Source organism: Coffea arabica, chromosome 2c, assembly GCF_036785885.1.
Source record: "Coffea arabica cultivar ET-39 chromosome 2c, Coffea Arabica ET-39 HiFi, whole genome shotgun sequence".
Lineage (NCBI taxonomy): Eukaryota > Viridiplantae > Streptophyta > Magnoliopsida > Gentianales > Rubiaceae > Coffea > Coffea arabica.
This window is the reverse complement of record NC_092312.1, coordinates 70040707-70112795: the sequence shown is the minus strand read 5'-3', so window position 1 is coordinate 70112795 and position 72089 is coordinate 70040707. Positions and strand designations below refer to the sequence as shown.

General features: G+C 36.0%; 1 protein-coding gene, 2 long non-coding RNA genes and 1 pseudogene across 4 annotated transcripts in view; 3 read left to right on the top strand and 1 right to left on the bottom strand.

The window, feature by feature from the left end:
• The first annotated feature begins 15690 nt into the window (after window positions 1–15690).
• LOC140036037 (uncharacterized) lies at window positions 15691–18690 on the top strand. The gene is made up of 2 exons (XR_011839935.1): window positions 15691–15933; window positions 18466–18690. It is a non-coding gene; the product is annotated as an uncharacterized lncRNA (long non-coding RNA).
• Window positions 18691–24813: 6123 nt separating this feature from the next.
• Window positions 24814–27813, top strand: LOC140036036 (uncharacterized). Its single transcript, XR_011839934.1, has 2 exons — window positions 24814–25056; window positions 27589–27813. It is a non-coding gene; the product is annotated as an uncharacterized lncRNA (long non-coding RNA).
• Window positions 27814–36212: 8399 nt separating this feature from the next.
• Window positions 36213–52483, bottom strand: LOC113724597 (chlorophyll a-b binding protein 3C, chloroplastic-like; annotated as a pseudogene).
• Window positions 52484–69907: 17424 nt separating this feature from the next.
• LOC113727606 (uncharacterized) overlaps window positions 69908–72089 on the top strand; it is a 2214-nt gene continuing 32 nt past the window's right edge. Inside the window, exons 1-2 of one of the 2 annotated variants that reach the window (XM_027251864.2) lie at window positions 69908–70739; window positions 70902–72089. The exon at window positions 70902–72089 is cut by the window's right edge and continues 32 nt beyond it. In XM_027251864.2, the coding sequence (XP_027107665.1) occupies window positions 69979–70739; window positions 70902–71958 (1818 nt within the window). In that variant the 5' untranslated portion in view covers window positions 69908–69978 and the 3' untranslated portion in view covers window positions 71959–72089. Of the gene's footprint in view, window positions 70750–70901 lie in introns of both variants that reach the window. The other variant, XM_072076271.1, reaches the window with a different exon arrangement.

The following is a 72089-nucleotide window of genomic DNA, read 5'->3' as shown; positions in this document are numbered from 1 at the left end:
TTGGACTCCCATACCAAATTGATCTAGAAGCCAAAAAATTTTTGGGCCACTATGAAATTCTGAATGTCAATATTTTCTTTCGGTTTTTATCTATGGAGTGGCCTTAGATAACTTGTTAAGCAGGACTCTATCTGGCAATCTTAAATAAAAAAACAGAAAAAGAAAAGAAAAGAAAAAGAGTATAAATTGGGTGGTATAAAGGTTTTTTCTGGTGAAAACAGCTAGTGAACATGAAAGTTTGTTGGGAAATTATAGAATAAGTTTCTGAGGGGCTCTTTTATTATCAATGGAATTGTCAGGGATATTAAAAATAATATGGCTCAACAAAAACAAAGTTTAAGATAAAAAGATGGCTTCAAATCGTGATTCTAAATCACTCTCCTTTAAATTTTATTTGTCTAGAATTTGTGTATAAAAGAACTTGGATAAATATCCTTTAGGATAATTTGAAATGTGTTTGCTTTCTACTTTTTGTACCAAGTGAGACAAACACAAACTTAACTATGGTGTGTTTTTTTTTTGGGTAGAGAATTCTAGATTGTAAGAAAGTGATTTTCTACAATAAACCATTTTCTATTTGACCTTTTATAGAAGAGAGATTGTAAAGTGATCAAGTATTGCAACTTTTGTCCAACTAATTTGTAACTTTTCTTTAAATTGTATTGGTCAAAAGATTCTTTAACACTAATACAAGTGTTCAGACATTCTTTAGTGATTTAGACACCATTTGGAGATTAATTAACCACCAAAATATGAAAAGCTGCCAGAATAGAAATTTGAAATATTTTGACCGTTATTAATGGATTCATCTGCGGATCTAGTTTGACATGTTTCAATCAAATTTTCACAACTCTCTAGAGTGCATCCGGCTCATTTTCCATAGAAATTGACTCGGGATTCTCAATAATCCATGCCAAGTTCTCATTTTTGAAAATCTTCAACAAGAATTTCTTTAGAAACAAGTGAAAGAATTCAAAACTTGACAATAGCTGGCATAAAATGCATTGCTCTGTTGTTTTTCAAGAAATTTGCTATCTTTTTTTTAATTTTAAGATCTGTCTCAATTTTTTTAGGTCTATTGTATCTATTAAAGTTGCAAATTTGTTATTTCTATCGCATATTAATTTGATGTATCTTCTGCCATCAATGTAGATTTATGAGAATGAATTGTATATACAAAAAAAAAAAAATTGCATTGATTTGTTGTCTTTCAAGAAATTTGTTTTTCAAGAATCATGGTCTTCCCTATGCAAGGATCAAGAAGATCATGAAGCGGATGAAGATGTAAAAATGATACCAGCTGAGGAACCAATTTTCTTTGCCAAGGCATGTGGCTGTTCATCTTGGAACTGACTTTGCGTGCTTCGAATCACGCTGAGGAAACCAAAAGGACATTGCTGCAGCAATTGCAAGAACTGATGTCTTTGACTTTTTGGTTCACATAATGAAGGATGAAGCACCTCTATCAGTGCCTAGAAATGTAATGCCTTTAGGGAAATCTTCTGGTTCTCCGCATTACTATTACCAACAACCAAAGCAGTCGAGACTTTCTTTTTTGGTGCAAATTCTTATCAATGCTCTTGTATTTTCTTTCTTTTGCAGATCTAACTACGAAGGTAACTATAGTTGGGCTGATCATATTGAGGACATGGAACTTGATTTGGAATTAGGGATAACGTATAATGTGTATAGTGGTGCTGGTGATTAATTTACTTGAGCAACTCTTTTAGTAAATCTGATAACACTTGAAGCGCACGGACTTGTTCTTTTACCTAGTATATATATATATATATATATATATATATATATAAATTTTTATCGGTCTACTTTTGTGTCATAATTTATTGGAAAAATCATTCAAAACGTCCTTTACATTTTGTCAAATAATTTTTTTCGTCCCTCACTTTTGAAAGTATATTTTTGCATTATTTATAAATTCATATTAATCAAATTTGGTCAATAATTTGGTTTCCAACTAGTTTTCTGCCAGAATTCATCACGTGCTTTGCAGGTAATCATTTTTTGGAGGCAAAATTATCAAATTAAAATTTACATAATCCGATCTATAGTCCCTTAAATTTCATAAAATGAATTGTTTCGTCCTCACATTTTACAAAATAAAATTTTTAATCTCTCACATTTCACAAAATGAATTTTTTCTTCCCTCATTGGCCATGTATACAAATAATTTTCTTCTTAAATCCATTTGTATATCTATTTGATTTCACCTGAACAGCATGAATAGCATGTATTATAGCTATATTTGATTTCACCTAAACAGACTAATTGTAATTGTATACATGCTATTCAATAGATATATATGGGTTTAAATCTAACAATTTTGTTTTAAATCCATATATATATATATATTTATTTGATTTTACCATGTGAATCTATTCAATATTTGTAACTTTTCTTTTTTTGGTAATAATTCATTTATTGAGTTGTGTAATGAGACCATCTAATTAATAGGTCTTAATTCGAATTCTATAGTCATGCAAGTTCTTACTCGCCACCTTTAAAACCAACAGTTGAATTTTTTATCTTGTGATTGTTTTAAAATTTGAAAGTGTTAATCACTTCTTTTTGTCATACTTTTTCTTTATGTATTTTTTCTGTCCAAATGTAATTTGATATAAATACTTGATAATGTTAAAATTAAATATCTTCTTTATTTTCAATTTTCAAGTAAAATGAAATGAACATGAGTGAAAAACTAATAATTTCTTTAAATCCCTGTATATATCTATTTAATTTCACCTGAATAGTATAGTCCAGTAAAATTAAATAGAGATATATTACATATTATTCGTATTATTCAGGTAAAATTAAATAGATATATACATGAGTTTAAAAAAAAGTTATCCGTACACGTGATCAATGAGGGATGAAAAATTTATTTTATAAAATATGAAGAATGAAAAAATTCATTTTGTGAAATGTGAAAGACAAAACAATTCATTTTGTGAAATGTTAGGGATAAGAAAATTCATTTTGTGAACATATGAGGGTCTATGGATCGGATTATGTAAATTTTAATTTGATAATTTTTTCCTTAAAAAATGATCACGTGCAAGGTACGTGGTGGATTTCGATCAAAAACTAGTCGAAAATCTGGATAGAGATCAAATTTGACTAATGTGAATTTATAAGGGACGTAAAAGTACACTTTTAAAAATGAAGAACGAAAAAAGTCATTTTGTAAAATGTGAGGGACGTTTTGAACTATTTTACCTAATTTATTCATATTTGTGAATGTGAACACAAATACAACTGAAATACTTTTGTATCAGGAGTGCAAGACAAGATACAGCAAAGAGCAAAGACTAATTAAACACATGCATACTCTGCTCTTATTGGTGGGTGGTCCATATATCCGAAGTCAATGATGGCTTTAAGTACAAGGTTTTTTTCGGGAATACAAATGAGGAAATTGATTTTGAACATGCTCAATTGAGGCCTCATCAGATTGGATCAAGGACAAATGGGTTGCAGCTCCCAATGTATTATTCTTATCTTTTTTTCCTTATCTGCTCATGTTCTTGTTTTCTCCAAGAAAACCTATTCCATTTCTTGCGCTGCATCATGTGAAGATAATATTATACTTCTCTAGATAAGCATTGTTCATTTCCTTCTCATTTTTTGGTAGCAGATGCTCGATTTACAGAGAAGTAGATAAAGTCTGGAGACTTGAAACTCAGGGTAAAATGTAGTGGAAGCACTGAGGAGGAGAAGTTCAACAAGGGGATGGTAGTGGAAGTCAAAAGTGATGAACAAGGATACCATGGTTGGCGGTGGAGGTCAAAAGTGATGAACAAGGATACCATGGTTCTTGGTACACTGCAGCCATTGTTTGCCCCATTGCAGATGGCAGGTTTTTGATTGAATATCAAACGCTGAGAACAAGCCGACTAGAAGAAAGAATAGAATCACGAGACAATATACATAAAATTTTAATTTACATACTTAAGACTTTTAGTGTTCAACAAAATACGATGGCTAACGATTGGAGAAATAGTATCATTGTATTACCTAAATAGAATCAAGCACAACCACAAGCATCAACCTTGTGATCCTTTTAAAGATCTACGAGAAAGAAGAAAGACGAAACCATATATTTACTATTGCATAGCATCAGGGAAGGGTTCTAGAAACTGAGATTTCTCTTTTGGTGCAAATTTGTGTCAATGGAATTGTTAATTGTTTTGTTTGTTAGATTTAAACACAAAGGTAGCAAAATGTGATGGGCATTCCTTGAGGATATGAAACTTGATTTTGGAATTAGGGGTAGTTTTTGAAATATTGACACCATGAGTTTTCATCTTCTTGTTTAATATACTTGAGCACCTCTTTTACTAATTGTGATGACACATGAAGCGCACGGATTTCTCTTCACCTGATAAATATATATATGTCAACGTTAATCAATTTGTTCTTGTGTGTCATAATTCATTTGCATTTGTGAATGTGAAAGCTGATACAATTGAGTTGCAAGTAATTGCTTATTTTTTTCCCTTACTCTCATATGGGTTACTCCAATTACCTGTAAATACTTGTATATTAGGAGTTCAAGGTTACATAGAGCAAAGAACAAAGATCAAATACATGCAGAGTCTAGTGGGAATATATTGTAGTTTTACCAGCAACCTTCTTGCTTCTTGCCTGATTTGCAGTGACTTTTTTCCCTTACTTTTACTGCATGATTTTATGTGCTAACAAGTAGTTGGCATTACCAGCACAAGGTTTGCCAGGACATTACCAGGGTAGCACTAAGAGGAGTACTCCTACCTTACCTGGGACCTGAGTAAGGTAGACAGCATACGCACATTCTCCAGTTGAGTTGAGAAGTTTTTGTTCCCCTGGTGGAAGGAAAATTCGGACATACTGTTTATGGAGTCTCCACTATTTAAACCATTGGTTACTTTATCTGGTACTACCAATGAAGCTGCTGTTGGACCTCCTCTATGTTTGGTTGACATAGGTGTCTATGGAAGTGCCTTTCTTTTTTGTGTTAGGGGCAGCTAGAGTAAGTTGAAATGCAACATACAACTCACATAGAGGGAGTGATTATTGAGTCTCAATTCATGACGAATTCTTCTAAGGTTTTTGAAACGACAGTGCAGCAGCTTTGTCCTCCTAGACCTTTCAGTGTCTTTCAATTTTCCTGGACCTGTAGACCCAAGATTATGCTCTTTTTCCTTCAGGGCAATCGTTATTTTAGAGGTTGTTGTATCAAAGTTCAGAATGCCTCATCCTGATGAGCATTTCTTATTTCTAGTCCTGATAAATTTCCGGAAGTGTTTTCCTTATCTCTCGTAGAAGGAAAGAGAAGTCTTTTTTTATTGCTTCATTGTTTTTTGTGCTAGTGGAAAACAGATCTTTGACAATGGTAAAGTGAAAATTGGCCATATGCTACCTTCCGTGTAACTTTATGAATGGTTATTGTAACATGAATTTGCAAGTTGATCTAGTTATTGTATCGTTGAAGCATCTGTTCAGTCCCCAAATAATAGGTTGTTGAGTCTGTACAATAATAAAAATGATAATCCTAGTTGCCAACAAAAGCAGTTTCGGGTCAATTCTAGTATTGGAGCAGGGACTCTGGATGTGTAATGGATTACTAGATTCACCCTGGCTCCAAAGTGTTTACTAAATCCGTTATACCAAAATTTATTCACGAGAACTTGTTAATTTGTATATAGGGCAAGTAGGATCGAATCCACAGGAACTGGGAGTAATTCGTTTCTATTATAGTTCAAGTTATGGGGGAATTTTATGGAAATTAACAATAAGCTATGCTAATCGAATATTGTAATTAAATAAAAATTAAATAGCAAACTGTAGAGACTCAAATAGTATTGGATAGCTCTAGTCAAGAAGTAACTTCAACAATGGTTCAACTAATTGATCATCGATGCAGAGATAATTCCAATTATTAACTAATAAATAGGTTATAACTACCAAACAAGCGATGGCAGTCAACTCCTCTTTACTGTGTCGATGACTGAGGTACGCTCGTCAATCACTACTCTAATTGAGAAATAATCTTAGTAAGATTGAATTTTTCAATTGCCTTACGTATTAGAGGAGCCTTATTCTAACCAAATAACACACTACCAGGGTTATTTTAGATTAACCTACATATTCCCCTGACACAATCCTAATCATGCCAATTGTCACTATTTTAGAGCAATTAAACAATTACGGATTTAACGCTGCAATTGAAACTAGGTTGCTAAATTAATTCAATGTCCGGGTCCAGGGTATTCAATTAACGAAACAACCATAAACACCATCAACAGAGAATATGCAAATACCAGTAAATAAGATAAATAAATAAAATTAATTTGATCTTACAATTTTTAGATGAACCAAAGTCTCCATTGCTCCTTGACTAGAAAAAGAGATTTAGTTTATCTCTGTTGAGAAAAATTCACGCAAAATTGTAAAACTAGTTGTTGTGCACATCGTCTCTAGATTGAGATGATCAAAACCGAATGAATAATTGAAAGTACAATGAAAGAGATGAAAATGTCAAAAGCTCCAAAAGTAGTCAAGAATGTCTGTCCAATCTTTCCTATCTAATTTCTATTGCTAATTGTCTTTTTTTTACTCCTCTACGGTTACCAAGTAAAAACAAAGGAAAAAGAGTCCTAATTTTTATTGACTTCCTCCCTCTTTGGAAACTACCAAAAGAATCGAAAAAGGAAGTGTCCTCATTTTTCTCCAAGTCTGACACATATTCTCCAATAGATTAGGAAACCGAATTGAATTAGTCTCCATCTTATTGACTGCTACTTAAATTCCCTTGTTTTGCCTTTTTAACATATTTTATCCCAACTCCTTGTAATCAATACAAATTTTTAAAAGTGAGTAGAATCCGCCAATTAATGCAAATTTGGTAATATGATAGAAGAAAATTAATTACAAAATAAATGACAAAATTGCGACTTATCAATTTTCCCCACACCTAAGCCATGCTTGTTCTCAAGCATGAGAACAACAAACAAACACCGATTCCAGACAATGTTGTTGCTCCATCTACCTTATTGCCAAGATACCAAGGGAAACACCTATCAAGCATCAATGGTCAAGATCCAAGAAACGTCGCCTCGATTAGCTTCTAAACTGCGGACTTCTCCAATTTATGGCAACTATTCTAAGAAAAAGGAATGGTCGATCAACATTTATCAGCAAATGGTCCAACTATTAACCAAAATCTCAACATTAAATCCATAAATCGTTAAGCTGACTTTAATCACATATTGACACAACCTTCACACTTCTTTTTGTTTTTATGATCTTTCTTCTTCTTTTTTTTTCTTTTGGAGTAATAATAGGCTTAGTCTCTAGTCATTAGAGTATTTTGACGCGAACTCCAATATTTGTCAGATGAACGAGCCTGGTTACTCAGCTCCTATCGTTACACGACCACGTACTCATAGAAATTACTACTTTTTGACGCGAAAATCGACTCTTTTGGTGAAGATCCCTGATTACTCAGCAATAATAACTAGCAGAGTACAACTAACTATTCACAGTCAGGCAACAAAATAACTCAAAATATCACATAAAATACAGCAGCTAGCCTCATTTCTTCAAACATGGAGAACTAAAGTTAATAATTGGACCAATTCACATGAAAATCTCAAGCAGTTCTTCCCCATGTCTAGAAAAGTTAACTAGAAATTATAAGAGTCACAAAATCATTGATATTCACCAAAAAAATATTTTTGAACTCAACCGACTTAATTTGATATACTTTTATTACTAAAATTTGATTATAGCATAATTAGAGTCAACAACCATCATTAATCTTTGGTAGTCACAGAATTGCTGATTACTAATAAAAGGAAAAAGAAAATAAAAGAAAAATAGAACAAACAACAAGAAATAAAGGAAAAATATCTAAAAAAAATACTAGCTATACCACAGCTCTCCCCCCCCACACCTAAATCCAACATTATTCTCAATAGAGGTAATAGAACAAATAAAGCAAAGAGGACAATGAAACTTCCCCTAATACATGGTGGAGGTTCTCAACTGGCTATGGGATAGGTGGGAATGGCGGAGCAGCAGCGGCTGGCGACGCTTGGCAAACGGCGTGCGATAGGCGAGATGACTGGTGGGAGCAAAAGCATCGTTCGGTAGAGGCAGTTGACAGCAGGGGTTTTAAGGGTGGCAGCGCATGTCAGTTAGTAGCAGCGACGCAAGTCGGCGACGGTGACGGTGTAAGGTGCGGCGATAGTGTTGTGACGTGCGAGAGATGGGCAACGCGCGTTGGCGTGCGTTGGGTTTCGGCCGAAAGAGAAGGAGGGGAAAAAAAGAGGAGAAGGAAACGAAGAAAAGAGAAAGAATGACAAAGAAAGGAAGAAAAAAAGTTTCAATTTGTTTTTAAAAAAAATTTTGAATTCAGATTTTAAAATTTGAAATTTAAGAATTAAATTTTAAGGTGCAATGAAAAAGTTTAATATATATATATGTATTTAAAAAATACATACCTTTCCCTTGAACTTGGAACTTGACGTGGGCACGTCAAGAAGGCAAGAACCCTTCTCACGAAGAAGTTAAGATTTGAAAGTTATCGCGCGTCTTGTTGATGCAGCCAAGTCATGACGGTGGAAACCTTTTTGATGATGACTTGTGGAATTGCTCATTACCACGCGCCCTGTTGACGTTGGCACGTCATCTCGATCAGTCCGCTCCAGGATCGAAGGAAGAGCTCTCCAGGCAACTCGACGCGGGCCCGTCATGAGGGTGAAAACCCTTCTGATGAAGCACCTAGGAGATACACATTATCACGTGCACTATTGACGCGGGCGAGTCATGTCAAGGAAACACCTATTAATCATTAGAAAAGAAAAATTAAACAAAAAATCTGAAAAAATTCTATGAAAACATATTGAAACTATCAAATAAAAATGAACAAACAACTGAAAGAAATTGGGTTGCCTCCCAATAATGTCTTTCTTTAACGTCTTTGACCAGACATTAAACACCACTCCTCAATCTGGATGTAATTCAGATTTTCTTGCATTCAGTGACATTCCTCCGGGATCCAAATAGTCATTGAGTGCAACCATGTTTTTTAATTTTCTACTTACTTTCACCTCATAAAGTGCTTTCATCCCATGATACTGGTTCGCAGCAACTTTGAATTTACCTTTACAATTGAACTCAAAAAATTCTTGCACAGATGAATTAGTAGCATGAATGGCAAATACAAAATGAGAGTTAACAGAATATTTCATTGTATCAAAAATGCTAAAGTAGACTATTTGCCCATCAAATTCCATTGTAAAAGTACCCTTACTGACATTAATCTTAGTTTGGACAGTAATCAAGAAGGGCTTTCCTAATATAATATGTGATAAATTTGAAGCACTTCTGTCATCCATATAAAGCACATAAAAATCAACAGAAAAAATTAATCCATCTACTTGCACTAAAACATCATCAATTACCCCATCCGAATAAGTAAATGTACGATCAACTAATTGAATTATTATCCCCGTTTCTTTCAAAAGTTCTAAATTTAGGGAATCATAAATTGATTTAAACATCTCATTGATAGAAGCGCCTAAATCTAGTATGACATTTTTGATGTTAGAATGTCCAATCTTACAGGGATAGTAAATATACTTGGATCCTCACATTTAGATGGTAGTTTCTTTTGTAAAATCACTGAAACGTTCTCACCTACCACAATCTGCTCATCCCCCCTCAACTTCTTCTTGTTGACGCACAAATTTTTCAAGAATTTAGCATATTTCGGTACTTGTCTGATTGTGTCCAACAAAGGGATATTGATTGTCACCTTTCGAAACACCTTTAGAATCTCCTTTTCCTTAACTTGCTTCTTTGGTTTTTCTAACCTGCCCGAAAAAGGCGGTAAGTTAGTTCTAATCTCAATAATTCGGTCAGGGAGAACTACTGACTTTTAGCTACCCTTATCCTCCTCCTCCTCAAGTTTTTCCGCGATTTTTTTCATCCTTGTTCTTTGGAGTCACGAGTTCGGGTTCCTGAATTTCCTTCTCGCTCCTTAAGGTTATTGCACTTACGTTCTTTAGGTTCAATTCAGGTTGAGATAGCAACTTTTCATGAACTTGGGATTCCAGGCGGTTGATTGTTATTGCCATCTGACTCTGCATTACTTGCATCTGACCCATTTGATTCCTTATATTTTGTAAATCAGATTCCGTCTTTTGTTGATTAACAATTAATTGTTTCATCATTTCTTCTAAAGACGGGCCTGAGTTTAGAGGAGGTGGTGGCGGGCAAGATTGGTACTGCTGTTGATATCCTTGCTGCCTATTCGGTGCAAAGTTTGATTGCCTATTTCCTTCATAGCTAAAGTTAGGGTGATCTCTCTAGCCTAGATTGTACGTGTTTGAGTACGGGTCATATGACTTTCTTGGAGCGGGCGAGTGACTAACCATGTTTACTTGCTCCGCACTCTCTTCTTGAATCATAGGGCACATCTCTGTAGAATGACCCATGGCAGTACAAATCCCACACACCTTGACTTGTGGTACATTTTTTACCGCCAATTGCCTAACAAAGGATGTTAACTCAGTCAACTGTTGTTGGATAGCAGATGTTTCTACCTCATTCACTCTGCGTATCAGGACATCCTCTCTTGTATCGAATAGCTGCGGGTTTTCGGCCATCCCTTCGATCAACTCACATGCTTCTCGAGGAGTCTTGTTCACCAACGTCTCACCACTTGTAGCATCAATTATACTCCTGTCTCTGAAAAGTAGCCCCTTGTAGAAGTACTGGATGAGCAATTACTCACTTATTTGGTATTGAGGACATTTGACGCATAACTTCTTAAATCTCCCAATAATCATAGAGCGACTCTCATGGGTGTTGCCTGATACCGCATATCTTCTTTCTCAGACTCGCAACTCGAGATGCAGGAAAATATTTTTTCAATAATTTTTTCTTCACCTGAACCTAAGTAGTGATACTACCTGGAGGTATGTAGTATAACCAGTTTTTTGCTGAGTCCTTAACAGAGAAGGGAAATGCCCTCATTTTTATCTGTTCCTCCGTAATTTTTGGAGACTTTATACTGTTGCAGACAACATCAAATTCTTGTAAGTGCTTATGCGGCTCCTCACTTGGTAAACCATGAAAAGATCGTAAAAGATGAATTAGCCCAGATTTTAATTCAAACGGGGTGTTATCATTTAAATTCGAAAAAATAATGCATAAGAGCTGCTGATTTAAATTAAGAGCAGCCAACTCCCTTAATGTTCATGCATTAGCCATAGTAATTTCTTCTCGATCCGGGTTACTCGAAGTATCACCAAACGAACTTTTGTTGATTCAATTTCTGGATAAGGTCTCTGAGATGCAGCACTAGATTGCTTTTCTCTGAGCTGTCTAGTCTTTCTTCTCGTTCGACGTACAGTCTTCTCTATTTCGGGATCAAAAATTAATTTGCCTGTATAAGAGGAACGAGGCATAAACTAGAAAAGACACCAGAAAATTAAGACGAAAATAAACTTAAAAAGAAAAACAAATTAACTAACGCCAGTCCCTGGCAGTGGCCTAAAAATTTGATAAGTTGTCGAGCCTGTACAATAATAAAAATGATAATCCTAGTTGCCAACAAAAGCAGTTTTGGGTCAATTCTAGTATTGGAACAGGGACTCTGGATGTGCAATGGGTTACTAGATTCACCCTGGCTCCGAAGCGTTTACTAAATCCGATATACCAAAATTTATTCACGAGAACTTGTTAATTTGTATATAGGGCAAGTAGGGTCGAATCCACAGGAATTGGAAGTAATTTGTTTCTACTAAAGTTCAAGTTATGGAAAAATTTTATGGAAATTAACAATAAGCTATGCTAATCGAATATTGTAATTAAATAAAAATTAAATAAAAAACTGTAGAGACTCAAATAGTATTGGACAGCTCTAGTCAAGAAGTAACTTCAACAATGGTTCAACTAATTGATCATCGATGCAAAGATAATTCCAATTATTAACTAATAAATAGGTTATAACTACCAAACAAGCGATGGCAGTCAACTCCTCCTTACTGTATCGATGACTGAGATACGTCCGTCAATCACTACTATAATTCAGAAATAATCTTAGGTACGCCCGTAAGATTAAATTTTCCAATTGCCTTACGTATTAGAGGAGTTTTATTCTAACCAAATAACACACTACCAGGGTTACTTTAAATTAACCTGCGTATTCCCCTGACACAATCCTAATCATGCTAGTTGTCACTATTTTAGAGTAATTAAACAACTACGGATTTAACGCTGCAATTGACACTAGGTTGCTAAATTAATTTAATGTCCGGGTCCAGGATATTCAATTAACGAAACAACTATAAACACCATCAACAGAGAATATGCAAATACCAGTAAATAAGAGAAATAAATAAAATTAATTCGACCTCACAATTTTTAGATGAAACAAAATCTCCGTTGCTCATTGATTAGAAAAAGAGATTTAGTTCATCTCTGTTGAGAAAAATTCACGCAAAATTGTAAAACTAGTTGTTGCGTACATTGTCTCTAGATTGAGATGATCAAAACCGAATGAATAATTGAAAGGAGAATGAAAGAGACGAAAATGTCAAAAGCTCTAAAAGTAGTCAAGAATGTCTGCCCAATCTTTCCTATCTAATTTCTATTGCTGATTGTCTTTTTTTTTTACTCCTCTACGGTTACCAAGTAAAAACAAAGGAAAAAGAGTTCTAGTTTTTGTTGACTTCCTTCCTCTTTGGAAACTACCAAAAGGACAGAAAAAGGAAGTGTCCTCCTTTTTCTCCAAGTCTGACGTATATTCTCCAATAGATAAGGAAATCAAATTGAATTAGTCTCCATCTTGTTGATTGCTACTCAAATTCCCTTGCTTGCGCCTTGTTTGTGCCTTTTTATCATATTTTATCCCAACTCCCTACAATTAATACAATTTTTTAAAAGTAATTCGTCAATTAATGCAAATTTGGTAATATAATAGGAGGGAATTAATTTCAAAATAAATGACAAAATTGCGATTTATCATCAAAATAAAAAATCTGAAAACATGTGACGTGCACGGACTTATTATATGTGTGTGTGTGTGTGTCTGTATATATATTAAATGCATCTGTCGCGCCCCATTTTTCGTGATGGAAAAAAATATTCACAAAAGATGTGATTTTAAATTGCTTTAATTGTGAATGCCAAAATAATTTTTTGAAAGGGTCACGAGTATGCGAATGATGAAATTAGAAGAAAAGAAAAGAAAATTAAATTATATACATAAGTATATGTGATCAAAGGAAAAGGAATTTAACATAATGGGTATGGGAGGCAAAAACTCGTGACATAATTTTCTTATACATGGATCGATAGGGAATTTAAACTAAAGAGTTATAATCACCCATATCCATGTTCAAAAGAATAACTTTCCTAATATGAACAAGCAAATGAACTAATTTATTTTATAGTTTCTTAAATGAGATGCAATTCTAAATGATATGATTAACACATATAGATATATAGATACTTAGATCTATACTAAGAATTTAAAATTGAATTAAATAAATAATAAAATATAAATTTTAAATTCATAAGAATTCAAATTCTTAATTATAATTATTATAAGATATCTTTATTTATAAATAATAATAATAGATACAAATAATAAATCGAGGCACCCATTCTTGGCTAATTTCTCAGAATATACCCAAAAAAAAAGTCGATCAAATGTATGTCTGACAAGGGGTATGTACAAAACTATACCTGCCGTGCTGATTGGGCACAGCAGAAAATAATTTTTTTTAATCGCTGCTACCTGCAGCGCCTGCAAATTTTTTTTAAAAAAAAGTCAATAGCACGGTAGCAGCCGACAATTACAAAAAGTGTCAGTCGCTAGCGTGCTGACTATGCACGATAGCGATTGACAACTGTGGACTGTGTCGGCTGCAGCACGATAGCCGTAGCGGCTGACTTTTAAAAAAAATTGGAGGAAGAAAAAAAGCAATAAAAGAGATTCCTTCTTACGATGCCCTTGCCTTTTAATTGATTAGGGGAAGCCCTCCTCCCTCCTCTTTAAAGCTGTTTCGCAAGAGACCCATTCTCTCAAAGGAGATTCATTGCCTTTTAGTAAAAGTAGTTTAAAAAAAGGATTCATGAAGTTAAAAAAGTAAAGAAGCAGGAGGCGCAGTAGCAAAAAAAAAAAAGGGCAAGCAGGAAAGCTTGTCTTTACTATGAGTGCACAACCTTCCCTACCCCGAAGCATCTTCAACGTCCTAGTTTCGGGAACATTTTTTTTTAATATAACGAATGAGTAGCCCCGCTCTCTATAGATTGGGACTCTCAGTGAATAGATGCAACGAGATAGACTGACCATCAACCCATTGAGAAATATGCCTTTACTTTACACTTGCCATAATATCTTATTGGGAGGGCTATGGGCATTAGACGGGTGAAAAAAAATTTTTATAGGATGGGCACACATTCAGGCATATGTAGGCACTCCATGTATTTGCCGATAATGCAGTTGAATATAAGTTATAGACTGCATGATTTTGTGGTTCTTTCATGTAATACAAAGTTCATTTTGCAAGTTTCTATAAAAAATGATTAATTTTTGTTTTTTAAATAGACAACAAAATCAATGTTAGTTTTTGTTTTATTTTATCTCTAAATTAGTAAACCATTATTAAATTGCTCTTTTTTTTCCTTTCTTTTATTTTGGATATACTTAAACTAACCAATATATATATATATTTTTAAAAAGACTCTCACTTAGGGGTTAGTTTCTTAGAATATAGTTGAAAAAAATGTCAACCGTGCACAACTCTGATATAACCCCCGTGTAAAACTATATCTACGTTATTATGATTTTTGTCTATAGCATGCTATGGATTAATTTGTTAAAAGAAAATTTATAAAAGCATATTTTAAGAGTTAAATTATTTAAAAGTAACATTTTAAAAGTTAAATATCTTACATTAGTAAGCATGTTTTATTGAATATAGTTTACAAATATTTATTTTTCCACAAAAACTATATTTTTTGTGAACAATTGTCTTAATCATCTGTTTATTTTATGTACATTACATTGTTATAGAATATGTGAGGACTCGCAAAAAACTATTATTTTATGCCTAATTTATGGCTTAATAAATTATTTAATTGGATTTTATTTCCAAGGAATATTTTCTAGTCTTATTAGACCTAAATACATGGTAATATAACTTCGTTATATTTTTAAAATGATTCGTTTCGAAAATTAATTTCCTAGAGCGCGTTTAGTAAAAATAGTGAATAGTACTTGGAGATTTTATCCGCGTATTAGCACAATAAGCTTGGAATATTGGAGACTTGTACCATGGTCCTAAAATAGGTAATTTTAAGCATAAATATTCAAGTGATAGTTAGTAGTGCAATCGTTATAAGAATTTTTCGAAAGTTTCGCGTTATAGCGGTAAAATGGGCGGTACGCGTTTTCACACGCGCGACTTTATTTGAGGAACTTTAGACCCTTGTTTCGAGACAATTAAGAGTGAATAATATCTATATTAACATGAGTGCATTAGAGGTTTAGTGCACTAGTGAACCAAACGCGCGAGAAATCAAGTCCAAACGCACCCTAAATTACACTATTTCGAGTTGACTTTGAGGTGCATTTTGCACCACACAAAGAATCTTCCTTTGGAAGCCAATTGCATCAGCACTCTCTCTCTCTCTTCACCTCACTTGGCCGAACAACAAGAAGGAGAAGAGCTCTCCATTGTCTTCATTTTTCATCTTCAATCCATGCACCAAAATCCACCCAAATCACACCAAACTTGGAGATCTCTTAGCAAACCACTTGGAGACTACATTTAGCTAACAAAAGGCTGCATCTTCACGGTTTCTTGGAGCTTCAAGCAGGCCGAAATTTTCTGGTCTTGCACACTTAAGGAAGAGGTAATGATCAACCCATGAATTCTTGTCTTTTGGAGGTTATATAGCAAGATTAAGCTCATGCATGCACTTAGTTACTTGTTTATGGTGTAAAAATGTGATTGTGGGCTCTTGGAATTCCCACACTTGGGTTGTTGTTGCTGATGTGATGATTAATGGTGATTATATTGTTGGTTTAGTGATTATAATGATGCATTAGTGATGGGTAATTAGTGGAAACTTCATTGGGTGTAAGAAGCTAAACTTTCCGATTTTGCCCCTGCTATGTTCGGCCATTTCCAGGCCAAATTTTAATGGTTTAATGGCTTGGATTGGATGTTTATAGGATGTATTTGATGTGTGAAAAATTTCATTGGAAAATATTGGGGTTTGATGGAGCAAATGAATTTTTGTTCGAAACCAGCAAATCTGGAAAACTGATTCGCGTATGCTCTGACCAGCAGTAGTAATTTGGCCATAACTCTGTCCTCGGATGTCGAAATCATGTGCCGTCAGTGGCGTTTGAAACTAGACATTCCTAGCTTTAATTTGGTATATAATGCACGTTCTGATTCCTTGTGAGCAAGCCGAACCAAATGTTTTAAGTTCGCTGTCCTGTTGCTCTGTTCATCTGGAATGAAGTGTTCAGGCAGCAACTTGATGCCCAAATTTGAACCAGATGGGTGCCGAATTTGGAAATGATTTCTTCTGTGATATTTTAACTCTATGAATGTATTTTCCAACGGCGTAAGCCATGCTCGATTTCGAGCTATAATGACTGAGTTGTGACTGAATCAAGTGAACTGCTCTGTTTTGGAAAACCCTAATGTTGGGACTGGTTTGGAACCAAATCTTGGAATGAACTTGTTAGTTGATGTTTTAGTATTAAACACTTACCAAAGATATTATGGGTGTATCTTAGACCCTTATTTCACAAATGAACCATGGTTGGATAACTTTCTTGGTTAGACGATTGCAAATTGGGAAATGCAAGTCAAAGGCAGTTTGCCTTAGGATTTTCTTGAACTTCGGTTGGCTCATTAACTACCTTACCGAAGGTATTTTTCCCCAAAATTCGATAGAGAGATACCTTCCATATAGTATTGAAACACTGCCAATTTTGGTGCCAATTCAAGTTCGTTTCGATACCTAATTAAAATTCCAAAGTTGGGGGTTCAAATCTGGAAATTCTTCTCCAGTCTTGAATTTGCTCAACTTCGGGCTACCGTATCTCGGTGCTCGAAACTCCGATTCTTGATCCGCTTGGTTTTTTTTCATACACTTCACTTGCAACACTAATTGAGCTGAAAATTTCAGAGGCCGGTTTGCAACGTACGAATCGTGCCGAATTTTCAAAGTTGGCCAAAAACCAACTTCGTTCTGCCATGAAAACCGACCCTGCATCTTCAAGCTCATTTTCGACCACTTTTCACTTTGATTCATGAAAAAGTGTCTTCTAGAAACTTATAGTACTCTCTAAGAGGTTTCCAACGGTATAAAGTTTTCCAATTTTCGACTTATACCGAGCGAGTTACGATTTTTCAAAGATTCATCAAAAAACTGGAAAATTTTCCAATTTCAAAGAAATAGAGTTTTTCAAAAACTCTTTATTCTTTTGATGTTCTTAAACGTTTTGTTTACGATTTTCATGATCAAAACTCAAATAATATTGTACATGATAAAAGGCAAGTTGAACCTCGATTTACGTGTAATTGAGGTTCCTTTTTGTGAAATAATCCTTAGATTGTACTAATGTACAATCTTCTTGATAAGTGGGTTAATTGTATGATTATTCGCTATTAAATTGCCAGGCGCGCAAGGAGACCTTCAAGAGGATCTCACCGTGGACACTTGAACTTCCGGGAAATAATTCTTATTGAATTGCTCGGTGAGTGTCAAGTGTGTGAATATTGATACTTGCTTATTTGTGGTATTTGTTGAAAGTTTTAAAAACAAGGGCGGGTGCGTACTTTATCGCACTCGTTCTAATTTCAAATGAATGAATGAAATGTCTTGAATGAATGAATGAAATGAAATGTTATGTCATGAATGCTTGTGTCGTTGGAGTGAACCTCCTCGACTTTCAAATGAATGGGGGACGCCCAAACTCATAGGCCGTCCTTAGACTCGAGCCAGCAATGGGCTTGGTCGGGGATTCGAACGAACCGTGAGATTATAAGCTCGACCTAATAAGAGGTCTTGCTTGGCATACTTGTAGAGTATCGCCCAATAATAGACTTGTGGGCCCTTGAGGTGTACGGTGGACGGAGGGAAGTAAGTGGTGATCTACGGAAATGGAAATACCGACCCGGTTGACAGGAGGGTCAATGCGGGAAGGTATACGAATGACAACGGCAGATCGAGTGGAACTTAGCTCCTGAGAGCTACTATATCCTTGAATTGTTTCTGATTACTTTTCCTGTTTGAATAATTGATTATTGAAAAGACATGGTTTTATTTATTAAATTTGGGTTTGTTATTTGACTAAGTGCTTGCATGTGTGTTCTTGGCCTCACGAGCGTTTAGCTCACCCTATAGTTTTGTTTTCCTTAACAGGACCGACTCTTGGAGAAATATGGAGAAACCATCCGTTGTAATTTTGTTAAGACTCCTGTTATATATTTTGACTAGGCCCTGGTTTGGGTTGTACTTTTGGAAATTGTAAACTTGAAATGTTTGGGCCCTGATGTGTACTTTGAATTGAAGTCGTTTCATGATTACCCGATGTACTGGTTATACATTAAGTGACTTATTAAGCTTGAACGCTTCCGCATTATTGTATTCATGTTGCTCTCATCGAAGTGTTTAGTTCGGTTTGAATTTGGATGGAATTGCTTGAGTCCTGGCGTGAGCTGGGCAGGCGTCCGCGGATACCCTTTGGTCCGCCTTAGGGAGATGTGGGGCGTCACAGTTGGTATCAGAGCTTAGGCTTCAGATCTGTAGCGTATCCTAGGCTTAAAGTTTAGGATGCCTGACTGTGGGATTAATTTGGATATTATGTGACAAGGATCCATTGTATCTTAGGGGTTAAAGAAATTTATTATTTGGGACTTGCAAAAGAAACTGAGGAATTAGGTGATGTTATATTGAAGGAAGATATGGGATGAGAGATTTGTAGTGAAAGATTGGATGAATTTGAATTATCATTATATTTGTAAGTGTGGAAAGAATTGAGATAATTATTAGTACTGGCTATGGAGGGTAAGGGACCGAGATTTGATAGTCAAACTCCATGTGTGATGATTTTGAACCAAGATAAAAGTACAAAGGAATAAAATGTATTTTCCGCCCACATATCTTCTAAAGATATTCTGCTTTGAAAATTTAAAGAAAAACTAGGATGTACTAGTTTTATTTGTAAGCGATGAGTGGAAGTAAGATATATATGCTTTAAATATGTGTAATTTTCCGATTTTGGTAAAAGGGTGAGTTTTACTTGAATTTCACATTTGAAAATTTGTGAATAACTAATGAGTTGTTGAACTTTGTATATGATGGGTTAATACAAGATTAACATTTTCTAAACTAAGTTTTCCCCCTTGATTGTATATTGGTGTAATCTCACACTTGAATTTGTCCATGCTTTACACGAAGAAAAATATATATATATATATATCCTGAGTTTTCGAAAGAATGGCAAGCTTATGTTTAATAATTTGAATCCTGAACTTGATAAGATTTTTGATTACTTGAAATACTCTTCTTATGTTTTAAAATTCTTGACTTTCAAGAAGAGTGAGCCAATTTTAAATGTACGGACTGAGGCAACTTTGAGATATAGAGAGCAACTGCATTCAAGAGTACAAGTTAGTGTGAATTGATTTGGTTTCCATTTGACACGTAAGGTAGCAAGTTGTACTTATTCTTGGGTTTGAACTTGGAGCTTGAAACTTTAATTACAAAACCCTAAGACTGGTTATTTTTGGAGATGATGGTGTTCCGACTGGTGGCTGGTTATTAAAGATTTTGAGCTTCGAATGGATAATCTTGGTTTTAGCTTGCGTTATGGCTTTATTGGATTTAATTTCGTAAAGGCGTGTGATCTGATTGAAATTAGTGATGTCTGGACCCTTTGGTTTAACTATGGACTTAGAAAGGGGTAGTGCACGCTGTGAGGCCTTTTGTATCCTGCTTGTATGTACTTCTATATTTTTGTGGCACTTAATTGCCTATGTGCAATATTGGACATATTGGTCTTGTTTTGTAACTTCTAACCGTGCTATAACTTTTGATACATGTAATGAATCATGACCTGATTTTAAATGTTTTTGCAACTTGTATACGCGTTACGCTCTTTATGCTTAGTTATGCCTTTTCCTGTGCTTATAGACTTTTCTTAAGTAGGGTAGCAGGAACGAGAAAAGGGGACCGTGACCGAGGGCTTAGACAACCCTGTACTTGTGAGACAAATTGATAGACAGTTTCATATAATTTAATAGGTCCCTAGTACCGAATATGAATCGAACATAAACCCGAAGATCCGATCTACTAGTGTATAATGGATTAACCTAGCTAGAAACTTGGTGAGCTTTTCTTGTGCGCAACATATGTTATGATTGGTTCTGTGCCAGTATTTCAATCTTAGGAAGTTTGAACTCCGAAAGTATTGCAGTGGGTTGGTAAGAGAACTCGAACTGTCTGAAACCGATTAGACTGAGCTTACTTGAGACTTGAACCTGTTTAGGCTAGTGTGCTCTTGCGTATCCTCAATGGACCTAATTTGACTGAATATATGGAATGTGGACTTGAATTTTGTGACTGTTTAAGAATGTGAATTGCTGGACAGAGGTTAGGCCAGGGTGTTCTTACTCGTACTCATGACCCTTGAATTTGAACTTGAACTTGCACTTGAACTTGAACTTATACTTTTGTTCGTACTCATGCACCATGAACCTGAAGTATTTGGCTCTGCTTTGACCCTACTCTTGAACTTATTCGTACTGGTGTGGTTGTAGACCGGCTACTACTCTTCTGTAGCGGTTGAACTGAACCTCTCTGGTGGGGCATTGCTTGTTGTGTTGTCCAGCACCACCAGGGATGAACTTTTGATTTGAAGCTTCGCTATATCCTGAATTTCTTCCAAATGTCTGGGACTTTACGTCCGACTTCAAGCCTTTTGCCTGTTTTATCTGATTACGCGATTAATTCCCTATTGGACCATGACTATTTGATAGGTTGGATTGGTGTGATATGTAATACTTGAACCTGATAAGTGATTATTATATAAGCCATGCTCTACTGGATGTAAGGGGTAAGTTAGCCTCGTCTGCACTTATTTCGGGAATTCGGGCTAGAAAATTTTTAAATAAGGGAGCTCAAGGATATTTGGCTTTTCTTATTAATACCCCTAGCGATAAGGTGAATCTGGAGGACACACCGGTAGTGAAAGAATTTTCTGATGTTTTTCCTGAAGAATTGGAGTCTCTACCCCGGAACGGGAAATAGCTTTTAAAATTGATTTAACTCCGGGAACAGCACCTATATCAAGGACACCATACAGGATGGCTCCAGCTGAGTTGAAGGAGTTGAAGTTACAATTACAGGATTTGTTGGAACGAGGTTTTATACGAGAGAGTGATTCTCCGTGGGGAGCCCCAGTTTTGTTTGTAAAGAAGAAAGATGGGAGTTTGAGGTTATGTATAGATTATCGAGGTTTAAGTGATGTTACGATTAAGAATAAATACCCACTACCCCACATCGATGAACTGTTTGATCAATTGCAAGGGGCGGTAGTGTTTTCAAAGTTGGATCTAAGGCAAGGTTACTATCAATTGAGGATTTTGGAAAAGGACATACCTAAGACTGCTTTTAACTCGAGGTATGGGCACTTCGAGTTTGCAGTAATGCCTTTTGGGTTAACCAATGCACCTGCCGCTTTCATGGATTTAATGCATAGGGTTTTTAAGCCTTACTTGGATCAATTTGTGGTGATTTTCATTGATGACATTTTAGTGTATTCTAAGAATGTGAAAGATCACGAGAAACATTTGAGAATTGTTTTACAAATCTTGAGGGAACATCAGTTATATGCTAAGTTTAGCAAGTGTGAATTCTGGCTGAAGGAAGTGACTTTCCTAGGGCATATAATTTCTAAGGATGGGATTAAAGTGGATCCAGCTAAAGTGGAAGCTGTTTCGAAATGGAAACGACCGGAAAATCCAACGGAAGTTCGGAGTTTTATAGGATTGGCAGGATATTACCGGAGATTCATCCAGGATTTTTCGAAAATTGCTGGACCTATGACTGAGTTGACCAAGAAAAATGGAAAGTTTATTTGGAGTTCTAAGTGTGAAGGAAGTTTTCAGGAGTTGAAAAGACGGTTGACTAGAGCGCCTGTCCTAGCTCTACCAAATGGACATGATAGTTTTGTGGTTTACACAGATGCATCTAAGGAAGGTTTGGGATGTGTTTTGATGCAAAATGATAAAGTGATAGCTTATGCCTCTAGAAAATTGAAGCCGCATGAAGGGAACTATCCGACCCACGATTTGGAGTTAGCGGCTGTGGTCTTTGCTTTGAAGAAATGGAGACACTATTTATACGGAGTGACATTTGAGGTTTTTACAGATCACAAAAGCCTTAAGTACTTATTTTCTCAGAAGGAACTGAATTTGAGGCAACGTAGATGGATGGAATTTCTGGAAGATTATGACTGCATTATTAAGTACCATCCTGGGAAGGCCAATGTAGTGGCCGATGCTTTGAGCCGTCAGGTACAAATGGCTGGATTGATGGTTAAGGAAATTCGATTGTTGGAGGAAGTTAGCTATTGGAATCCTCGATTAGAACCAAGGAAAGTGATTTTGGGGAACATTGTGATAACCTCCACTTTATTGGGACGTATTAAGGAATCTCAGGAAAAGGACCCTGAAATGCAAAAGTTGGTGGAGAGAGTCAAGATGGGGGACCAGACCGATTTCACTTTGGGATCAGATGGAATATTGAGATTTCGAAATCGGGTGGTTATGCCAAAGGATGAAGGGCTTAGAAAAGAAATTTTAGAAGAGGCACACCGATCAAAGTTTACAGTACATCCAGGAGGGAACAAAATGTACCAAGACTTGAAAGGTCTTTATTGGTGGAAAAATATGAAGAAGGAAATTGCCCAATTTGTTCAGACATGCTTGGTTTGTCAACAGGTTAAAGCCGAACATCAGAAACCATCTGGGCTTTTGCAACCTCTAGAAATACCTGAGTGGAAATGGGAAAATATTACCATGGATTTTGTATCAGGCTTACCAAGGACACAGAGAGGCCATGATGCCATTTGGGTGATAGTAGATAGATTGACTAAATCAGCTCATTTTCTGCCGATTAATATGAAATATCCATTGGAGAAGTTGGCCAGATTGTACTTGGATGAGATTATCAGACTACATGGTATACCTGTGAGTATTGTGTCAGATAGGGATCCAAGATTTGTTTCGAGGTTTTGGCAAAAGATGCAAGAAGTGTTGGGGACTAAGTTGAACTTTAGTACCACCTATCATCCCCAGACTGATGGACAATCTGAAAGAACAATTCAAACTCTTGAGAACATGTTGAGGACTTGTGTACTGGACTTCGGAGAGAATTGGAGTAAGTTCTTGACCTTAGTGGAATTTGCCTATAACAATAGGTTCCACTCTTCTACTCAAATGGCTCCGTATGAGGCACTTTACGGTCGGAAGTGTAGATCCCCAATTTGTTGGGATGAAATAGGTGAACGGAAAATCTTAGACACGACTATTGTATCTTGGATTGAGGAGGCTAATGAGAAGGCGAAATTGATACGGCAAAGAATTCAAACCGCTCAGAGTAGACAAAAGAGTTACGCCGACAATCGGAGGAAGGATTTGGAGTTCACTGTTGGAGATATGGTATTTCTCAAGATTACGCCTTTAAAAGCAAGTTTGATGTCCGGAAAAGGGAAGAAACTACAACCAAGGTTTGTAGGGCCTTATAAGATTATTCAGCGAGTTGGGAATGTAGCCTATAAGCTGGAATTACCACCGAGTTTATCTCGTATTCATAACGTGTTTCATGTGTCCATGCTTAAGAAGTATCATCCAAACCCCTCTCATGTTTTACAACCAGGGAATATTGAGATTGATGAAACCCTGACCATGAGGAGAGACCGGTAAAACTTCTGGATCGAAAGGTAAAGGAATTGAGGAACAAGCAGATACCACTAGTGAAAGTTTTATGGAAGAACCATGGAGTAGAAGGAGCAACATGGGAAGTTGAAGAGACAATCAAGGAGAAGTATCCAGACTTGTTCATCGACCAAGGTAAATTTCGAGGACGAAATTTTCTTAAGGGGGAGAGGATGTGAGGACTCGCAAAAAACTATTATTTTATGCCTAATTTATGGCTTAATAAATTATTTAATTGGATTTTATTTCCAAGGAATATTTTCTAGTCTTATTAGACCTAAATACATGGTAATATAACTTCGTTATATTTTTAAAATGATTCGTTTCGAAAATTAATTTCCTAGAGCGCGTTTAGTAAAAATAGTGAATAGTACTTGGAGATTTTATCCGCGTATTAGCACAATAAGCTTGGAATATTGGAGACTTGTACCATGGTCCTAAAATAGGTAATTTTAAGCATAAATATTCAAGTGATAGTTAGTAGTGCAATCGTTATAAGAATTTTTCGAAAGTTTCGCGTTATAGCGGTAAAATGGGCGGTACGCGTTTTCACACGCGCGACTTTATTTGAGGAACTTTAGACCCTTGTTTCGAGACAATTAAGAGTGAATAATATCTATATTAACATGAGTGCATTAGAGGTTTAGTGCACTAGTGAACCAAACGCGCGAGAAATCAAGTCCAAACGCACCCTAAATTACACTATTTCGAGTTGACTTTGAGGTGCATTTTGCACCACACAAAGAATCTTCCTTTGGAAGCCAATTGCATCAGCACTCTCTCTCTCTCTTCACCTCACTTGGCCGAACAACAAGAAGGAGAAGAGCTCTCCATTGTCTTCATTTTTCATCTTCAATCCATGCACCAAAATCCACCCAAATCACACCAAACTTGGAGATCTCTTAGCAAACCACTTGGAGACTACATTTAGCTAACAAAAGGCTGCATCTTCACGGTTTCTTGGAGCTTCAAGCAGGCCGAAATTTTCTGGTCTTGCACACTTAAGGAAGAGGTAATGATCAACCCATGAATTCTTGTCTTTTGGAGGTTATATAGCAAGATTAAGCTCATGCATGCACTTAGTTACTTGTTTATGGTGTAAAAATGTGATTGTGGGCTCTTGGAATTCCCACACTTGGGTTGTTGTTGCTGATGTGATGATTAATGGTGATTATATTGTTGGTTTAGTGATTATAATGATGCATTAGTGATGGGTAATTAGTGGAAACTTCATTGGGTGTAAGAAGCTAAACTTTCCGATTTTGCCCCTGCTATGTTCGGCCATTTCCAGGCCAAATTTTAATGGTTTAATGGCTTGGATTGGATGTTTATAGGATGTATTTGATGTGTGAAAAATTTCATTGGAAAATATTGGGGTTTGATGGAGCAAATGAATTTTTGTTCGAAACCAGCAAATCTGGAAAACTGATTCGCGTATGCTCTGACCAGCAGTAGTAATTTGGCCATAACTCTGTCCTCGGATGTCGAAATCATGTGCCGTCGGTGGCGTTTGAAACTAGACATTCCTAGCTTTAATTTGGTATATAATGCACGTTCTGATTCCTTGTGAGCAAGCCGAACCAAATGTTTTAAGTTCGCTGTCCTGTTGCTCTGTTCATCTGGAATGAAGTGTTCAGGCAGCAACTTGATGCCCAAATTTGAACCAGATGGGTGCCGAATTTGGAAATGATTTCTTCTGTGATATTTTAACTCTATGAATGTATTTTCCAACGGCGTAAGCCATGCTCGATTTCGAGCTATAATGACTGAGTTGTGACTGAATCAAGTGAACTGCTCTGTTTTGGAAAACCCTAATGTTGGGACTGGTTTGGAACCAAATCTTGGAATGAACTTGTTAGTTGATGTTTTAGTATTAAACACTTACCAAAGATATTATGGGTGTATCTTAGACCCTTATTTCACAAATGAACCATGGTTGGATAACTTTCTTGGTTAGACGATTGCAAATTGGGAAATGCAAGTCAAAGGCAGTTTGCCTTAGGATTTTCTTGAACTTCGGTTGGCTCATTAACTACCTTACCGAAGGTATTTTTCCCCAAAATTCGATAGAGAGATACCTTCCATATAGTATTGAAACACTGCCAATTTTGGTGCCAATTCAAGTTCGTTTCGATACCTAATTAAAATTCCAAAGTTGGGGGTTCAAATCTGGAAATTCTTCTCCAGTCTTGAATTTGCTCAACTTCGGGCTACCGTATCTCGGTGCTCGAAACTCCGATTCTTGATCCGCTTGGTTTTTTTTCATACACTTCACTTGCAACACTAATTGAGCTGAAAATTTCAGAGGCCGGTTTGCAACGTACGAATCGTGCCGAATTTTCAAAGTTGGCCAAAAACCAACTTCGTTCTGCCATGAAAACCGACCCTGCATCTTCAAGCTCATTTTCGACCACTTTTCACTTTGATTCATGAAAAAGTGTCTTCTAGAAACTTATAGTACTCTCTAAGAGGTTTCCAACGGTATAAAGTTTTCCAATTTTCGACTTATACCGAGCGAGTTACGATTTTTCAAAGATTCATCAAAAAACTGGAAAATTTTCCAATTTCAAAGAAATAGAGTTTTTCAAAAACTCTTTATTCTTTTGATGTTCTTAAACGTTTTGTTTACGATTTTCATGATCAAAACTCAAATAATATTGTACATGATAAAAGGCAAGTTGAACCTCGATTTACGTGTAATTGAGGTTCCTTTTTGTGAAATAATCCTTAGATTGTACTAATGTACAATCTTCTTGATAAGTGGGTTAATTGTATGATTATTCGCTATTAAATTGCCAGGCGCGCAAGGAGACCTTCAAGAGGATCTCACCGTGGACACTTGAACTTCCGGGAAATAATTCTTATTGAATTGCTCGGTGAGTGTCAAGTGTGTGAATATTGATACTTGCTTATTTGTGGTATTTGTTGAAAGTTTTAAAAACAAGGGCGGGTGCGTACTTTATCGCACTCGTTCTAATTTCAAATGAATGAATGAAATGTCTTGAATGAATGAATGAAATGAAATGTTATGTCATGAATGCTTGTGTCGTTGGAGTGAACCTCCTCGACTTTCAAATGAATGGGGGACGCCCAAACTCATAGGCCGTCCTTAGACTCGAGCCAGCAATGGGCTTGGTCGGGGATTCGAACGAGCCGTGAGATTATAAGCTCGACCTAATAAGAGGTCTTGCTTGGCATACTTGTAGAGTATCGCCCAATAATAGACTTGTGGGCCCTTGAGGTGTACGGTGGACGGAGGGAAGTAAGTGGTGATCTACGGAAATGGAAATACCGACCCGGTTGACAGGAGGGTCAATGCGGGAAGGTATACGAATGACAACGGCAGATCGAGTGGAACTTAGCTCCTGAGAGCTACTATATCCTTGAATTGTTTCTGATTACTTTTCCTGTTTGAATAATTGATTATTGAAAAGACATGGTTTTATTTATTAAATTTGGGTTTGTTATTTGACTAAGTGCTTGCATGTGTGTTCTTGGCCTCACGAGCGTTTAGCTCACCCTATAGTTTTGTTTTCCTTAACAGGACCGACTCTTGGAGAAATATGGAGAAACCATCCGTTGTAATTTTGTTAAGACTCCTGTTATATATTTTGACTAGGCCCTGGTTTGGGTTGTACTTTTGGAAATTGTAAACTTGAAATGTTTGGGCCCTGATGTGTACTTTGAATTGAAGTCGTTTCATGATTACCCGATGTACTGGTTATACATTAAGTGACTTATTAAGCTTGAACGCTTCCGCATTATTGTATTCATGTTGCTCTCATCGAAGTGTTTAGTTCGGTTTGAATTTGGATGGAATTGCTTGAGTCCTGGCGTGAGCTGGGCAGGCGTCCGCGGATACCCTTTGGTCCGCCTTAGGGAGATGTGGGGCGTCACAGAATATCCCCTTTTGATTGAGCACTAGATAGAAGAGGATTTTGAAGGTTTAAAATCAACAGATAGGGGGTCTAAATTTTACAAAAAAAAATACAGTATTACGATTTTTAACTTTATTTTTGTTTGGTACAAAGCGAAAGGAATGTCACTTATTATTACATTAGATATCAATGGATGTAAAATAAGAAATGTGTCTTGATTTTTGCTTTAAAATTCTAACTAAAACAGTAAAATAGAAATCTGCCTTGATTAGCGTTTTAGAATTTTTTTTGTTTTTCTCTTCAGCTACCAAACTGATAAAAAACATTTCATAAATATTGTAAATGGGCAGTTTATTTATAAAAATCTTATAAATAATATTTATAAGTATTATAAATAATACGAGTCCATATCTTCATGTTTGCGGTAGGAGCATATTTGTGTTTATAGCTATTCAACTGATAGTAAGTTTGGAATAACAAGTGACGTAATAAAAAATTTGTGCCCGACATTTAATGTTTAGGAACGCAAGGAGATAGGCAGGATTTTGCAATTTTGCATTTAAGGTTCAGGGTCTAAATAATTAGGGTTTACGAAAAAAGTGAAATTAAACATAGATAAAATTTAAACTTAAGGAAAGTACCATTCAAATAATAACTACCTAACACGTACAACCATTAACAAAGTCAATGTTTAGGGCACATGTTGCCTTTGCTCTTGCCTTTACCCTTACCCTTACTATCATCATGCGGCGTTGTGGAAGGACAACAAAATCTCTTTGATCGTCGTCTTTGACGCTCACCAAGAACGACACCAGAATGATTCGAATAATCACGATGCGGCGTATCATCCCTGGAAGCACTATCAGGGTCAACGTTAGCCGTCAGAGACGAATCAGAAGTATTTCTAGTTCCATAATCATTCGTGGAACGAAAGGCGACAAAATCTCCTGTTGATACATGACTAGATGCATAATTTGGTTGGCTGGTAAATGGGAAGACCAATAGCTATCCGAGACTGTAATAATCAGGAAGTTCGAACGATGAAAAAGTACCTCCCGTTCCACAAAGAAAACTGAATATGGAGTGCAAGGCCGCAGCGGAAGAAGAGTCTGCTGTCTTGTTACCTCCATACTTATATAGAGGTAATTGTGATGAAGATGCAAACCATACATCAAATCCATGAATGTCTGCAATTGGCGTCGGTGGTTCAGCAAATGGAGAAAATTGTTGGGACGGTGTTCCTTGTGCACCAATGATCATCGACGCTGACAATGGCATAAACATGTCCCCAAATGCATGAAGTGTGCAACCATCCCTACATTCACACCCAGCACAGGTGAAGATTCGAATTGGGTGAATTGCTGAATCAGAGGCATGTGCGAATGATAAGTATCCATCCCCATGATATGAATGCTAGGTTCAGCAATAGTTGACTCATCATGTAAACCATGTCTCGAAGGTTTACTACGACTAGACGATGGTCCTGTTTGAGATGGAACGCGTCGCACGAGCGTCTGAAATGGGACATTTGATGCCGAAGGGTGCCCAGAATCGAATGGATCGGACTGTCCAACAATCATACGATCAAAACATCAGAGGTATTGCATCGAACCATATGCACCATCCATGATGGTTAACAGACGTGGATATGACTGTTCACCGATATCATAAATGTTGGGATATGCAACTTTTCTTACATATTTTGCTAGATTATGTTTGATATCAAAATAATTTAGTTATTAGAAGAATAAGAATATTTGTTAACCAAAGATCATGTTGAGATTTGCTAGTAGAAAAAGATTATATTTTGTTGAGATTTTTAGGATAATTGTTAGTTGGATATTTTGTAATTTGTTTCATGTAATCACTATAAATAGTGAGTTGATGAATGTAGAACATAATCTCATTTTCTACTTTCAACACAAGTCTCTTATAAGCTTTTTTTGCAACATTAAGGTGTTGTTTCTTAGTTTATGGCCCCCAAAAAACCAACGAAGTGATATCAAGAGTCTATATCTTAAGGGCCTGAGTCCTTTTTTTTTTTAGAGTGATGCATTGGTGAGGATCCTTTATAAGTTCAAAGCCATGACAGGAAAGAACTTTTTGTCAAATGTTTCAACTTTTAGTGGTGAAACTTACCAAATTTGGGCCATAAAATTTTGGACTTATTTGGTAGTCAATGATCTACGGGATATGGTGGAGAAGAATTTTGTTTCACTAGCATTTGAAGAGCTGATGGATACACAAATTAGAGACCACAAAGTTGCAGTTAGACAGAGATCCAAGACTAGCATTCACATATCAGTTTTTGATGCTGTTTTCACAAGGATAATGGCTAATGATTTGATTGAGAATAAATTATTCTCAATTAAAATAAAAAGGAAAAGTTTCACTATGAATTGGTCAGATTTTGATAATTCTAAAGTGGAACATGATGATGAAATCAAGAATTCAGATTCTGAAAAATTCAGGAGGAGATCATTGATAAGTCGGGAGGTGTCAAATTGATTCCTGATATTTATCAAGATTATAACATTTCTGTTTTTGAATTTACTGATTTTGATGGTGATGACAAAATAAAGAACCATGCAGAATTTCATATTTTCTGTATAGGTTCAAATGTCGTCAAAGGATGTTCCACTTTAAACCTATGAGAAGGTTATTTGGAAACATTAAAAAAAAATCATCTTTTATGTGGAGTTTGGCATGAGACGACAAAAGAAGTGGTTCATTGCAAGACTAATATTTAGCTTGCATAAAAACCCAAAGGAAGAAGTTCATTGCAAGGCTAATCATCAATTGCAAAGCTTCTTACAAAAGTCTCGTCCAAAACAAGATTCAAAGATTTGAGAAGACAATTCAAAATCTGCAGCAAAAGTGGCAAGGAGGAGTGTTGGGATATGCAACTTTTCCTACATATTTTGCTAGATTATGTTTGATATCAAAATAATTTAGTTATTAGAAGAGTAAGGATATTTGTTAACCAAAGATCATGTTGAGATTTGCTAGTAGAAAATGATTATATTTTGTTGAGATTTTTAGGATAATTGTTAGTTAGATATTTTGCTAGTTTGTTTCATGTAATCACTATAAATAGTGAGTTGATGAATGTAGAATATAAGTTCATTTTTTACCTTCAATACAAGTCTCTTATAAGCTTTTTTTTGCAACACTAGGGTGTTGTTTCTTAGTTCATGTCCCAAAAAATCAACAATAAATATTGATAGCGTCATGTGTCTGCTGACCAATACGCTGCATAGCACCCATCTGTAACAACAAAAAGATCGACTAGTTGTTAGGAATAATTGCTTAACGCATAGGAATAATACGTTTAAAATTATAGAAGTCTCAAGTAAATGCATACCAAATACTCAAATTGTCCAGAGACTCCCTGAATCATTTGGTCCATCTGCGGATCGTGGTGGATAGGATTCGAAATATATAGAACAGTGTGCTCGTGATACCATTTGAGGTAATCATTTGATGGCCTAAATGTATTAGCAAGCTGACCTGTGACCTCTGCATTAGCGCGAGCATTCCAATATTCTATCCACCCTCTATAAAATTGGGCCCAATTCCTTCCAAGATAGCCAGATAGATTGAGCTGATGAACCCCGTTCTGATTTGTGTCAATGGGTTTGGGAACATTTTGAACTAGTCCAAACTAACGTATGACACAATTTGTACAGTGAAACTCAATAATGTGCCAAAATACGAGGAAAACTTTAGTCCGCCAAATGCGCTCGCCGTGTTTGCAGTATCGTGGCAGTGCAGCCAACCTTTCATCACTGTACGGCATCCATATGAACTATAATAACGAAAAAGTAATTATTTATTTTTGAAAAGAATGGAATATATTAGCAAATAGTAATCGAAACTATAATATATAAAATACTTCATCCATACGTAGCAATGCAATATGCTCGCGATAGTAGCTGCTGTGCTTACCGGACGAATCAACCCCTATACGTTCAGCTGCCCATCTACCACCTATCGAAAATTCACCGGTCTCATGCACTGAAAACATCTCCGGTTGGATGCTAGGAATTCGTTCCCATACCCATATTTGGAGTAATAGGTAAAAGCCACTTGTGGTAGCAGTAGAAGCACGTGAACCGTGACACATGCGTGAGTATAAACAAGCTAGAGTCGCTGACCCCCTAATGTATTCCTCCATCGCATCTAAACCTCAAACATAATCTGACCAGTTCAGACTAACAAGATTCTCACATGAATATGTAAATAGTAGCCCACCCAATAAAATCAATATATACATGCGAGCATACTGCCGAACCAGTTCATTGAGAGCATCTGACGGTACTGGAACAGTCAACCGCCTGTACATAGAAGACACCTTTAAGGGGCCATGATTTAGCATCACATTTTCCGGTCAAAATTCTAAAACCTTGTTCACCAAGTGTTTGCACTCCTGTAGAGTTCACATAATGTGATTCAATGTAGCGGGACGTCCGTCCACCCGTAGACCTCTACATCTTGCAAAGTTATCATCGACTCGCCCATAACAGGAAGATGGAAGGTGTGCGTCTCCCGTTTCCACCGTTTAACGAGGGCTGTGATGAGTCCATGATCTACAATAAGATATTCAGCCACTCAAACACCACGAAATCTTGCGTAATCAATATAATGCGCCACTCGTGGATCCAGCAACAAGAAACAACTGCCAAAGCAAATTTGAGAGTGACAGAAAGCGAGAGAAATAAGAAGAACAGCTTCAAAGAAAGAGAAATGAGAGTGAGCGGTGGAAACTGGGCATAATCTAGCATTTTATAGCGAATTCAATCAAATCTAGCTGTTCATCTTAACGACTAGAATTTTTTTGAAAAAATCTCACCGCTACCGTGCTGATTGGACACGGTAGTGGTAGTTTTTACCCAATTATTTGCGTACAATGGCTATGACAATCACATGGCCTTTGTCAGGTGCCTGACACTCACATGTCAGGCGCCTGGCACTTTTTACTTTTTGACTAGCTGTCTCCTACCTTGTCAACTGTGCAGGATTTCGTGATATTCGAATGGTTGGATATCTTATTGTAGATCATGGACTCATCACAGCCCTTGTTGAGCGCTAGAGACAGGAGACGTACACCTTCCATCTTCCTGTTATGGGCGAGTCGACAATAACTCTACAAAATGTAGAGGTGTTATGGGGTCTACGAGTGGACGGGCATCCCGTTTCATTGAATCACATTGGGCGAACTCTACAGGAGCGCAAACAGTTGGTGAACGAGATTTTAGGATTTTGACCGAAAGATGCGATGCTAAATCATGGCTACCTAAAGATGTCTTCTATGTACAGGCAGTTGACTGTTCCAGTATCGCCAGATGCTCCCGATGAACTGGTTCGACAGTATGCTCGCATGTACATATTGATTTAATTGGGTGGACTACTGTTTGCAGATTCATGCGGGAATTTTGTTAGCCTGAACTGGTTAGATTATGTTCGAGATTTGGATGCGATGGAGGAGTACATTTGGGGGTCAGCGACTTTAGCCTGTTTATACTCACGCATGTGTCACGGTTCGCGTGCTTCTACTGCTATCACAAGCGGCCCTTACCTATTACTTCAAATATGGATATGGAAACGAATTCCTAGCATCTAACCGGAGATGTTTCAAACGCATGAGACCGGTGAATTTTCGATAGGTGGCAGATGGGCAGCTGAACGTATAGGAGTTGATTTGCTGGGTAAGTGCAGCAGCTACTATCGTGAGCATATTGCATTGCTACGCAAGGATGAGGTATTTTATATGTTATAGTTTCAATTACTATTTGCTAATATATCCCATTCTTTTCGAAAATAAATAATTACTTTTTCGTTATGACAATTCATATGGATACCGTACAATGATAAAATATTGGCCATACTACCACGATACTGCAGACACGACGAGCATATTTGGTGGACTAAAGTTCCCCTCGTATTTTGGCATATTATTGAGTTTTACTATCCAAATCGTGTCATGCGTCAGTTTGGACTAGTTCAAAATGTTTCCAAACCCGTTAACACAAATCTGATCGGGGTTCATCAACTCGATCTGTCTAGTTATTCTGGAAGGAATTGTGCCTAATTTCATAGGGGGTGAATAGAATGTTGGAATGCTCGCGCTAATGCGGAGGTCACGGATCAACTTACTAATACATTCAGGCCATCAAATGATTACCTCAAATAGTATGATGAGCACACTGTTCTATATATTTCAAGCCCTATCCACCAGGATCCGCAGATGGACCAAATGCTTCAGGGAGTCTCTGGACAATTTGAGTATTTGGTATGCATTTACTTGAGACTTATATCATTTTAAGCGTATTTTTCCTGTGCGTTAAACAATTATTCCTAACAACTATTCGATTTTTTTGTTGTTACAAATGGGTGCTATGCAGCGTATTGGTCAGCAGACACAGGACGCTATCAATATTTATGATATCAGTGAACAGTCATATCCACGTCTATTGAACATCATGGATAGTGCATATGGTTCGATGCAATACCTCCGACGTTTTGATCGTATGATTGTAGAACAGTCCTATCCATTCGATTCTGAGCACCCTTCGGCATCAAATGTCCCATTTCATACACCTGTGCGACTCGTTCCATCTCAAATAGGACCATCGTCTAGTCGTGGTAGACATTTAAGACATGGTTTACACGATAAGTCAACCGTTGCTGAACCTAGCGTTCAAATAACGGGGATGGATACTCATCATCCGCACACGCCTCCAATTCAGCAATTCACCCCATGCAAACCTTCACCTATGTCGGGTGTGAATGCAGATATAGCTGCACACTTTCATGCATCTAGGGACATGTTTATGTCATCGCCGGCGTCGATGACCATAGGTGCACAAGGAATACCGTTGCAACAATTTCCTCCATTTGCTGCACCACCGACGCCAATTGCAGACATTCATGGATTTGATGCACGATTTGCATTTTCGTCACAGTTACCTCTATATGAGTATGAAGGTAACATGACAGTAGACTCTTCTTTTACTGCGGCCTTGCACCCCATATTCAGTTTTCTTAGTGGAACGGGAGGTACTTGTTCATCGTTCGAACTTCCTGATTATTACAGTTTCAGATAGCCATCGGTATTTCTATCTACCGGCCAACCAAATTGGTCATGTATCAACTGGAGATTTTGTCACCTTTCGTTCTACGAATGATTATGGAACCAATGATACTTCCGATTCGTTTTCGACGGCTGACATTGACCCTGATAGTGCTTCCATGGATGATATGCCGACCCATGATTATTTGAATCATTCTAGTGTCGTTCTTGGTGAGCATCAAAGACGACGATCGAAGAAATTTTGTTACCCTTCCACAACGCCGCATGATAATAGTAAGGGCAAGGGTAAGGGCAAGGGCAAGAGCAAGGGCAACATGCGCCCTAAACATTGATTTTGTTAATGGTTGTATATGTTAGGTAGTTATTATTTGAATAGTACTTTCCTTAAGTTTAAATTTCATCTACGTTTAATTTCATTTTTCCCTAAATCCTAATTATTTAAATCCTGAACCTTAAATGCAAAATTGCAAAATCCTACCTATCTCCTTGCGTTCCTAAACATTAAATGCTAGGCACAAATTTTTTATTACGTCACTTGTTATTCCAAATTTAATATCAGTTGGATAGCTATAAACACAAATATGCTCCTACCGCAAACATGAAGATATGGACTCGTATTATTTATAATACTTATAAATATTATTTATAAGATTTTTATAAATAAACAGCCCATTTACAATATTTATGAAGTTTTTTTTATCAATTTGATAGCTGAAGAGAAAACAAAAAAATTCTAAAGCGCTAATCAAGGCAAATTTCTATTTTACTGTTTTAGTTAGAATTTAAAGCAAAAATCAAGACAGATTTCTTATTTTGCATCCATTGATATCTAATGTAATAATAAATGACATTCCTTTCGCTTCGTACCAAACAAAAATAAAGTTAAAAATCGCAATACCGTATTATTTTTTTGTAAGATTTAAACCCCCTATCTGTTGATTTTAAACCTTCAAAATCCTCTCCTATCTAGTGTTCAATCAAAAGGGGATATTCTATAACAATGTAATGTATATAAAATAAAGGGTAAAATACAAGGAACTCCCTTGTGGTTTCGCGAAAAAACACCTTACCTCCTATTGTTCAAAAACTTCCACATAAACACCATAAATTTTATAACTAAAGTGAAAATTACCTTCTGAACCGGCTGAGTTACCGGCAGCAAGTCGAATACCCTCGTCTAACTTTATATTGTAGACATCAATTTTCAACCACTTTCACTGGATTAGCAAAGTGATCAACTATGTTTTCCAAAGGTCCTTTTCCAGTTACAATAGCCTAAACAAAGAAACCAAACATGGAAAACATAGCCAACCTTGTAGACATCAAAATTTTGTCACATTTTAATATTTTCTTGCATTTTAATGTGCATTTTTCTCATTTTTGCAGGTTTGTTTTGAAAAAAAAAAGGAAGAAGAAGAAAATAAAAAGAAAAAAATTGATTTTTGTAAAAAAAAAAAATAGTGGAGACATCATGATGACCTTGATCATCATGATGCCACCACAATCATGCCTTTTGACCGAAGCAACAGCGGAACAAATAAGGAGAGAGGCTCCAATTTTGCAGTTAAGTCCCTGGCTCATCTCTCTCAGCCCTGACTCTCTCAATTCTCTCTAGCTGGAGCTCCTAACGAAAAAGACAGATAAAAGAGGGGCAGAAGAAAAATTGCTCCAGAGGTCCTGGGGCTCAAGGGGTAGAAGAAGAGAAAAAATAAAGGCCTCACTCTCTCCCTCTCTGGTTGGGGACGGCAGAGAAAAAAATGCAGAGGAAAGCAAAAGAAAAACGCTCCTCACTCTCTCCCTCCCTCGGATTTGGGCAGCGAAAAGAAACAGAAAAGAAGAAAAAATTTGCAGAGGAAGTCCCTGGCTCCTTTCTCTCGGACTCCACACTCCCTCAATTCATTCTCTCCCTCTCTCAGCTTCCAGACAGCCAAAAGAAAACATAGGAGAAGAAGAAAAAAGGCTCTCTCGTATTTTCTCAAAAATTCAACACACTTGCACAGCAAAAAGGGAGGCAACAACTGGACAATTGGAGCTGGAAATTACATCAAAACTTCAGCCAAGAGAATACAAACTTCATTGAGGTATTTCTTTTCTCTTTTTTCCAACTTTTCTTTTATATATATATATATAATTAACTAGATTGAATGTATGTGTGGTTGCTTGCTCGTTGTTTTATTTTGCTGGTTTTGTTGTTGTTGTATGGGTAAAAAATTTGCAAATGTCATAAACTAGATTAATGGACAAAGACGTAATTTTTGTGTATGTATGTTAATTGTTTTAAAAAAATGCCAAAAAAAATGAAGAGTTGAATTAAATTGGATTATTCTGCTAATTTTGGTCATGTTGGATTGTAGAAATCACAAGTAGTATCTTGGTATGAATTTTACTATTTTTAGTGGTGATTGTAGTGTGTTTAAAAATAAAAATTGTCGCTGTAATTTGGAAATTTCGACATTTTTTATTCAGTTTTTGTAAAAACTAAGTTCAGAAATGAAATCTATGTAAAAAATCAAGTGGGGGTGTGTATTTTGATAATTTTTTGTGACCGGAAAAATCGTCGGCGATCGGTGACTAGTGGTGGTCTGTTACCGCTGGCAGCCATGAAGAAGCTTTAGAAGTTGCAGGAAGAAGAATGAAGAAGAAAGCTTCTATTCTGATTTGCATGAGTTTTTTTAAAAATTTTGTTTTGGTCCTTCAACTTTTACATAATTTCACTATAGCCCGAAAACTTTTATAGTCGAACCATTTCTGCCCCCATTGAGATCTAATCCTCTTTTTCATATTTCAAATCCATTTTTGAGCAAATAATTTCTGGGATTTAGAGTATAATCAGTCTTTAATAAGTTTTAGAAGATTTTTATATTATTGGATTTAGTAAAAATAGTTGTAGGGTTGGATTGAAGTTTGTTTGGTTGGATTTTGGCATAAAAATCTGGCCTATTTTGCTTGGGTTTTAGAAACAGGTTGTTGGCTTGCTTTTCTGGGTTTGTAGTTTGGACCTGGAGGTCCAAAGCCTGTCCTTTTGATTGAGCTTGATTGGTGAAAAATATTGGCTGGCCTGCTAGTTTTCTTTGAACTTTACTTGGGCTGAGTTGATTTTAACCCGAAGAAGAAATAAAGAATGGCTCAGTGGCCCAATTCCTTAAGTGATCTGGTGATGAATTTGCAGAACAATCCTTGTACTTTTGAATAATTGTTATATGGCCCTAAATATTTTTTATTTCTTTCAATTAAGTCCCTAATATAATTGCAAATAAGTCCCTAAACTTTATTTTTCTTTAATTTTGACCATGAATTTTTGTGATAACTATAATTTGACCTCAAAACTTACTTACTTTTTGCAATTAGGTCCCTAACAGATTTGATTGCTTAAATAGAAGTTGTTTTTCTTCTTTAATTATTGATTACACTTCATTTAAGTGCTTCAATTGATTGATTTCATGTTTAATTCCATTTGTTATGATTTATTTGTTAATTAAATTGATGCCTTGATGATTTTTGTTAATTTTGGAGTTAAATAGGTAAAACCAAACCCAATTAGCTACTACTTCAAGGGAGATATCTTCTTGTTTTATTTTAAATTCTCTTATGTGCTCGTATGTGTTTATGTGTGAATTTGCATGTTTTGAGTGATTTTCTTTTAGTTGTTTGGTTTTATTCGTTTTAAGTTTCATATATTTAATTTAATTTTGATGATTATTTGGGAGACAATTAAATGCCAAATTGTAATAGTAAGGTTATCACTTTATTCCATTTCTTCCCCCTTTAGATTGTATTTAGGGCTCCAAATGTAATAGTTAGGTCTTTATTCATTTTTATTTGTTTATGTGCTTGCATGCTTATGTGTTATATGCTTTATCCGCTTTCTTTAGAATTTTTGCATCTAGATATTATGTCTACATGTTATGTGCTATGTGCTCTTATGTGTTTATTTATTTTAATTTATGCTTTATTTGTTTTATTATGTATTAGTAATACATGACGTCACCACACTAGTCCAACGCTAGTTGTGATTTCTCCCTCCGCCCACTTGCTAGTCCAATGCTAGTAAGGTTCTTTAGAAATAGGTTAGTCCAACGCTAGACCCTTAGATAGTTTACGCATTAGATTCATCTTTTGTATGATATCCATTACATTTTCATGCATATTTTTATTTTTAGGATATTTTCTCATTTGTATGATATTTTCTATTATATTATCCACTATCCCCTACCCTCTATATGTGTTAATCATATCATTTAGAATTGCATTTCATTTACGAAATTGTGGAATAAGTTAGTTCAAGCAATTGGACTAGCAAGTGGGCAGAGGGAGAAATCACAACTAGCGTTAGACTAATGTGGTGACGTCATGCATTACTAATACATAATAAAACAAATAAGGCATAAATTAAAACAAATAAACACATAAGAGCACATAGCACGTAACGCGTAGACATAATATTTAGATGCAAAAATTCTAAGGAAAGCGGATAAAGCATATAACACATAAACATGCAAACACATAAACAAATAAAAACGAATAAAGACCTAACTATTATATTTGGGGCTCTAACTACAATCTAAAAGGGGAAGAAATGAAATAAAGTAATAACCTCACTATTACAATTTGGCATTTAATTGTCTTCCAAATAATCATCAAAATTACATTAAATATATGAAACTTAAAACGAATAAAACCAAACAACTAAAAGAAAATCACTCAAAACATGCGAATTCACACATAAACACATACGAGCACATAAGAGAATTTAAAATAAAACAAGAAGATACCTCCCTTGAAGTAGTAGCTAATTGGGTTTGGTTTTACCTATTTAACTCCAAAATTAACAAAAATCATCAAGGCACCAATTTAATTAACAAATAAATCATAACAAATGGAATTAAACATGAAATCAATCAATTGAAGCACTTAAATGAAGTGTAATCAATAATTAAAGAAGAAAAACAACTTCTATTTAAGCAATCAAATCTGTTAGGGACCTAATTGCAAAAAGTAAGTAAGTTTTGAGGTCAAATTATAGTTATCACAAAAATCCATGGTCAAAATTAAAGAAAAATAAAGTTTAGGGACTTATTTGCAATTATATTTGGGACTTAATTAAAAGAAATCTAAAGTATTTAGGGCTATCTAACAATTATTTAAAAGTATAGGGACTATTCTACAAATTCATCACCAGATCACTAAAGGAATTGGGCCACTGGGCCATTCTTTATTTCTTCTTCGAGTTAAAATCAACTCAGCCCAAGTAAAGTTCAAAGAAAACGAGCAGGCCAGCCAATATTTTTCACCAATCAAGCTCAACCAAAAGGACAGGCTTTGGACCTCCAGGTCCAAGCTACAAACCCAGAAAAGCAAGCCAACAACCTGTTTCTAAAACCCAAGCAAAATAGGCCAGATTTTTATGCCAAAATCCAATCAAACAAACTTCAATCCAACCCTCCAACTATTTTAACTAAATCCAACAATATAAAAATCTTCTAAAATTTATGAAGGACTGATTATACTCTAAATCCCAGAAATTATTTGCTCAAAAATGGATTTGAAATATGAAAAAGAGGATTAGATCTCAATGGGGGCAGAAATGGTTCGACTGTAAAAGTTTTCGGGCTATAGAGAAATTATGCAAAAGTTTAAGGACCAAAACGAAATTTTTTTAAAAAACTCATGCAAATCAGAATAGAAGCTTTCTTCTTCATTCTTCTTCCTGCAACTTCCGAAGCTTCTTCATGGCTGCCAGTGGTGACAACCACCACTAGTCGCCGTTCGTCGGTGATTTTTCTGGTCAGAAAAAATTATCAAAATACATACTCTCACTCGATTTTTCGCGTAAATTCCATCTCCCAACTTAATTTTTACAAAAAATGAATCCAAAATGTCGAAATTGTCAAATTACAGCCACAAATTTTATTTTTAAACACATTACAATCACCACTAAAAATAGTAAAATTCATACCAAGATACTACTTGTGATTTCTACAATCCAACATGACCAAAATTAGCAAAATAATCCAATTTAATTCAACTCTTCATTTTTTTGGCATTTTTTTAAAACAATTAACATACATACACAAAAATTACGTCTCTGTCCATTAATCTAGTTTATGACATTCCCAAATTTTTTATCCATACAACAACAACAAAACTAGCGAAATAAAACAACGAGCAAGCAACCACACATACATTCAATCTAGTTAATTACAAAAAAAAAAAAAGGAAAAGCTGAAAAAGGGAAAAGAAATACCTCAATGAAGTTTGTATTCTCTTGGCTGAAGTTTTGACGTAATTTCCAGCTCTAATTGTCCAGTTGTTGTCTCCCTTTTGGTTGTGCAAGTGTGTTGAATTTTTGAGAAAATAGGAGGGAGCCTTTTTTTCTTCTTCTCCTGTGTTTTCTTCTGGCTGTCTGGAAGCTGAGAGAGGGAGAGAATGAATTGAGGGAGTGTGGAGTCTGAGAGAGAGGAGCCAGGGACTTCCTCCGCAAATTTTTTCTTCTTTCATGTTTCTTTTCGCTGCCCAAATCCGAGGAAGGGAGAGAGTGAGGAGTGTTTTTCTTTTGCTTTCCTCTGCATTTTTTTCTCTGCCATCCCCAATCAGAGAAGGAGAGAGTGAGGCCTTTATTTTTTCTTTTCTTCTGCTCCTTGATCCCGAAGACCTCTGGAGCAATTTTTCTTTTGCTCTCTTTTATCTGTCTTTTTCGTTGGGAGCTCCAGCCAGAGAGAAATGAGAGAGTCAGGGCCGAGAGAGATGAGCCAGGGACTTAACTGCAAAATTGGAGCCTCTCTCCTTATTTGTTTCGTTGCTGCTTCGGTCAAAAGACATGATTGTGGTGGCATCATGATGACCTCTACTTTATATTTTTTATTATTTTTACAAAGATCAATTTTTTTCTTTTTATTTTCTTCTTCTTCCTTTTTTTTTCAAAACAAACCTGCAAAAATGAGAAAAATGCACATTAAAATGTAAGAAAATAAATAACTCATTAAATAGAAAATAATCAAGAAAATATTGAAATGTGACAAAAATTTGGTGTCTACAAACCTACCATTCTTGATTTCCTTGACTTTAAGCTCAGCAAAAGCCTCAGGATCATCTGCCAATCCAAGAGGACCAAAGCTCTCTCCAGGATAAAAAGGATCGGTCACCTCCCCAAGCCGTCCTCCGGCAATTTGTAGCCCTCCACAGGCCCCATTAAGACAACTTGTGAAACCTAGATGGCTAAAACACTCTGTGCATGAATTAAGCTTGGGTTATCTAAATAATCAAGCCCACCTTCACTGAAAATTTGTGAACCAGCTTTGAACCAAACTGCTTCTCTAAACTTGACACCATTTCTTGATAAAAGCTCAGGAAAAACACAACCAAGTGTTCCAAGCATAGCCCATCTTGAATGAATAACTTCTAGCTCACGGTTCTTGGCAAATGTCTCGGGATTAGCTGAGAGGCCGACTGTATCCCACCATAATCACCAGGGAATTCTCCGGTAAGGTAAGACAACGGTGAGCCAGATAAGGGGCCTAAGTATAGAACTCTGTCTGGACCATACCACGGACTCCCTGATAGTGGTTTTGGTTTTACTACAGTTTTTCTCATGGTAACTCTTCCTTCACCAAGTCGCTCTTGTTGAATTTCAACAAATGTTGGCAGCCTCAATTCTTGAATTTGGAAGCCAACATTGTTGACTTCTCTTTGGCACAATTCTAATCCCACATCGGTGGGATTATTGGTAGAAGCTTGGCTTGAGAGCTATAAATAGCTCTCAAGTCCTTCCAATTGAAATATATCAAAAACACCAACAAAAGAATTACCCAAAAAGGATTTTGTAATTCTTTTGTAAATTTTTCTTCTCCTAAATTATAAGAGCAGGCTGCTTGAGTGGTGCTCGGAGATTAGGCAAAATTTGCAGAACTCCGTTATCAATTTTTCGGGTGCGTTCTTTCCTTATCTCTTTTTATTTGTTCCGCATTTATTTATTAGTTTCTTTTCTATTGTAGTATAGTATTCAATATATTTGTCTATATTTGTCGGATTTTTTTGTAGTGTTTTATATGATTCATTTGGGTGTATTTTCTTATTTGTGTGTACGTAATATTTATGTATATGCGGGTCTAGTTGTAATAATACACCGTACAGGTAAATTCTGTCTAGGAGACTGGGTTTTAAGTGGGACCGCTTGTAACCCCTCCAGACTTTCCTGGGAATTTACTTGGAATGGTAATTTTGTCTAAGGAGATTGTTTCGACTATCTTTCCCGAAAATTATTGAATCGGTTTAATCACTAGTTGTATTTTTGAGTGAAAAATTACTCGATTTTCCCCAACAAATGGTATCAGAGCCGAAGGTTCGTCCTTTGGCTTGTTTGTAGTTTGTTATATTGAATGCTATCATTTGAGTCTGTAATGGCATCTGACAATTCCACGTCAAGAATTATATCTGGGGCATCGGCTTTCTCGTCTACATGGTCAAGGATTCCAATGTCAAGTTTGAAGGTGGCGGTGGAGACATTTGACGGTACTGGCCATTTCGGCATATGACAAGGTGAGGTCATGGATTCCCTTTTCCAATAGGGTCTTGACATTGCTATTGAAAAAAAGAAATCAGATGACATAGAAGAGAAGGAGTGGAGTACCATAAATCAGTTGGCATGCGGAACTATTCGATTGTGTTTGTCCAAAGAGCAAAAGTATACTTTCAAGAACGAGACTTCTGCATGAAAATTGTTGAGGGCATTGGAGGAGAAATTTCTGAAGAAGAGTGGTCAGAATAAACTCCTAATGAAGAAAAGATTGTTCCGATTCGATTACCAACCAGGTACTATTATGAATGAACACATCACTATATTTAATCAGTTAGTAGCAGACCTGTTAAATTTAGATGTGAAATTTGAAGATGAAGATTTGGCTTTGATGTTGTTGTCGTCCCTTCCTGATGAATTTAAACATTTGAAAACTACGTTACTTCATGAGAAGGAAAATGTGTCTTTAGATGATGTATATTCTGCTTTGTATAGTCATGAATTGAGAAAACAGGATAAAATAAAAGAATAAAGTAGCTACAACAGATGAAGCGTTAGTGGCAAGAGGTCGTCAACAAAGCCAATCAAAGGGGAGAAGAAGAAGGTCCAAATCGAAAAGTAGAGTTGCCAAAGATGAATGTGCTTTCTATCGTGAGAAATGGCACTGGAAGAAAAACTGTCCAAAGTTGAAGAATAAATGGAAAGTTCTGCAAGACATAAATGTTGCAGAGTGCAAAAGTGATGCGGAATCAGATTTCTCTTTGATGGTATCACCTTTACCATCCCATCTAGATGAGTGGATTTTGGATTCAACTTATACCTACCATATGTCTCCCATGCGGGAGTGGTTCTTTGAATTTGAAGAACTTGATGATGGAGTAGTGTACATGGGAAATGACAATCTATGTAAAACAGGTGGGATAGGTTCAATCAAACTGCGTAATCATGATAGATCCACTAGAATCTTGAAGAATGTTCAGTACGTGCCGAATTTGAAGAGAAATCTCATCTCCTTGGGACTCTTGGAGTCAAAAGGCCTCGAAGTGAAAATGCGAGATGAAATTTTTAAAGTAACTTCGGGAGCACTTGTGATGTTGAAAGGTATGAGAAAGAATAATCTGTATTATTACCAAGATAGTACAGTTATTGGGGCAGCAGCAGCAGCAACATCTTCCAGTAGCAAGAAGGATGTGGAGGCAACAAAGTTGTGGCACATACGATTGGGACATGCTGGTGAAAAATCCTTGCAAAATCTTGCCAAACAAGGATAATTGAAAGGTACGAAAGTTTGCAAATTAGAATTTTGTGAGCATTGTGTTTTGGGAAAACAAAGAAGAGTGAAATTTGGCACTGGTATCCATAATACCAAGGGTATTTTGGATTATGTGCACTCAGATGTATGGGGACCTGCCAAGACTCCATCTCTTGGTGGCAGGTATTATTTTGTCATTTTTATTGATGATTTTTCCAAAAGAGTTTGGGTGTTTACTATGAAGAGCAAAGATGAGGTGTTAGGGATTTTCCTTAAATGGAAAGCTCAGATTGAAAATCAGACCGGAAGAAAGATTAAGATCCTCCGAACAGACAACGGTAGAGAATACAAGAGTGATCTCTTCCAGAAGATATGCCAAGAATGTGGCATAGGTCGGCACTTCACAGTTAAAAAAACACCGGAGCAGAATTGGGTGTCAGAGCGTATAAACAAGACACTAGTGGAGAAAGTACGTTGTATACTGTCTAATGCTGGGTTAGACAGAAAGTTTTGGGCTGAGGCTGTGACATACGCTCAACATCTCGTCAATCGCTTGCCATCATCTGCAATCGATGGCAAGACTCCATTAGAGGTATGGTCTGAAAAACCTGCAACATATTATGATTCTTTGCGTATTTTTGGTTCTACTGCATATTATCATATAAATGAATCAAAATTGGATCAACGTGCAAAGAAAGCTCTCTTTATGGGTTTAATGTTGGAGTTAAGGGATACCGGTTGTGGTGTCTAGAAGCAAAGAAGACCATTATCAGCAGGGATGTTACCTTTGACGAATCTGTCATGTTGAATAAGGTAACACAAGATGGGACCAGTGGTACGCCAAAATAGTGGAGTGTACGCCAAAACAGGTGGAGTTTGAACAAATAATGGTGAGTCCAGCAAACAGTACCATCAGTGACTCTCCCATGGCAGAAGAGGAGTTAAATGAGGAAGAGATTTGAACCCAAGAATCTCAACAGCAGCAAGAGTCAATTGCTATCAATAGGGCAAAACGATAAATTCATAAACCTGCTCGTTTTGTTGACATTGTGGCCTATGCACTTCCAGTTGTTGATGATGTTCCATCCACATTTTCTGAAGCAATTCGAAGCACAGAAAATGATAGATGGAAAGATGCTATGGAAGAAGAGATGCAATCTTTTCAGAAGAACAAGACGTGGAAGTTGACACAACTACCGAAGGGCAAGAAGGCAATTGGATACAAATGATGTTCACTACAAGGCAAGATTGGTGGCTAAAAGCTACGCTTAGAAGGAGGGAGTTGATTATAGTGAGGTATTTTCTCCAGTTGTTAAACATTCCTCTATTAGAATTTTGTTGGGTTTGGTAGCGCAGTTGAATTTGGAGCTAGCTCAACTTGATGTGAAGACCGCGTTCCTACACGGTGACTTAAAGGAGGAAATCTATATGTCTCAACCAGATGGATTTAAAGTTGGTGGAAAAGAAAATTGGGTTTGTAAGCTGAGCAAATCGTTGTATGGATTGAAACAATCATCGAGACAATGGTACAAATGATTTGACCAGTTCATGATGGGCCAGAAGTACACAAGAAGCAAATACGATCACTGTGTGTATTTGCGCAAGTTACGAGATGAGTCCTATATCTACTCACTCTTGTACGTTGATGATATGCTGATAGCATCAAAGAACCAAGTTGAAATTGACAAATTGAAGGTTCAGTTGAGTAAAGAGTTCGAGATGAAGGATTTGGAAGAAACCAAGAAAATTCTCGGCATGGAGATAAGCAGGGATAGAACGAGAGGCAAATTTTGTCTGACACAGAAGCAGTATTTGAACAAGATACTACAACGTTTTGGTATGAATGAAAATTCAAAACATGTAAGTACTCCGCTTGCTCCTCATTTGAAACTTAGCAGCCTATTATCTCCAAAAACGGATGAAGAGAGAGTATACATGGCAAAAGTCCCGTATGCTAATGCAGTTGGTAGTTTGATGTATGCAATGGTGTGTACGAGACCAGACATTTCACAGGCAGTTGGCGTGGTAAGCAGGTTTATGCATGATCCGGGCAAAGGTCATTGGCAAGCTGTGAAATGGATTCTACGGTATATCCAAAATACCGTAGATGTTGGATTAGTATTTGAGCAGGATAAATCACTTGGTCAATGTGTAGTTGGATATTGTGATTCTGACTATGCAGGTGATTTGGATAAGCGACGTTCTACAACTGGCTACTTGTTCACGTTTACTAAGGCGCCAGTTAGTTGGAAGTCTATTTTGCAGTTAACGGTGGCTTTGTCTACAACGGAGGCAGAGTATATGGTGATTACAGAAGCTGTGAAGGAGGCAATTTGACTTCAAGGATTGCTTGAAAACTTGGGAGTTGGTCAAAAACACATTGACGTGTTTTGTGACAGTCAGAGTACTATTCACTTAGCAAAGAATCAGGTCTTGCACGTAAGAACGAAGTATATTGATGTTCGCTATCACTTTGTGCGAAAAATTCTCGAAGAAGAGGACATTTTTCTCCAGAAGATTCGAACTACAGAGAATCCCGCAAATATGCTGACCAAGGTGGTTACAAGAGTCAAGTTTGAACATTGTCTAAACTTGGTTAACATCCTGCACATTTGAGTTGGCGCCTGAGGACGCAAATTTGGAAGCACCACAAGGACCGTTTGATTTTTTGTTTGAAGGAGAAGGTTTGTATTTTTGGGTGGGATTAGAAATTATGCCAAGGTGGAGATTTATTGAATTTCAACAAATGTTGGCAGCCTCAATTCTTGAATTTGGAAGCCAACATTGTTGACTTCTCTTTGGCACAATTCTAATCCCATATTGGTGGGATTATTGGTAGAATTTGGCTTGAGAGCTATAAATAGCTCTCCAGTCCTCCCAATTGAAATGTACCAAAAACACCAACAAAAGAATTACCCAAAAAGAATTTTTTAATTCTTTTGTAAATCTTTCTTCTCCTAAATTATAAGAGCAGGCTGCTTGAGTGGTGCTCGGAGATTAGGCAAAATTTGCCGAACTCCGTTATCAATTTTTCGGGTGTGTTCTTTCCTTATCTCTTTTTATTTGTTCCACATTTATTTATTAGTTTCTTTTCTATTGTAGTATAGTATTCAATATATTTGTCTATATTTGTCGGGTTTATTTATAGTGTTTTATACGATTCATTTGGGTGTATTTTCTTATTCGTGTGTACGTAATATTTATGTATGCATGGGTCTAGTTGTGATAATACACCATGCACGTAAATTCTATCTACGAGACTGGATTTTAAGTGGAACCGCTTGTGACCCCTCCAGCCTTTCCTGGGAATTTGGAATGGTAATTCTGTCTAAGGAGATTGTTTCGACAATCTTTCCTAAGAATTACTGAATCGGTTTAATCATTAGTTGTATTTTTGAGTGAAAAATTACCCGATTTTCCCCAACAGCTCTGATGTTGATGGGGCGATTTTTACGGCTTTTCCACAGCTGAAGTGGCACTTTGTTCTCGTTGCCTACTTGCTTTCTCCATCACTAAGTTTCTGCAATGCTTATGCTTATGGGAAGAAAGCCCTCTTTGTGCTCGCTGCCTTGGCTGGAAAAGATAATGGCGTAGTTACAGGGCTTATTGGTTGTGGGCTTATAAAATCTATAGTTTCCATATCCTCTGACTTGAGGCATGACTTCAAGACCGGTCATCTCACCCTAACATCCCCTTGGTCAATGGAAAAAAGTATGGCTTTTTTTTTCCTCTTTTGAAGGATATTGTGAATACCCATCGTTGCTAGATTGTATACTCGGTTACAGGTCAATTTCCACTTTAATTATGAAGTTTATGGTGTTTATGTGGATGTTTCTAAATGATAAGGGGTAAAGTATCTTTTCACGAAACCACAAGGGGGTTTCTTGTATTTTACCCTAAAATAAACAGATGATTAAGGCAAATGTTCACAAAAAATATAATTTTTGTAAAAAAATAAATGTTTGTAAACTATATTCAATAAAACATGCTCACTAATGTAAGATATTTAACTTTTAAAATGTTACTTTTTAATAATTTAACTCTTAAAACATTCTTTTTTAAATTTTCTTTTAACAAATTAATCCATAGCATGTTATAGACAAAAATCATACTAACGTAGATATAGTTTTACACGAGAGTTATATCAGAGCTGTGCACAGTTGACCTTTTTTTTTCTGGCTATATTCTAAGAAACTAACCCCTAAGTGAGAGTCTTTTTAAAAATATATATATTTGTTAGTTTAAGTATATCCAAAATAAAAGAAAGGAAAAAAAAGAGCAATTTGATAATGGTTTACTAATTTAGAGATAAAACCAAACAAAAACTAGCGTTGGTTTTGTTGTCTATTTGAAAAACAAAAATTAATCAATTTTTGATGAAAACTTGCGAAATGAACTTCGTATTGCATGAAAATAAGTCACAAAATCACACAGTCTATAACTTATATTCAACTGCATTATCAACATATACATGGAGTGCCTACATATGCGTGAATGTGTGCCCATCCTATAAATTTTCTTTTTCGCCCGCCTAATGCTGATAGCCCTCCCAATAAGATATTATGGCAAGTGTAAAGTAAAGGCATATTTCTCAAAGCGTTGATGGTCAGTCTATCTCCTTGCATCTATTCACCGAGAGTCCCAATCTATAGAAAGCCGGGCTACTCCTTCGCTATATTTAAGAAAAAGAGGTTCCCGAAACCAGGATGTTTAAGATGCTTCGGGGTAGGGAGGGTTGTGCACTCATAGTAAAGACAAGCTTTCCTGCTTGCCCTTTTTTTTTTTGCCGCTACGCCTCCTGCTTTTTTACTTTTTGGACTTCGCGAATCCTTTTTTTGAACTACTTTTACTAAAAGGCAACGAATCTCCTTTGAGGGAATGGGTCTCTTGCGAGATAGCTTTAAAGAGGAGGGGGAAGGGCTTCCCCTAATCAATTAAAAGGCAAGGGCGCCGTAAGAAGGAATCTCTTTTATTGCGTTTTTTCTTTCTCCAATTTTTATTTTTTAAAAGTCAGTCAGCATGGTAGCGGCCGACATAGTCCACAGTTTTTAGTCGCTACCGTGCACAGTCAGCATGATAGCGGCTGACTTTTTTTAAAAAAAAATTGCAGGCGCTGCAGGTAGTAGCGATTAAAAAAAATTATTTCCTGTCGTGCCCAATAAGCATGGCAGGTATAGTTTTTGTACATACCCCTTGTCAGACATACATTTGACTGACTTTTTTTTTTTGGTATATTCTGAGAAATTAGCCTAGAATGGGTGCCTCGATTTATTATTTGTACCTGTTATTATTATTTATAAATAAAGATATCTTATAATAATTATAATTCTTATGAATTTAAAATTTGTATTTTATTATACATTTAATTCAATTTTAAATTCTTAGTATAGATCTAAGTATCTATATATCTATATTTAAATATCTAAGTAAATATATAGAATAAACGCAAGGAGTGTAGAAGGAAATAAATGAATTTATTTATCTTTTTTATCTTTCGAATCTTTTTTTTTATTCTACACGAAAGGAAAAGGTATATATGATAATCTATTTTTTCTTTTCTTTGTCTTTAAAAATACTAAATTCACATTAATATATCAAACATAAAGGAATTTAAGAACATTTAAAAATTACAAGTTAAATATATTCAAAGGTAATATAATTAGCTATTAAAGAAAAGAAACAATTATAATAGAGAGAGTCAAAATTCACTAGGTACTGAATTCAAAGATTGAAAAACTTTTGAGGTTAAAAATATAATTTTTCTAAAGTTTAGGAGTCAAAATTAAATAAAAGATAAAATTCAAGGACCAAAATGCAATTACTTTAAGGAACTAAGTGAAAGAAATTCAAAATATCATGGGCCATAGTCAAATTAATCGAAAGTCAGGGGCTAAAGTGAAAATTTTGTTTTTCTGATTTGGGCAAGAAAAAATATCTGATCTGGGCTTCTTCTTTCTTTTTTTTGGTTTATTCAGCTTGGGCCAAACCCTCTATAACCCAAAAGAAAACACAGGCTAGTCTACCAAAAATAGAACAAATAAGTCCATGAAAATTTAAACAAGATTATCTACAATAAAACGTTGGGCTTAGCTTCAAAATACAACCTTAAACCTAACCAGAAAAAACAGAAGCCCACTAGAAACAACAAAAAGCCGAAGCCCACTAGAAACAACAAAAAGCCCAATTCTTCTTTCTTTTCTTCTTCTTTTTCTTCTCATTCCCTTCCGTTTCTTCTTCTTCTTGTCCGGCCAAATGAAGCCCCGGCCGCCGGTGGCCGATGAATTTTTTCCGGTCACAAAATTTCACTAAAATACACCCCCACTCGATTTTTAGCGTAGAATCCATTTTTGAAGTTAAAGTTTACAAAAAATCACTCGAAAGTGGCCAAAATGCCAAAAAAAACAGCCCAGTTTTTTATTTTTTAAAAACACTATAATCACCACTAAAAATTATAAAATTAATGCCAAAACCCTCTTTATAACTTTTACATTACAACTATAATCTTAGTTTGACAAGTAAACAACAACAAAATGATGCATTAAGTCAAAACAGCCCCAAAAATGAAGAAAATTATTCTAATGTTTTTAAGGCTCAAAAACTCCAAAATTTTGGATAACCAAGCATTTGCACTTTGTAGGCTTTGTACTAGCTGTAATCATTTATTTTAACAAAAAATATGCACAATAATAGGTACTTTAATTCATTTTTGATTTAGGCATTTTTTCAAACACCTAGCATGCATATACAAAAATTATTTCCTTTTCCTTAATCTAGCTCAAGCCATTTCCCAAATTTTGAACAACACAACAACAACAATAAAAGACAGCAAAAGCCAGAAAATTAAACGATAAAATATGGGTTTGACATGGTTAATAAAACTGGAAAAATACCTCAACTCAAGTAAGAGCTTCTTCGGTCAAATTTTGAAGGAATTCCAGCACCTCACACCCCAATTGCTTGCCTTCTCTTGTGTTTAATTTTGTAGGAGGATATTGTTGGATGTGGCGTTTGTCCCACATCGGAGAAAGCCAGAAGAAGACGGCTCATCAAGGCCTATAAATATATGGCCTTGGTGGTGAAGATAAGTGCACCACTCAAGAGAGTATTATATGGACTATTAGTTTCTTGAGTCATCTAGCATATTTAATCAAATATTTTAGATTCTCTTGTTTTGAGTTTAGAAATATTTCCTAAACCTTTTGTAAGTGCCATTTTGGCCTAGGAACCACTTTCCTACGGCTTTTGTATTTTTTCTTCATAATAGAAATATTGCTCCTCCCTCGCCCATGGACGTAGGTCAATTTGACCAAATCACGTAAATCTTTTGTGTCTTTTATTTGCTTTATTATTTATCTTTATTGGATTGCACAACCCTTTTATATTGTTGATTTTACCGCCTAAATATTATATGGCTGGTGTCTACCGCCTAATCTTTATATGGTTAGTTATACCACCTATTTTGTTCTAATTTTATTTTGTTTATTCGTGGGCCAGTTCTAACAGACTGGTATTAGAGCTGTTTGTTATAGTTTGCAAGACAGGTTCATCTGGTGGGGCCTATCCATCCTGTGGGGCCCGTCCATCATGTGGGCTCCGTTTATCTGTGGGGCCCGCTTATCTTGTAGGGTCCGTTTATTCCGTGGGGTCCACTCACCTTGTGGGGCCCATTCATCCCGTGGGGTCCACTTACCTTGTGGGGCCCATTCATCCGTGGGGTCGCTCACCCTATAGGGCCCGCTCACGAGACTTGCATATATGTTTGACCAGTTTTTTTGAGACAAGCTTCAAATTATAGATTTTGTGGCAACAATGACGATAACAAAGACAGTTGTCAAAAAATTCGACAGCAATGTCAACTTCGGGATGTGGCAGCTCAAGATGGAGGCCATTCTTGTTCAAGACGGAGTTGACTTGGCAATTCAGGGAATTGAGAAAAAGCCAGAAGATGTAAAGGATGCGAATTTTGCCGATATGGATAAGAAGGCCAGATCCAACATAATCTTAAATCTCTCCGATGAGGTATTGCGTGAGGTAGCAACGGAGAATTCGACCAAAGTTATGTGGGATAAATTGAAAACCTTGTATATGAAGAAAACAGTCGAAAATCGGCTATATCTGAAGCAGAGTTTGTATTTACTTCGAATGTCTGAAGGTACATTTATACTCTCCCATCTTGATAAATTTGATTCTATTATTATAGATTTGGAGAATATAGATTCGAAAATTGATGATGAAGATCAGACCCTATTACTTTTGTGTTCTCTTCCCCAGCCTTTTAAGCATTTTCATGATACTATGATTTATGGAAAGAAAACAATTTCATATCGAGAAATTAAATCTGCATTAAAATCAAAAGAGTAGATAGATAGGGATATTACTGAGGAAACTAGTGGGAATCAAGCCGATGGCTTGTTTGTTCGGGGTAGATCTGAAAAGAGAAACACATAAAATAAAAGTAGATCCAAATCTAGACATAAAAATGTGGTGTGCAACTATTGTAAAAAGAAGGGCCATATTATCTCTAATTGCTTTAAATTGAAAAATAAAGAAAAGCAAAAAGAAAAATTTGTTGAGAAAAATACTGAATCCACTGAAGCTAGTATAGCAGCTGATGAGAATGATGGAACCATTTTCTGTGCAACAGAAAATATTTTTGGGTCTAACAATGAGTGAATTTTAGATTCGGATTGTTCATACCATATGTGTCCCAATAGGGACTGGTTTTCAACATATGAATCAATTGAAGGTGGAGTTATTTTAATGGGTAACAACGCCGCTTGTAAAGTTGTTGGCAAAGGCACAATCCAGATTAAAATGTATGATGGTATTGTAAGGACGCTCACAAATGTTAGACATGTTCAAGATTTGAAGAAAAATATCATCTCTTTGGCCACTCTTGAGTCTATTGGGTGCAGGTATTCAGGTGGAGATGGAGTTCTCAAAATCACTCGAGGTGCTCTTGTTGTTATGAAGGCACACAGATTTGGTACTCTATATATTTTGCAGGGATCTACTGTTATAGGTGCTGCTGCTGTTTTAATATCATCTTTGTCAAATACAGACATCACCAAATTATGGCATATGCGTTTGGGGCACATGAGCGAAAAAGGTTTGGGCATACTGAGCAAAAGAGGACTTCTTTATAGACAAAGTACCGGGTCATTGGAATTCTGTGAACATTGTATTTTTGGGAAGCAGAAAAGAGTCAGCTTTAGTTCACCAGCAATTCACAAGACAAAAGGTACTCTTGATTACATTCATTCAGATCTATGGGGTCTTTCTCGTGCTCCTTCTAAAAGTGGTGCCAGGTACATATTGACTTTCATTGATGAATATTCAAGAAAAGTTTGGGTCTATTCTCTTAAGCATAAAAATAATGGGTTTGTTTGGATAGTGTATTATTTGAAATATTATTTGGAATAATTACTGTAACACTTTTTGTGATGTGATGTATGTGAGATAAAAAGGTGATTGGAAATATAAAAAGATAGGTTGAAAAATGTGTTTATGATGCAAGCGAAAAATTATTTGGGATAATTGGGGTATCCAAACACTCTCAATGTTTTCTTAACTTTCAAACAATGGAAAGTTTTGATTGAGAAACAAACAGGAAAACATGTTAAGCGATTGAGAACAGATAATGGCATGGAATTTTGTGAAGGTGAATTTGATAGATTTTACAAAAATGAAGGAATTGTTCGGTATCACACCGTCAGGATGACGCCTTAACAAAATGGTGTGGCTGAATGTATGAACAGAATACTTTTGGAGAGAGTAAGATATATGATCTCTAATGCAGGGTTGACAAACGACTTTTGGGCAGAGGCGATCAATATGACCTGCTATATTGTCAACTGTTCTCCTTCTGCATCTCTTGATTTCAAAACTCCTGAAAAAGTTTGGTCAGGTACTCCTGCTGATTACTCTAATTTAAAAGTTTTTGGGTATCCAGTATACATGCACGTGAATGATGAAAAATTGGAGTTTAGGGCTAAAAAGTGCATTTTTTTTGGGTATGCTTTTGGGGTGAAAGGATACAGATTATGGTGTCCTGATCCCAAATCTCTAAAATTTGTAATCAGTAGAGATGTTACTTTTGATGAATTGTCTATGTTATCTTCCAAGAAGAAGTCTTCTAGTCCTGGTAATACAGATAGTACACAGAAGCAGGTGGAACTTGATATTGGCAGTTTTGGCTCTTCTCAATCCAAATCTTCTATTCAACAAGTGCCAGTAGATGCACCTGAATCTACTGTTAAAAATAGTTCAGAAGAAGATGAGTATTCCATAACTAGAGATAAACAAAGGAGAGACATTCGACCACCACAAATATATGTAAATTTAGTTGCATATGCTTTATCTGTTGCAGAAGAAACTGATGCAATTGGTGAGCTTTCCACCTATTCAGAAGTAGTTTCTTGTGATGATTCTGCAAAGTGGTTGATTGCGATGAATGAAAAAATTGAATCTCTTCATCAGAATGGAACTTGGGTTCTTGTAAAGTCGCCGTCAAATTAGAAAAAAGTTGGTTGCAAGTGGGTTTTTAAGAAAAAAGAAGGTATTCCAGAGATTGAAGATGCAAGATATAAAGTACGATTGGTTGCAAAGGGCTATAGTCAGGTACAAGATGTTGATTTTAATGATGTGTTTTCACCTGTTGTTAAACATAGCTTTATTCGTGTTTTGCTTACTTTAGTTGCCATGTATAATTTGGAATTAGAACAGCTCGATGTTAAGATAGCTTTCTTATATGGCGAACTTGAAGAACAAATTTATATGAAGTAACCCCAGGGTTTTGAGATTGAAGGTAAGGAAGATCATGTTTGCTTGTTGAAGAAATCCTTATATGGATTGAAACAGTCTCCAAGACAGTGGTATAAAAGGTTTGATTCCTTTATGTTGGGTCGTGGTTATTTGAGGAGCATGTATGATAGTTGTGTTTACTTTCGGAAGTTAAATGATGGTTCTTTCATTTATTTGCTGTTTTATGTTGATAACATGCTCATTGCTGCCAAGAATTTGTCAGAAATTCACACTTTGAAACTGCAGTTAAATAGTGAATTTGAAATGAAAGATTTGGGAGCAGCTAAGAAAATTCTTGGCATGGATATCAAGCGAGATCGACAAGTAGGGAAGTTGTTCTTGACTCAGAAAAATTACCTTGAAAAAGTCTTGAAACATTTTTGCATGAAAGATGCTAAACCAGTATCTACTCCTCTTGCTTGCCATTTTCGGCTATCTGCTGCTCAATCACCAAAATCAGATGAAGAGAAAGATTACATGGCATGGGTTTCTTATTCCAATGCAGTCGGTGGTATTATGTATGCAATTATTTGTACTCGTCTAGATATTGCACAAGCAGTTAGTGTTGCTAGCAGATATATGTCTTGTCTTGGAAAAACACATTGGCAGGCTGTGAAATGAATTCTCAGATACTTGCAAGGTACTTCAAATGCGTGTTTAGAGTTTGGAAGAAATAATAACATTTTGATTGGTTTTGCAGACTCAGACTACGTTGGGGATCTTGACAGGATAAGATCACTTTCAGACTATGTATTTTGCATTGGCGGTTGTGCTGTTAGTTGGAAAGCTACTCTACAACCTGTCGTAGCTTTGTCTACTACAGAAGCAGAATATATGGCTGTGACCGAGGCAATCAAAAAAGCCTTGTGGTTGAAGAGTTTATTTAGCGAGTATAGTCTACATCAAAGTGTTACTGTTATTCATTGTGATAGTCAAAATGCCATACATTTGACTAAAGATCAGATGCATCATTAGAGGATGAAACACATTGATGTGAAGTATCACTTCATTCGGGATATCATTGCTGAAGGAAAGTTCCTTATTCAGAAAATTAATACCAAGGACAATCCAGCCGATATATTTACAAAACCTCTTCCAGTTTATAAGTTCAAGCAGTGTTTGGATTTGGTTGATATTCGTTGTTTGTGATTTAGGCCTATTAGGGCTTATGTAGTGAAGGTGGAGTAGATTTGCTATTTGTCGATGTTGGAACCACGCAAGGTGGAGATTTGTTGGATGTGGCATTTGTCCCACATCGGACAAAGCCAGAAGAAGACGGCTCATCAAGGCCTATAAATATATGACCTTGGTGGTGAAGATAAGTGCACCACTCAGAAGAATATTAAATGGGCTATTAGTTTCTTGAGTCATCTAGCCTATTTAATCAAATATTTTAGGCTCTTTTGTTTTGAGTTTAGGAATATTTCCTAAACCTTTTGTAAGTGCCATTTTGGCTTAGGAATTACTTTCCTACGGTTTTTGTATTTCTTCTTCATAGTAGAAATATTGCTCCTTCCTCGCCGTGGACGTAGGTCAATTTGACCGAACCATGTAAATCTTCTGTATCTTTAATTTGTTTTATTATTTGTCTTTATTGAGTTGCCACAACCCTTTTATATGGTCGGTTTTACCGCCTAAATATTATATCGCTGGTGTCTACCGCCTAATCATTATATGGTTGGTTATACCACCTATTTTGTTCTAATTTCAGTTAGTTTATTCTTGGACCAGTCCTAACAGATATGTTGTGTGAATTGAGAAAAGGCAGGGATAGAGCCGAGAGGTTGAGGGAAAAATTCTTTCTATTGGTTGAGTTGTCTTTTTTTGAGGTCAAAAAGTTGAGAGAGAGCTGAGAGGGATAGAGAGTGATAGAGTGTTAATTGTTAGTAATTTTATTATTAATTTCCCCATTTGTACTTGCCAAATATTGTTTTAATTATTAATATTTACTTATATTTGGTATTTGGACTTAATTTCAGGAAATGGAGCAGAAAACTACTAAAAATGAGGGACTTTCTGGAGCAAATTGCTCCATACATGAGAGTCCTCAAAAAGTTTCACAAACCCGGGCCCACCTGGAGCTGCAGACGGATTGCATCTCCTTTTGCTGAGTAGGAGTGTTTTGAGCACAACCAATCCTACGGGCAATAGGAAACTAAAAGCAAGGAATTCGGTAGAGCCCCATTTTTTGTTTGATTCTCAATTTCGGTGGGGACCACAGGGATAAGAAGCTTTAGTTATTGTTGGCTTTAAAAAGGAGACAAACATACAGAGGCTTGAGAGATAGTAGTTAGCAGTAGTTTTAGGATAGTTTTAGTTTTTCTTTTCTTTTCCTTTTTGTTATGCGCACAAGGTGCTCGACAATATTTTCCAACGGGAAAAACACCTTTTACTCCTGTTTTCTAGTAAAGAAAGTGGTGCCTTTGTAATCAATTAATTTGCGTGGAAATTTAATTATGTGGCGTGGCTAAACCCTTCATCTAGTCGAAGGCCAACTTGAAGGCGCAGTTCCAAATATCTGTGAGATCGAATTAATTTTATTTATTTTTTTACTCATTGGTATTTGTACGTTTCCTAATTTAATTGCTTATGCTTGTTATGTTATTTGAATGTCAAGGACCCGATATTCGAATTAACTTAATGATCTAATGCCAAATTAATTGATTGAATCCGTAATTGTTCAATCGATTAATACCAGTGGTGACTAGCGTGATCGATTTCATGCTAGGAAAATATATGATCTAAGTTAAACAAACCCTCGTAGCGTATTTGTTGGTTAGGGTTGGGTTTTTCTAATTATTAATGCAATCGAGTAATTAAATTCTACGGTCATACCTAGGGTTGTTTCTTAGTTAGAGAAATAGTTAACGGTCGTACCTTAACTATCGAGAAATTAAGGAAAGGCTGGTTGTTCATCACGTGTATGATAACCTTAACTATCGAGAAATTAAGGAAAGGCTGGTTGTTCATCACGTGTATGATAACTATAACCAATCTAGTAATGAGTAATGGAATTATCTTTGCATCGATGATCAGTTGAATGGACGGTGTCTGAAAAGTTGCACCTTTGGCTAGAGTCGTATTGGTTATTGATTAATTCTTGTTCATTTTTATTAGTTGTTTCATTAGTTAGTTAATTAGTTAATTTATATTTTTCAAAAATTCCCCATGCGTTGAACTCTAGAAAAAACAAATTATCCCCAGTTCTTGTGGATTCGACCCTACTCACCGCTATATACAAAATTTGTATTTTTCTTGAGTAGGTAATTATTATTGCACAGGCTCGACCCCTGTCAATTTTTGGCGCCGCTGCCGGGGACTGGTGTCTGATTAATTTGTTTCTTTTTTAGTTCACCCTATTTTCTTTCTTTTTTTTTTCTCTTATTTTTTATATAGTTTATGGTTGCTAATATTCCGTATTTTGGTGATATACTGGATTTTAATTCTAGAAGGGGTTATGAGACTCATGCTTTTTCTAATGATCAATTGGCTGTTGCAAATTGTGGAAGTTATTTTGTCTCAGATCATTCAACCGACATATACCCTACATTTTAAGATGGCCTAAGTTCTCCAATCGATACTTTTGGAGATTTTTCACCTCAATATCAAATGGTGGCCGATGAATTTTCAACAGCAAAAGTTTCAACCACCATCATCCATGTCAGGTCCATCTATAGAAGAAATGATGAAACAGTTAATTGCTAATCAACAAAAGACGAATTCTGACCTACAAAGCATGAGGAATCAATTGGGACAAGTGCAATCATTGCAAACTCAAGTAAATCAATTGATGATAGTAATTAACTGCCTAGAATCCCAAGTCCAAGGAAGACTTTCAAATTATGAAAATTGCCCTCACAAACCATCATCAACCTTGAAGAAGATGAGAGTGCAATTATTCTGACAAGTGACATGGAGCTACAAGAGTCTCAAGAAAATGGATCTAAAAATATAATTGAAAAGAAAGTTGAAGTGCAAGAAATGAGACCCCAACATCAACTCGTTCAAGTGAATGAATCCAGTGAACAATCTCCAAATGCGGTGACATCTCCTCCATTCCTTAATCAATATTCTCCTGACTCTTATTCTTCAATTCCTGTTGATGAGATTGACTTTATTATATCAAAAAATTTTGAATTTCATGACAGGAATAAGTTAAGAGCGGTAATGGCAAAATATGTTGAACCAATAAATGCACGTGATGGGGGAGTGAGTGAAGAATCCAGATTATTGTTGACTGGTTTGGCACCATTTACTAGTCCATGGAAGACCGTAGCTCGTGTGCTCAAAGATTATTCTATTTACGAGGGCTATCAGGATTACATAGAGGATGAAGTACTGAAACGAGTCACAAGATTTTATCCTCCCTGAACAAACATGACAATGTCTAGTCAAAGACATTAAAGAAATGCGTTCTTTTGGGAGGCAACCCAAATATTGGTTTTATTGTTTTTAGTTGTTCATTTCTTTCGTTTTGTCGTTTCCCCGTTGAGTAGTATTAGTATTAATATTTTCTTCCACAGTGACCAGGAAGTTCAATCTTGACGTGCTCATGCGGTGTTTGTGTCTCCTGAAATCAGTGGACATTTACCAATCTTGGCGTGCTCGCGTGTCTCTTGAGGTCAGTGGACGTTTACCAATCTTGGCGTACCCACGCGGTGTTGGGCGACCCAAAAACAAAAGAAATAATTTTTCATTTTCAAAAATAAAAATTAAAAATTTTAAAATAAAAGTAATTTCTGTTTTTCATTTTCAGTTTTGGTGTTCAAAATTCAAATTTTCCAATCTCAATTCAATTCTAAAAAAAAAACTCCCAAAATATTTTTTTTCTTCTTGTTTTTCTTTTCCTCTTTTTCTTTCTTTCCTTTCTTTCTTTCTTTCCCTTTTCTTCTTCTTCCCCGCTGCCTTGTTTCCCTTTTTTCCTTTCTTTTTTCTTCAATCTTCCTCGTCGCCACCACCTCCCTCCATCTCCTCATTGCGCGCAGCTGCCGCTCGCACCACCGCCTTCCTTTCTCTCCTGGCCAACCCATCCGCACCTCGCCACCAGCTCTCCTTTGCACGCTGCCGCCTTGGATCCCTCCGTCGCGAGCTATCAGTCGCTGTCCACCACTGCTGCTTAGCTCACCTCGCACCACCGCACGCCGTGAGCCACGGCTGCCTTTCCCTCACGCGCGACTTCAGCTTCAACTCCTCCAGCACCGCCAGCTCGCGCCACCACTCCAAACTCCAAGCTCCCTCTCACCCACCTCATTTGCCCACCCTGGTGCCAAGTTTTTCATTTATTTGGTGGAACCCGTTATTTCGATTACTTGCTATTGATGAGGTTTGACTGATATTGGGGTGTTGTTCAGTGTTGTTTGGATTTCTTAGTGGGTTGGGTTAGCCCATTTAAATTGGTATTTGAGGGGACCTCTGATCGTATTCTCCTCATTCAAATTGCTTGAATCCATTGCTTTGTTGAGGTCGTCTATGGTAGCACTTGAGCTCTATTTTGTTGCTTTCTGTCTTGAGACCATTGTTGTGCCTTTGGTCAGGTTACTTCTGTTATTGCTCTTAGTTGCTTTTAATTGACTTGTTGGGGACGTTTGCCACAATTTAGGGAGCGCGTTTTGCGGCCAACTGCACCTTTGGAGGCATTTACTGAGAATTTGTGTGGAAAGGTTTAGTATTTGTCTGCATTTGCGAACATCATTGCTTATTGAATTGCTTTTGCTGGTTCTTACAATAGTAGGGCTTCCTGTGATTATTGATTGTTTTGTTGCATTGTTGGGAGCCGTGTTCTGATAGTATGGGTACTTTCTGCGGTTGTTTGTTGATTTGGGAAGCTACTGTGACACTTCCATTGCCTATTGCTCATCTGTTGCATCTAATTGACTTGCTTGGAGTAATCTGCCCATCAATTTTAATTACTCGAGTCTTTGGAGCAGTTGTTGCACATTCGGATTGCTTTGTTTCTACATCTGACTGAATTGGGACCACAAGTGCTTATCAATTGCATTTGCTATAAGTGTTGGGGTATTTGTATGTCCTCTGGGTGATTGAATTGTGCATTTTGTTCGTTGGGTTGGCTTTAAAATTGTTATTGCTTTGAATTTCCGGCTTCCATTATTTGTTGGCAATTGTAGTCTCTTGTTGCTTAGAGTGATATCTAGAGTCCATGGTGAAGCCACGAATGGCACCAGCTCCAGATGCGAGTTGATCCACAATTTCCACCTGAACCGCCCCTATTTTGATGACTTCAGGGAAGTACCGTTGCCCCTCTCCTTCCTTCTGCTTTTACATTATCACATTGAGGGCAATGTGTGAATTAGGTGTGGGGGGGATCGTTGTGGTGCTAGTATTTTTTTTTTTTTAGTTTCTAGGGGCTTTTCCTTTATTTTTAGTTAGTTTTTGCCTATCTTTCTTTTATTTTCTTTTCTTTTTTTTTTTCTAGTGATCAGTTTTATATGAATACCAAGTTTTGATGCTAGATTGTTGTCTCTAATTCTGCTATTGCCAAGTTTTAATAATAAAAGGGTATCAAGTTGATGTGGTTGAGTTCAGGAACATCTCTTTGGTGAATATCAATAATTGCTTAACTTTTCCAATTTTTGGTTAATTTTTCTAGGCATAGGGAATGATTGCTGGCATTTTTCATGTGAATTGGTCCAGTTATTAATTTTAGTTCTTCATGTTTGGAAATTTGAGGCTGACCGCTGTTATTTTTGTGTTATTTTTAGTTATTGTGCTATATGGTTGTAAATAAGAGCTGACTGTACTCTGCTAGTGATTACTACTGAGTAACCGGGAATCTTCACCTAAAGTGTCGATTCTCGCGTCAAAAGGTAGTAGTTGAGTGCGTGGTCCCGTAACGATTGGAGTTGAGTAACCAGGCTCCTCCATCTGGCAAATGTTGGAGATCGCGTCAAAAGGCTCTAATGGCTATAGATTAAGTCTTTTGTTACTCAAAAAAAAAGGAAAAAAAAAAAGTAAAGTAAAGTAAAGATTGTGTTAGTATGTGAATAAGTCAACTTGCCGGTTTGTGATCTTAATGTCAAGATTTTGGTTAATAGTTGAACCATTTGCTGATAAATGTGAGCAACCATTCCTTTTTCTTAGATTAGTTTACTTTAAATTGGAGGAGTTGGTGGTTAAGAGGCTAACTGAGGTGGTTTTTCTTTGATCTTAACCTGTGATACTTGATATATGTTTTTCTGGGTATCTTTGCAATACGGTAGTTGGAGCAATGGCCGTTGTCAAAATTTGGTGTTTGTTTGCTGTTCTCATGCTTGAGGACAAGCATGGTTCAGGTGTGAGGGGAATTGATAGAGTGTTAATTGTTAGTAATTTTATTGTTAATTTCCCCCTTTGTCCTTGCCAAATATTGTTTTAATTATTAATATTTACTTATATTTGGTATTTGGACTTAATTTCAGGGAATGGAGTAGAAAACTACTAAAAATGAGGAACTTTCTGGAGCAAATTACTCCACACATGAGAGACCTCAAAAAGTTCCACAAACCCGGGCCCACCTGGAGCTGCAGACGGATTGCATCTCCTTTTGCTGAGTAGGAGTGTTTTGAGCACAACCAATCCTACGGGCAATAAGAAACTAAAAGCAAGGAATTCGGTAGAACCCACTTTTGGTTTGATTCTCAATTTCGGCGGGGACCACAGGGATAAGAAGCTTTAGTCATTATTGGCTTTAAAAAGGAGACAAATGTACAGAGGCTTGAGAGATAGTAGTTAGCAGTAGTTTTAGGATAGTTTTAGTTTTTCTTTTCTTTTCCTTTTTGTTATGCGCACAAGGTGCTCGACAATATTTTCCAACGGGAAAAACACCTTTTACTCCTGCTTTCAAGTGAAGAAAGTGATGCCTTTGCAATCAATTAATTTGTGTGGAGATTTAATTATGCGGCATGGCTAAACCCTTCATCTAGTCGAAGGCCAACTTGAAGGCGCAGTTCCAAATATCTGTGACACCAAATTAATTTTATTTATTTTTTTACTCATTGGTATTTGTACGTTTCCTGATTTAATTGCTTATGCTTGTTATGTCCTTTAATGTCAAGGGCCTGATATTCGAATTAATTTAATGATCTAATGCCAAATTAATTGATTGAATCCGTAATTGTTCAATCGATTAATACCAGTGGTGACTAGCATGATTGGTTTCATGCTAGGGAAACGTATAATCTAAGTTAAACAAACCCTCGTAGCGTGTTTGTTGGTTAGGGTTGTGCTTTTCTAATTATTAATGCAATCGAGTAATTAAATCCTATGGTCGTACCTAAGATTGTTTCTTGGTTAGAAAAATAGTTAACGGTCATACCTTAACTATCGAGAAATTAAGGAAAAGCTAGTTGTTCATCACGTGTATAACAACTATAACCAATCTAGTAATGAGTAATGGAATTATCTTTGCATCGATGATCAGTTGAATGGACGGTGTCTGAAAAGTTGCACCTTTGGCTAGAGTCGTATTGGTTATTGATTAATTCTTGTTCACTTTTATTAGTTGTTTCATTAGTTAGTATCCAAAAATCCCATATGCGTTGAACTCTAGAAGAAACAAATTATCCCCAATCCCTGTGGATTCGACCCTGCTCACCGCTATATATAAAATTTATATTTTTCTTGAGTAGGTAATTATTATTGCACAGGCTCGACCTCTGTCAGAGAAGCCGAGAGAGTGTCATCTTGTTCCTTTTTTTCTTTCCTTCTTGTGTCTGATGGTGTCTAGTGCAAGCGTGCAAGTGCCGAGAGAGAAAAGTAAGGTTGGGAGGATGAAAGTGAAGAGTTGTTTGTCCAAAAGTGAAAAGTGATGGTCTTTACCAAATGAAAAGAAAGGTGAATGGAAACATGATATGTAAAAATGGGTTAATAGTGCATTTGGTGAAACAAAATGATTAGGATGATTTTTTATTTCTTGATTTTTCCTTTTTTTGTGTTTTTTTTTCTTTTCCAAAAACAAACCTGCAAAAATGAGAAAAATGTATATTAGAATGCAAGAAAATAAATAACTCATTAAATAGAAAAAATTCAAGAAAATATTAAAAATTGATAAAAAATTTGGTGTCTACAGCATCAATATGATTTGGTGATTTAGTTTTTCTTTCCTAAAATGCCCTTATTAGTAATATTAATGACTTCAATCTATTTCTAAACATAAATGTAATTCTAAGCGTTATTGAGGCCTTCTACATAGTACCAACCTTTAAACTTTTTTCTTTAGAAGTAGAGTTCCCTTATGGAATAGAAATTGATTTTGAAAGGTTATAGGTTATAGGTTAATTAACCTTGAAAGAATTTCTATTAAAACTTATTGACCAAGCATTAGTTAGGCCAGATTCTTAAAAATCTTGACTAACTTCATGTATATCTACCTTTTTAAAATATTTATGTTATTTTTGAAATCTATGTATTTTTAAAATATTTTTACTTTAGCTCTTTACTATATGTTTGGAAAAATATTCATGAATGCCCATTGGATACTCAAACCAATAAGGATTTAGATCTGGATTTACTTTTTCAGATCCGATCTGGATTTGAGTGTCATCAAATATAATGAGTCTAAATATAAATCAAAGAATCCAACTCAAACCCTACTAATTGACATGTCTAATTGAAAATAGTGACAGTATAAATAAAATTTTAGTGAGTACGCATCCAGATTTGTAGTACTCAACAAAATATGGTGGCTAATGATTGGAGAACTGCTATCAGTTTATTACTAGAAGAAACCATATATCAACCATCACATTGAATAAGGCAGAAGGTCCTAACAACCAAGAATGTATATATATATATATATATATATATATATATATATATATATATATATATATATATATATATATTGTGCAAATTCACTGTTAACTTCTTTCGCTTGTAAGATCTGAATACAAAGATGGCCAAATGCGGGCTGAAAATCAAGGCCATTTCTTGAGAACATGAAACTTGATTTTGGAATTAGGGACCTTGAGTTTGCATCTTGGTGATTAATTTATTTGAACAACTCTTTTACCAAATGTGATGATACGTGAAACGCACGGACTTCTTTTCATGGTATATATGTGAATGTTAATCAATTTATTTTTTTGTTTTATATTTGTAATTGTGAAAGCTCTTGAATTACCTGTAAATACTTGTGTATCTGGAATTCAAGATTACATACAGAAAAGAACCAAGATTAAATACATGCAGACTCCAGTGGGGATAGATTATCATTTTTGCCTGCAAATTCAACCAAATGCAGTAAAAACATCTTCTCTTCAGATAATAAAACTAAGGCCAAGGAATAAATACATATCAGAAGAGCAAAAATTGCTCAAACATGCATACTCTAGTTGAAGAAAAGAAAAAATGGTTTTCTAAATTCCTGATGCAAGTAATCCTTTCCTTTCAAAATCTCACTATCAGAAGCTCAAGATTAAATTAAAAATGAAAAACGGGAAAAACAACTAGGAACATGATTTCATTATTCCGGTTAGTATGAACTTAAAAAAATTAGATACCCCCAAAGAACCCCAACATGGTTTGAATTGCTTATTTTGATTAGTATAAGAAGTTGTCTTTTTTTGAGGATGTTTTGGTTGATAAACGCTAGATATGAGTTATGATTCTTTGTAAATGCAATCAAATTGCATGTTTTCCACCTTATGACCAAACTTCATCATTCTTGGTAGAGGTAATAGTCGTACGATTTAAATAGTAGCACAAAACAGGAGCGTCCAAATTAAGGTGCCAACACGACTGAATTGCTTATAGTGACTGTAAAAATTTGACAGCCATGGGCTGCTATATAACATAACAAATGGATTGGTCATGCATAATGGTTGATATTCAACAATATTTTTGGCAAATTCCTGCAACTTAACCCAGGATCATTGATCCTTTTATTACTCATCCAGTGATCTATATTTTCATCATACATCTCCATTTCTGAATGAGTAGGTTTCCTTGCTTGTAATATCTAAACAGAAAGGTGACTAATGGTGGCTGACAATCAAGGGCATTTCTTGAGGGCATGAAACATGATTTTGGAATTAGGGTAACTTAATTTTAATGTATTGCAACCTTGAGAAGTTTGGCATCGTGGTGATTAATGTACTTGAGCAAGTCCTCTAGTAAATGTGACAACACATGAAGCCCACGGAACTTTCATCCTGGTATAAATATGACTTCTATCAATTTATTTTTTGTGTCATGGATTTTTAATATTTGTGAATGTGAAAGCTGATAAAAATCATTACTTGTAAATATTAAATACTTGTGTATCGGAAGTTCAAGATTGAATACATGCATACTCTAGTGGGGATAAATTGTTATTTTTGCAGATTCAACCTAATTCAGTACAGGTATCTTCACTTCAGATTTTGAAACTAAGCCCAAGAAGTTTAGATGCATCAGTTTTACCAATCTTTCAGTTCAGATACACCAGTTTCCTTTCAAAGTCTCAGCAGAGTTCAAGACTAAATACAGCAAAGAACAAAGCAAATTTTAAGTACACTTTTTACCGCTAAAGAGACGATGCTATAGTTGCAAGAAAATTTTTATCCTGTTTGTATAGATAGCAAAAATCCACCATTCTCTGAAAGGGGGAATGGGAAAAAAAAAAAATCACCAGCTAAAGTTCACGGATTACCCTCATGTTAAAGACTGGAAATTGGGGGCAGCACCAAATTCCTCTTCTCTTCATCTTCTTCTTCATCCAACAAAGCTGTTTCAGGGACTTCATGAAAGTTGAGAGCTATTCAACATTTTGTGGACCTATCGAACGTTTCTTTAATTGAGTTCTTTTTTTTTTGGGTAAGTTTTATAATTTTATCCTAGTAGTATGTGGTTGATGGACTGGAACTTCTGCAGTTAGACAGGTTAAAGTATGCTGTTGTGGGATTTCAGTAAATAGCTAAGAAGATTCAAGTTTTATTACTATCATTTTAGAGACGTTTCAGACAAACATATGGATATCGGCTAATACCAATTAAGGAAATGGAATAAGAGAAGATAGCGTAATATTCTGTGTACTTTGTTCCATCAATTTAGTTCTAACATGATATCTTAATGTTTAGAAAAGACTTATTTTTCAATTTAAAATTTGTTAAAGAGTCATGGGTCTTAACAATTTCCTCTTAGTACCGTAGGGAAGAATGCCCAACTCATTGCTTTTGCTTTTGCTTTTGCGATACAATTTGAACAAAAACAATGAACCCTTCTTCTACATGAAAAAAACTTTTTAAAATAAATGAAGAAATATACAAGTAAATTCTTTTACAAATTCGAGAAGTTGAGGAAAAAGATTTCTTTCTTACACATCTCATGATTCTATTGATCATGGGACCATGGTATGTAAAACAAAAATGATAATAACTTGTTTAAAAAAATGAAAGGACAAAGCATCGGTGAAGCAACTGACTAGAGTAAGTAAGGAACTTTTTCATTAACAAATGGTGAAGCAACTAACGAGAGTAAGTAAAGAACCTTGGCTTTGTTTGAATACCTCTTTTTTTTTTCAAATAATATTTCGCTTGCATCATAAATACATTTTCCAATTCATCTTTTTATCTCATATATATAGCATCACAAAAAATACTAAAATAATTATTTCAAATAATATTCTATCAGTTTTCTTCGACACCAAGCAAAAGATTAGAGGAAGAAAAGAAACTCCCACATAAAAATAAGAGACAATACATATATTATCACGGTTGAATGTATAACACATGAACAAAATTTAGATTTTAAATTTAAATTTATATAAGTTATCATATATGCAATACTAATGATGTATATGATAAGGTGCATTTTGTTAGTAATGTTGTGAATATTTTTCACTTGAATTTTGACCAAATATTGTACTGATCAGTAGATTCTACTCATATTTGATAATTAGCGCTGAGTATAGGAGTATGGCAAGAAAAGGAGTAAAAAGTAATTTAATGAAAATTTTTGGCCACTTCCTCGTGGCCGCGTTCAAATCCTACTGTCAAGTCCCAGAGACTCATGATTTTACCACGTGCGAAGGTTTCCTAGTTCGAATCGGACTCTGAGCAGACCTTGGTGGAAGATTTAGAAGTCATCTTTATCAGTTGTACTATTTGATTATCAGTTATAAAATGTTTGGTAGCTTACTTTCCACTTAGGACCATACTTTATTCCTTTAATAGCGATAATTTAGGAAGGAAATAAGAAAAGTTACGGCTGACCGTATAAAGATGTGATTAGTACGTCCGCAGGAGAACTCTGGCCCGAATTTGATTAGTCTCGCGTCAAGCAAAGGATCGAGCTCTCTCTTCGTCTTTTTTTTTTTTTTTTTCGCTTTTCTATTGTCCAATGTTCATGCAATTATTGTCGATAAAATTGCTTGGATTGTTCTAAATAACAAGCGGCTAAATTTTCTTTTCTAATTAAGGAACAATAGAGGATTTGGTTCATATGAAATTATGAAATCGAATTAATTATATTTATTTCTTTTATTTTCTAGTATTTATATATTCTCTGATTTTATTTCACATGGTTGTTATATTGCTTGAATACCCAAGGCCTGAAATTTAAATTAATCTAATAACCTAAAGCCAATTAGAGCAGTTAAATCCATAATTATTTAATTGCTTTAAAATAGTGATAACTGCCATGATTAGATTTGTGTCAGGGAAATATATGGGCTAATTCAAAATAACTTTCGTAGTGTGTTATTTGGTTAGAATAGAGATTTTTTTATTCTTAAGGCAATTGAAAAATTGAACTCTAAACTTGTACCTAGTTGATTAGGGCAGTGACTAATGGTCATACCTTAATCACCAATACAACAAGGAAAAGTTAATTGTCATCGCTTGTTTGACAATTATAACTTATTTATCAGTAAGTAAATGAAATTATTATTGCATGAATAATCAATTGAGTGAATCATCTCCGAAATTATTTCTTGACTAGAATTTATTTATTATTGTTTCATTTTTAATAAATTATTAGTTAGGTCTTTTTATTTGGGTTGTTTAATTATTCTCATTTTTATAAAAACCGGCCCTTACTTTGGGCTCTAGAAGAAACAAATTTTATCCAATCTCTGTAGATTCGACCCTACTCACTGTTATATATAAAATTTGTATTTTTCTTGAGTAGGTATTTTTTATTATACGAATTTAACGTCTGTCAGTGTATAGGTGTATAAAAGATTAATCTCAAATATAATGTTAGTGTTCATTATTAATCCTAAAGATAATGGTAGTGTTCATTGTGCTAATCTTAGCTATGAAGGCTAATAAATTCTCAAGGCACCTTACCTATAGAAACTATATAATGGATTCTCTAGCCATCCAACTAAAGTCATCAACATTACATACAACCCTTCCCTGAAAATTTCCTTTCTTTTTTTCTCTTCTACGTAGCCTAAAAAGTTTCCTAATCCAACAGAAATGTCGCTAGTAAAAATTGAGGAGTTTGGGGGAAAAAGGGAGATTATCAAACATTTTAGCCATGAGCATCCACTAGTTCTGGTGAGCGCACAAAACGTTCCAAGAGACAGCAAATGCTATGGCTGTGAACTACTTATCTCAGAACCAAGGTGCTACGAATGCAGCAGCAATGAGTGTCAAACTATCTTTCTCCACAAAAGCTGTGCAAATTTGCCCCGTGAGATTAAACATCCAATACACGCTGAACATCCCTTTACCCTCTTGGCAAAACCACCTTACACCAAATGCTTTTGCTCTTCTTGCGGCAAATTCATGGAAGGTTTCACCTTCAATTGTTCTTTCTGTAAATTTGACCTCTGTGTCGAATGTGCTCATCTTGTTCTGCAGAAACGTAGACTGAAGCACGACAGCCATCATCATTTCTTGACGTCAATGCAAAGGCCAGCTACTTTTAGTTGCGATGGTTGTGACGAAAAGAAGGAAGATTGGTCATTTTCATGCAACATCTGCCCCTATTGGATTCATCGAAGTTGTGCATTTTTGCCAACAACCAAGAAACGGGATGATCATGAGCACCCGCTTTCCTTGGCTTATCATCTCCCATTTGATTTGCGTCTCAACCACTTTAACTGTGATGTTTGCCGTCGGCCACTAAACCCGTCAAGGTGGTTTTATCAGTGCTACAGTTGTAAACACTTCGTCCATGTAGGATGCGTGCAGGATGGCACCAAACCAGCAGGAGCCAAGGGATCTTCTTCTTCGTAATAATTCGTATATTCACTTTTCTTTTTCCTGCCCTGCACTTAATGATTATTTACATATCATCCCACATGTTCTCTAGCATTTCAGGAACGGATGATGATCGATTCATAAATTGTCTAACTAATCATCAATGCTTGACATTTGTTTGTTTTTTGTCTCAGTGCCAGCAATCAACCAGATCATGGTCTTGATTTCAAGCCCCTACCGTGGACGGATATGTCAGCAGATTTGATTAGACCTTTCCTCGAGAAAATGGGCGACGTTGAAATACAACTAACCAACCAGATCAATCATTTCAGTCACGAGCATCAATTGATTCTTTCAGTGGCAGAGGTTGACAAGGACAATAATGAAGAAGAAATGTTATGTGACGCATGCATTGAACCAATTTCTACTCCTTATTACACTTGTTCTCAGTGCAACTTCTTGCTGCATCTAAATTGCGCCAACATACCAGCAAAAATGAAAGCACACCACGATCATCCAGAACACCAACTTTCGCTGAGAAAATTGGAAAACAAGTATGGCTACTTTTATTGTAATTTTTGTTTCCTGAACTGCAACGGATTCTTCTTTGAATGTGAGCCCTGCAACTACCGAATCGATCTCCATTGTGCTTTCCTGCCAAGGACTATTACTCATCAAATTCATGATCAACATGTCCTCAATCGAAATATAGCACCAATGGAATGCTTGTGTGATGCATGTGGGAACAAGTTTTTTGGCGATGCATCTGAGAAAAAGATTTCTGGCCTCGTCCGTTACAGTTGTGACGACTGTTTCAAGTTGTCCTTGCATTATCAATGTGCAATCATGCCCCATACCGTCGCACACAGATGGGATAAGCATTGCCTTACCTTGATGTATCCCCCTTTTGGTGACCATCCAGATGAGTTCTACTGTGAGATTTGTGGAGAAGAAATCAATCCCAAACATTGGCTCTATCATTGCAAGGAATGCGATCAATCCTTTCATCTTTATTGCATCCCTCGACTTCGGAAGGATCGTTTTATGAAGTTTGGCAAAACCCTTCAGGTCAGCGATCACCAACACCCTCTTACATCAATCAGGGAATGTCGAAACGGGTCTTCGTGTAACCGTTGCAGCACAAAATTGAGCGGAGGAAAAGGCTTTGAATGTGGAAAATGTAAGTTTTTCCTCTGTTACAAATGTGCTTGTGATGTGCCTCCAGAACCAGCCGTTTGTGTCATACTGTGAAGTGGGGATTATTAGTTATGTTTTATTACTATTAGCACAAATGGTTTGTATTGACGAGTGTAAGTCCACCCACTATAATAAGTAGATTTCTATGTAATAAACTAGGATATGTAAACAATTTAATTAAATCC